The 72089-nt window shown below is 41.3% G+C and overlaps 3 protein-coding genes across 5 annotated transcripts; 1 reads left to right on the forward strand and 2 right to left on the reverse strand.

Moving 5' to 3' along the window:
• Positions 1–15533: 15533 nt before the first annotated feature.
• lrrc8db (leucine rich repeat containing 8 VRAC subunit Db) lies at positions 15534–20574 on the reverse strand. 2 transcript variants are annotated; one of them, XM_079574893.1, is made up of 2 exons: positions 20184–20574; positions 15534–18152 (listed from the first exon to the last, which is right to left on the reverse strand). In XM_079574893.1, the coding sequence occupies exon 2, from the start codon at positions 18148–18150 to the stop codon at positions 15610–15612; it is 2541 nt and encodes an 846-aa protein (XP_079431019.1). In that variant the 5' UTR covers positions 18151–18152; positions 20184–20574; the 3' UTR covers positions 15534–15609. The 2 variants fall into 2 exon arrangements, with proteins under 2 accessions (XP_079431019.1, XP_079431020.1); XM_079574894.1 differs by lacking the exon at positions 20184–20574 and adding an exon at positions 19827–20130.
• A 1188-nt stretch (positions 20575–21762) lies between these two features.
• lrrc8c (leucine rich repeat containing 8 VRAC subunit C) lies at positions 21763–31574 on the reverse strand. Its single transcript, XM_079574899.1, has 3 exons — positions 31440–31574; positions 29336–29478; positions 21763–24234 (listed from the first exon to the last, which is right to left on the reverse strand). The coding sequence occupies exons 2-3, from the start codon at positions 29471–29473 to the stop codon at positions 22000–22002; spliced, it is 2373 nt and encodes a 790-aa protein (XP_079431025.1). The 5' UTR covers positions 29474–29478; positions 31440–31574; the 3' UTR covers positions 21763–21999.
• Positions 31575–33031: 1457 nt separating this feature from the next.
• LOC306976848 (kynurenine--oxoglutarate transaminase 3-like) lies at positions 33032–40125 on the forward strand. 2 transcript variants are annotated; one of them, XM_079574956.1, is made up of 14 exons: positions 33032–33101; positions 33494–33584; positions 34222–34283; positions 34366–34510; positions 34593–34742; positions 35113–35199; positions 35278–35400; positions 35481–35601; positions 37504–37580; positions 37661–37750; positions 38452–38638; positions 39675–39745; positions 39845–39931; positions 40014–40125. In XM_079574956.1, exons 2-14 carry the CDS (start codon positions 33495–33497, stop codon positions 40074–40076), a joined length of 1353 nt encoding a protein of 450 aa, XP_079431082.1. In that variant the 5' UTR covers positions 33032–33101; position 33494; the 3' UTR covers positions 40077–40125. The 2 variants fall into 2 exon arrangements, with proteins under 2 accessions (XP_079431082.1, XP_079431081.1); XM_079574955.1 differs by having other exon boundaries at positions 33044–33150.
• Positions 40126–72089: the final 31964 nt, after the last annotated feature.

The following is a 72089-nucleotide window of genomic DNA, read 5'->3' on the forward strand; positions in this document are numbered from 1 at the left end:
GAGTGCCATTATATGTTTGTAGTTTGGTGAATTTTATTTTAGCCATTTGTTTTTTTCTTTGTTTTTTAAGAATTATATAGGCTAATGTTCCGATTTCTCACGGTGTGACCCGAGCGGGGGGTCACGAACCCCTTTAACTGTTTTAATGGGGGTCGCGGCTCCAAAAGGTTGAGAACCACTGACCTAACCCTAAACCTAGTCCTAACCCTTTTCCGAACTCCTAACCAAACACAAAACCTAATCCTCACCTTCAACCTAATCATGACTCTAATCCAGGGGTGTCAAACTCATTTTGGGTGGTGGGCCGATACTATTGACAACATTTTTCCAATGAGTTAATAATAATATATATAATACTGAGCTGTGATTTGGTCAAAGCCCCAACTTGACTGCAGCCTTATCAATAACAATGGCTTACACTTGTATTGCACTTTACAAGCCTGTGTCACAAGTTTCTCAAAGTACTACATAGTAGTAATTATTCATTCACTCCACACTCTGTGGTGGTGGTGGTAAGCTGTTATTAAAGCCACAGCCGCCTTGGAGCAGACTGTCCATTTACCACGTGACAATAATGTGTTGTTCATATCCTGATCTCTTATTATATCAGCGCCCTCTGCTGGACACGTGAGGAAATATTTCCTTTTAAAAAAAATTGAAGCTGCCCCCTTGTGGCTGGAATGAGTATTCTGTTTTTTCTTTAAAAATTCATAACTCCGCACAGGAATGGGCTAGAGACTTACTTTTTTACATACTCTGGAATCTACGCTCTCCAGGGCAAGGGCCGGTTTAAATCATCTCACGGGCCGGATCAGGCCCGCAGGCCGTATGTTTGACACCCCTGCTCTTATCCTGACTCCTAACCTAATACTAAACCTAATCCAAACTCTAATCCTAACCTACCCCTAACAGAAAACAAAGTTACAAACAAGCAAATTAAAACCATAAAGCACATAAAAAGCATAAAAGCAAATTAATGGCGTATGTGGACAATATATTTTCTGCAATCATATGCATAGAAAAATATAATTGTTTCTAGCCTTGATTTGAACAGTGTCACGGTTGAGGCCTCACACTAAACATATTCCTGATTACCTAGCAGGGATATATGCCATAATCAGTCTAATGTTCTCGTCAAAGTAAATGTGCACCAGTCAGTATCAAAGTTCACCATCCGTTTCCCCCTCCAGCCCGACGTCGCACGTCTTCCCACAAACAACACAAGTGTGTATGTTTGCCAAATGCATCAGCTCAGAACTGTTTTGTCTTTATCTCTCCATTCAAATCAAGTCTGCTGCAGTTTTACACAGACAAATGTGAGATTTGATCTCCGAAATGCTCCCTGCTCTCTTCTTAGACAAAGAGGCCAGGAGCAGGAAGAGGGTGCGCTGCTGAAGAGAGCTGGGCTGAGAGGCAAATCCAGGTGATGCCTATGTTCTCCGAGCGCCCCTGGGTCTTCCATGGGTAACCGCGATCTGACTAGAGAGATCAGCAGAGCACTAAAACCCTCCGCTCTGCTGCAGCATCAGAATTAAGCCCAGATAAAGAGTCCTCAGACATACATTTAGTTTAGCCTTTTCTCTTCGCTCGACAACAGTGAAGGAGACAACTTTAAGCACGTTTCCACCTGCACAACACATCATTGCATGCATACAGTGGAGATATACATTTTTAAACATGAATCTGACGTAATGGCCTTTCTCTCTTCCTTTTTCAGCAGTGGAACAAACTAGGCCTATTCACTGTGTAATACTTGCAGTGTCAACTTTATGCAAATCATCGTACACAAAATGAATACTAAAGTTTTAATATCCAAAGTTTTTCAATTCACAGACAATAGAAAATGGGCCGAAGTATGACCATAATACGTGATTATGTTGCAAGGATGTTAGCATCCTATCATCATTGTATAGCAACCCCCAAATCAATGCCGTTCGATACAATACAAAAACAACAATTGTGCACACGGGGGTTTGTCAGGCGCATTATAGACACAGACGGCATCTCGTGATAGATGGGGGCGAATGTAGAAAATAGAATCTTTAGAAACACAATTTTCCACTCTTTTTAGCCATTTTCTGGTGGAATGAACTTATTTATCACATAAATAAAGCTAAGTATAAATCGGGCCCGTATGGATATTTCCTCACAGCAGATTGTTCAGTAGAAGTGAAAAAACGGCAGTCGTAGCTAGCGCTAGCTTACCGTTATTTATGTATTCATGGGCTGTTGAACCACTTTGCTCCTCTCCATGTCTTTGTATCTTTATTTAGTAGAAAACTATATTCATATCTCAGCGTTTGTTATAGTAGTTTTTGAATAATTAGAGAAAGTTTAGATTCAGATCTAAACTCCAAATTGTTTTCCCCCTTAACTGTTTTCTGTCTGTATAGATACAGACGGCATCTCTGAAATCTCCCATATATGGTCATGTTTGAAAACCGTTAAGGGGGAAAACAATTTGGAAAAAAAATCTAAACTTTCTCTTTCTAAAACTACTATAACAAACGCTGAAATATGAATATAGTTTTATACTAAATAAAGATACAAAGACATGGAGAGGAGCAAAGTGGTTCAACAGCCCAAAAATACATAAATAACGGAGAATGCTAACTTGATGCTGCATGTTAGCATCGGGCTAATGCCAACATTAGCTAGCGCTAGCTACGACTGCCGTTTTTTTCACTTCTACTGAACAATCTGCTGTGAGAAAATATCCATATGGGCCCGATTCACACTTGACTTTATTTATGTGTGATAAATAAGTTCATATTCCATCAGAAAATGGCAAAAAAAAAATGTTTCTCACGTGATGTCACATTGCCATAGCATTTAACGATTCAAAACAGTATGTTCTTCTGAGTATCGTCCATTCATACCAGGGAAAATGTATCAGTGATATAAATTACTATAAAAACATGATTAAACTTAAAGTCAGGATGCGGAACATTCCAAGTTAGACGTTGCTCAATCACAAAAGCAAGAAAACGTTGGATACCAAACGAAGCTCTGCTCGGGGGGCTGGGGGTTTTGCAGATGAATGTCAGAATAGCACATTTGGAAGAGGAAGTATTTGAACCTGGAGTGGACAACAATGTTGCGCTTTGAGAAAGGCCTGTAAAGCTCAAAACAAGTCTAAGCTTTTACCATTATTTCAAAAACAATAAGGCCACATGCACAACTCCCGAGTATTTGCTACACAAATCCACACCCCCCAAATCTAAGGCTATTACCACTATTTGATACGATGGGTTTCGACAATAAAGCTTTTGTGTGCGCTCTCTCGTCTCTCTTCACTGGTGGGAGAAATTACCCACTGTAGCATTAGATAAACCCAAACAGCCCCTCCATAAGACCTCCGCTTTCTTCTGCAGTCCCAGCCCGGCGTCCCTGGGGTCTGTTCAAAAGGAGAGCTCATCGCTGCCTCCGGGGGATGTTTAACTCATTGCAATGGCAAGTATTTAGAGAAAACTCAACAAGTTTTTGAGGCTGTCAGAGCTGGATTCCAAACTGTCAGGGTGAATTACGTCTGGGGGCGAGGTAATGACCAATTGCGTCATTCCCCACGCAAAAAAAAGAAGAAGAAAAAAACCCACCACCGAAGTCGATGAGAACGAACGGGAACGGCTTGTTTTTAAAGTATTTGGATTTGAAAATTGTGCGGCTAAGAGCAGTAAACGGGGGTGATTAGCTCGCATTAGGGATGCAGCACATTTCTGTTTTTGAGCACAAATTGGCAAACTTTTTTTTTTGAGTGCTTCATGAATTATTGAAAACCAGCTGAGGCTACATCAATAAAGTGGTAATGAAGCGTATCAGAAACTGTCGCTCGGCTGCACTCGGATGCTGCGATGAAGATTCCCAATAAATGCAAATTATTCCACTTAATCAAAGCTAGATAAAAATAAATAAATAAATACCACGCCCAAACGGTTACATTTTATTGCAAATGTAGCCATCAATTAACTAGTTTGCACAACGTTTAAGTAAGTATTTATTTACATTTTCCTGAATAATAATAATAACTCACAATGATGCTCCTTTGTCTTGACTCATACTTACTTCTCATTCAAAACAAACACCCTTGGAACATTGGTTTTATTGTAGCTTTAGTTCACAGATTTTACAAGCCATTATGTCAAAACTAAGGCTTTGTCGCCCTCTACTGGAAAAGAGAAATATACCAGCTGCAGAAAGACCCGTCTTTAAAATAGAGCAATTAAAATCCATACAGTTCCATGAATACTGTAAATATAGCATGTAAAATATTATATATGCATATGATCAATGTAGTGCAGGGAAGTGTAAATCATAGACTCGCTGAGCTTCAGTGCGGCGGCCCCTCAGCTCATTTGGTTCAAGCGTTTGGTGTTCGCTCTCGTTCATACAGCGGTCCATGAATGAGAGTGTGAATGGGCAAAGGCGTTTTGAGTTCCCACTTGAGGGGATAAATACTATATAACTTCAGATTATTGACCATAAAGCACTTCAAAAAATGTATTGAAATAATGATTATAATTTGGAAAAAAAAAAACAATTGCCTCCAATGAAGAGAAAAGGTAATTGATGAAAGGGCTGAACGATATGGATAAAATTGAATATCTCAATATTCATACCAGACATCTTGATATCAATATAACTATGCAATAGGTGAAAGCCAAGCATTTTTCAGAAAAATAAAACATAACACAAAAGAGTGCAGTTTCATTGATGAAAATCTATATCATTTATATCTTGCTTTTTCGATTTAAATGTTTTGAATGTTCATATCTTGATATCGATACGATAACGATATCTCTTTCATCTAATTGATGAGTCAATCTATGGTTACTCACTGTGATTGTGGATAGACAGTGTTGGGGAGAATACTTTGAAATTGTAGTTAGTTACAGAATACTGAAAACTTAAACACCTAAAAATTATTTTTTTAACGTATTCCATTACTTTGTCCAGTCAGAGTGCTGTATTATGACTACTAAGAATACTTCCACATTTATTGGCTTTATATCTATGCACAAGTGTGGCGAATTATGATGAAAAACATACATTTGTTTGCATTATATTTTTGTATATTAAAAACAGTGTGTGCTTACGCTGCCCCTCCAGTTATGAACTGATTTACCACTAATTATAAAGGCGCCATTTTGATCTTCTCCCTCTCCATATCATGCAATATGAAGCTCAAATGTAATGATTGCGTACAATAATGTATCCCATTGAGTTTAACCTCTTACCCTGCTTTAACCAAGCACATTTTTTCCAGTTTGGTATTACCCAAATCTTAAAGCAACAGTGTTAATGCCTCATTTGAAAGCTAAGACCTACAAAACTGTAGCTTTTTTGTCTCGTTACTGCCGCGTTCTTGTCAGGGTTTTTTTTAATCGTTTTTATCATGTGTTCGTCACTTTCTGTAGCATTTTTGTGGCTTTTTTGTGGCTTTTTTATTGCATTTTTATTCTCGTTTCCATTGCTATTTTGGCTCAACACTGTAGATAGATATACTTTATTGATCCTAGGGGCAAATTGATGTATCAGCTGATTTAATCAATCACTCATAATAAAAATAATCCACTAAGAACACACACAAGCAACTACAATAGACAGTAAACTGAGTGACTGTATTTTTGTTACTGTGTCTTATTCCCATTTGCCAAAAGTTTTAACCGACTTCTCTGAAATTCCATCCCACACATGGCCAATCTACATCTATATTTCACAATATTCTGTCGTGTCCTGATGCATATAGCTCTTCCTCCACTCCGAGCAGCGCCGGTGCTGTGCGTGACTTTGATTTTTTATTTACAGCGCGTCTCCAGGTCGCTGTCTTTGGAGTAAAACTGTTCCTTTGTTCTGCCTTTTTCCAACACTGCTGTGGCATGTTGTGTCCACCAGGACCACCGCTGACCTTCTGCCAGCCCGCTCCCTATATACTTAAACAAGTCCATTTTCAAGGCTGCTCTGGCGCAAATCAAAACTCCATTATAGATTTTACCTCCAGGGGAACCCAGGGCTCACAAGGTCCTTGGCAATTTTACCTGAGGAAGAAGCTAAAAGGATTTGAATCTCGGAGGACGCCGCAGTGTGAGAGGTAGACAGTGGGAGAGAGCGCCCGGGCCCCGATGTTTCCGTGCCAAACCAGGAGCGAAGCGGAGGGGAAAAGATGGAGATTTGGAGGCGGTTCAGTGGCGGTGAACCCGGAGCACTGGGGCCTGCACATGTGGAGCTGAGGAGGAGAAACCGAACACAAGAGCAGGCTGAGAGAGAGTCAGGGGAGATGCTGTCTCTGCAGCCCAGACAGGAGAAGAGCTTCACAGTTAACATCCACTTCATCCACCGAATCATCTTTTAATAATGCAGACTGCTTTATTGTGTGGAGCATAAATTAAATTAACTCTAGATCAATGTATAGCCACATAGGCCAAGGTGATTTCAATGCATTTTTTTTTTCTTTATGAAGGGAGTTTAAGAATAACTTAGTAACTTGTTTACCTTAAAGGAATAGGCCACCGTTTTTACATACTAAGATATGTTCTTAGCTCACTTTAGTCGAGTTAATATATCCCCGTCTGGTCTTTGTCCGCGCGCTCTGTCACGCAAACGGAGCACATACGCAACCTCTCCCACATGTCACATAGCTCCGAAAAAGCTCACGATAGAAGCTACCAAGCTCTTCCACGTGTTCCCTATTTAAATTAAGTTACGTGAAGTGTTTTCATGCGAAGTATATTTACCCAGAAATGTAGCATGTCGATTTTATAAGCAAATAAAAAGGGGGACTATATTGTGAGGCGTAATGATACGAGGAGCACAGCGTCCGCGTAGTAACTCCTAAAGACTTCCCCCGCTCACTTCCGGCAATAACCTTTAGGAGTTACTGCGCGGACGTTTTACTCCTCGTATCATTACGCCTCACAATATAGTCCCCCTTTTTATTTGCTTATAAAATCGACATGCTACATTTCTGGGTAAATATACTTCGCATGAAAACACTTCACGTAACTTTATTTAAATAGGGAACACGTGGAAGAGCTTGGTAGCTTCTATCATGAGCTTTTTTGGAGCTATAGGACATGTGGGAGAGGCTGCGTATGTGCTCCGTTTGCCTGGCAGAGCGCACGGACAAAGACCAGACGGGGATATATTAACACGTCTAAAGTGAGGTAAGAACATATCTTAGTATGTAAAAACGGTGGCCTATTCCTTTAATAAATCCTTTCCGTAGTTCCTCTGGACGATTGGGGGGTCTTTCATCTCCCCCCTGGTGTCTGTGAAGGCCATTTTAGTTTCCTTTAAAATTGCTAAAATGGCTATTTCTAAGTTATTTTGTTTTGTAGGCAACAGCTACAATATATGTATGTTTTGTGTGTTTGAGTGGGGCCAGGTAGCCATGCAGTTCTTTAAATGGACAGGTGGGGGAACCCTGGTGGTGTGGAAGCAGGCATGGGTTTCAGGCCCAACAGTTTTTTGACTGTGCTGTGAAAACTGTGGAACTGTGGAACAGTGGTACTGTGGACCTCTGTCTATATGTGAACTAGTGGAACTTGGACCATATTAAACCCAAACTTCTCCGTTATCCTGTAAGTCTGGACATTCCATTTGCTTTTACTAAAAAGCACACGTCAAGCTAAGGCTACAGCCCAGGCTGCTTACTATGGCAAATTACCCTCAAAGATTGCCATAACAGTGTCTCTGGCCCAAAAACCGCCCTTGCAACTTTCCCTGCTCCGGGTCAGAGGTGCAATACTATTGGGCTATATGCATTTTCATTTACTTCATTTATTAATTTATTTGAATGGGACAGTGCAGATTAATGAACAGACAACTAGTGCTGTAAATATGCCGGATTTAGCTCAAGGCTAATTTCCATCCACAGTCCCACAGTGACCCCACGTAATTTTCCACCTGGACAGTAAACCAGACACTGTCCTTCCTGTCCGCTATCTCTTCCCATTGAAAATTAGCAGATCGATAGCTCAAGATTTGGTAAAGGACAGCGACTAAAGTTCGGGTGTGACTGGAGCAGGTTAAAAAATAGGAAAACTCTGTGTTCATAGCGGTGGATGTTTTTGTCTTGAGGCTAATGCGGCTAACAAAATAAGAATTAAAACTAGCGCAAAGTTTTGAATGAGCCTGCGCAAAAAAGAAGGAAGACGTCACGTGGGGAAACTGTGCATAGCCCATAGAATCAGGAAGAAGCTAACAGGCTAGCGGGCAAAGCTAGCTGTGGGCTAGCGCCACATTTGCAGTGTTTACAGCCACGTTTGAGTGAAAAAAAAAAAAATCTCCATTGTGTCATTGAGTTGTGGCACAATGTACAATATCCCTCTCTCCCTTTGTCTTTTCTGTCAGCGTAGTATTTACTCTCACGGACAATTAATGAGTAAAAAACAAAAAAACATGCTATGACACCTGCAGTGGCGCTTTTGGCCTCTAGGGGCATGAGTTACTTCTTCAACATTTAATCTCATAACCCTCACCCGAACCAAGCACAATTTCTCCAGTTTGGCACGAAAACGTGCCGGAAAAGCACTAATCACACAGTAAGAAAGGCAACTAAAACAAAATCATTTCAAAACTGACACGACAAAAAAATGTAACAAAAAAGTGATATAAAGAAACATAAAAGGAACGAAAAAGAGCGCTTTAAGCGTTTTACAATCAGTTCTGTAAGCTCCAGTCAAGAAGCTTTTAGATTTGGGCAAAGCTGAACTGGAGAAAATGCGCTTGGTTAAGGCAGGAGGGGTAATAGGTTAAGATAAAATAATAAAAACATATACCAACTATTTTATTATTACCTCTATCTATGTCACTTCCTGTCAGTAGCTTAAAAAGTCAAATAACTTTACTGCCCACCTTTTCTTCATTAAAACGGTTAAAATAAAATGAAATAATATGATAATTCACAACAGACAATGACGTTTTAACAAAATTGTATCGAAATACAGCCTATATAAAATGCTACTTCCTCATCAAAACATACCTACAGTAGCCATGCACTGGTCCACCATAATAAAAAGTTCTATGCCATTTTTGTCAACATTAAGATGCTCCTTGGGCCAATTTTGTTCACTGTATCAAACCTTTGGCGATTTTGGTTCGTTTTTTATGAGCAAAAACATATTACCCATTTCCATTTTGTTGTGGTCAAAACTTTAAACATAAATATCTCAGAATGCGCAGATAGAACAGTGGGGATAATTTTGTTATCACTTTAGTTCCAGATGATTATATAACGACAATATGGCAAAACCAAAGACTCTCATAACATAAGAGAAAAAAAAAGTCCTGTAACATTTAAAATAGAGACGCTGCTTTACTCTTCAACACAGCGTCTTTGTCAAGGCATCTCATTTTCTCACTGATCTAAGCAAAAGAAATACAAATTTGCCAATGGACACAATGGTATGTGCAACTTTGAAGGTTTCAATTTATCGACTCTACTTTACAACAAAACTGAAACTGAAGATCAAGCAAGAAGACGAAACAACAACAAATCCTCAAAACATTTAACATTTGAGGAAAGAGAACAATGTTGTAAGATAAATCATGGTCCTGTATATTGGACTCTTTTGCCCCGGATTGACATGTTACTGTAAACATCTCACATCATCCTACGCACAAGTGGTTTGGAAACACTAAAACCAAAAAAATCCCAGAAAAAGCCGGTTGCGTTGACATTGCCGGAGGAGCTGGTCTCAGCCGCTGATACATTTAGCATATATGAAAGCATCAGAGTCCTGTCCTCACACCATTCTAGCTGTGTGTACTAACAAGACAGATGGAGGCCAAAGCTGCAGACACATCGCATCAGGACAACTGTCACTTCACCGCACTGCCTCCTTAATAAGTGACAAGGCTTTCTCACCCGCGGGCACCTAAGGGACCAACAAGGGAGGAAAGAGGGGTGACGGGGCTGGGGGGGTTGTCAAAGTCATGTGATGTCCTTTTTAAAAAAAAACACTTGTCCCAAATATAGCCAGTGGTATCCCTGGTTTCCTATGTCTAAGTATCAGTTTGCAGAACGTGGTGATGCCCGTTCATTGTGGGCTGTAGGGGCCAGGATTCAAGAATCAACTGGTGTTTTTTACGAGACCTGTTTATTTTTTACTGCAATGATTTATTGAATAATTGGTCTTGGTTGAGGTTGAGTCATATGGAAAAAAAAAAAAGAAGCCTGATCTATATCGTTTTGACATCCTTTCTTCATGTTCACATCCAACACTGCAGAGATTATTTTTTTTTAAAAATGTCAGCAGAAGCAACATCTATTGCAAAATCCCAATTTATTTTCACTCAACAATAAAATTGAGGAACTTTTAACAACTCCTCCATAGAGAGCATCATGATCTGTTCCATCACCTGCTGGTATCACTCGATCAATGTCCAAAAGTGAAGCTCTAAAATCATAGGAGTCCGTCTCCGAGCACTCAGCACCACATGTGAACAGCCGACTGTGAAGACTGTAAGATCCTCCTGGACCCGTCCCATGCTCTCTTTACGTCCTTCGAGGGGCACCGGCTCTGCTGCCCCAGATGCTTGAACCCCGAGGAGAAGAACTACTTTTGTTGGCCGAGCCACACAGGTCCTTAACACTAACTGTCAGGGCCGCTTTATCCAATGGGCGGCCTACAGTAGTCAAGAATAGTAGTCAGAATTCAATAAAAAACAAAATCCAATTCGTCGATTTTTCTGTCAATCACTTCACATTTGCAGCATGAGTTGACCAACCCACTGGTGCACATCTGTGCAGTTGTAGGCGTGCCAAGAGAGAGCCTCATCAGAAGTCAAAATAGTTTTATATTATTCTGCCACTTTCTGTCAATCACTTCACTGCGGCACAAATTCACCAACCCCACTCTAGAGGGCCGATTGCCAAAGGGCCCATCGGATTCCAAGTTATTTTGCCATTTGTTTATTTATCTGTCAGTGGGGGGTCGCCAGATCATATCGATAAAATATACATATTTTCATTAGCATATAATCTAATGTTTTATTGTAGCATGTGTTTGCTATGATTTTTTTTTCAGCCATTTGTTTTTTTTCTTTGTTTTTAAAGAATTATGTAGGCCAATGTTCCTATTTCTCATGGTGTGACCCGGGCGGGGGGTCACGAACCCCTTTACCTGTTTTAATGGGGGTCGCAGCTCCAAAAGGTTGAGAACCACTGACTTGACCAACTGCACAGCCGTACAATAGATAGTTTGCCCAGGGGCCTATAGGTTAAGGCGGGCCTTAACCTACAGTGTTAAGTTAACTCGTTTGATCTTGGAAGCTAAGTTATAGTTAGATTTAATGTAATGTTGCAGTTTTTATCATGTTCAAACTTCTCTGTGTGCTTTTTTATTTGCCACATGGGGATGAATAAAGTATGGAGCACCACCAAAGTTGTGCTGTCTCACACTCTCATTCTGATTCTGCTCTATGATTGCTCTATCGGCATAAAGTAAGTCCAAACCTGCAAAAAAATCAACAAGTTATTTTATTTCAAGAAACTTAAACATAATGGCTACACTGCCATCATTTGAGGCAGCTTGGGTTACCTCGCCATGATTACATGTGAGGAGTGAATGGCCTCCTGCTGTAGCACTATGGGATTGTCTGGCCAGGGGAGAGTGAGGTAAAATACAGGCAAACATTGAGAAGGTCGTTAACTTGTCAAACATGTAAAGCGCAAAACAAATCCAAGCTCATAATAAGAGTCAGTGTGTACGGCAGGTGTGTGTTTCTCAAACTGGCTCATGTAGTTTTTTCACTGGTGGTATTTAGGCTCATGGTCATCGGCAATTATGAACCTTTTCATTTTCATTAGAGATTATTTATTTTAGGATTTAGTATTGAATTTAAGTTATGATTTTGCCTCTTTTAGACATGGTTTATAGTCAGTTTAGATCATTTACCATCTATTTTAGAGCCCTTTTAGACCCTGTTCCTAATTTCCTCATTTTGATCGAGGCTTAGTGGCACAGTGGTACTTGGTAATGATAAATCATAACTATAGAGACAAGCCATGTTGGGGAGAATACTTTGCGATTGTATTTATTTACAGAGTAGCTTTTTCCCTTCTGCCATACTGCCATACTGAATGCTTGCCTTAAAATGTATTTTGCAATGTATTCCATTATTTTGTCCAATCAGAGTATTCTGAATGCTTTCACGTTGATTTGCTTTGTTTTAAAGGAATAGGCCACCGTTTTTACATACTGAGATATGCTCTTACCTCACTTTAGCCGAGTTAATATATCCCCGTCTGGTCTTTGTCCGTGCGCTCTGCCAGGCAAACGGAGCACATACGCAGCCTCTCCCACATGTCACATAGCTCCAAAAAAGCTCACGATAGAAGCTACCAAGCTCTTCCACGTGTTCCCTATTTAAATAAAGTTACGTGAAGTGTTTTCATGCGAAGTATATTTACACAGAAATGTAACATGTCGATTTTATAAGCAAATAAAAAGGGGGACTATATTGTGAGGCGTAATGATACGAGGAGTAAAACGTCCGCGCAGTAACTCCTAAAGGTTATTGACGGAAGTGAGCGGGGGAAGTCTTTAGGAGTTACTGCGCGGACGTTTTGCTCCTCGTATCATTACGCCTCACAATATAGTCCCCCTTTTTATTTGCTTATAAAATCGACATGTTACATTTCTGTGTAAATATACTTCGCATGAAAACACTTCACGTAACTTTATTTAAATAGGGAACACGTGGAAGAGCTTGGTAGCTTCTATCGTGAGCTTTTTTGGAGCTATGTGACATGTGGGAGAGGCTGCGTATGTGCTCCGTTTGCCTGGCAGAGCGCACGGACAAAGACTAGACGGGGATATATTAACTCGTCTAAAGTGAGGTAAGAGCATATCTCAGTATGTAAAAACGGTGGCCTATTCCTTTAAAGGAACAGGCCACTGTTTTTACTGAAATATGTTTGCCTGAGCTTAGACAAGTTGATGCGTACCTGTCTGGTCTTTGTGTGTGCCCTCAGTCACGCAAAATGACCAAAGATGTTGTTAGCATTTGGCTCTCCCTGGATATTCCTATAGCTCCAAACAGGAGTGAAGTTTGAAGCAAAAAAGCTCTTCCACGGGCACGCACAAAGACCAGACAGGAACGGATCAACTCGTCTAAGCTCAGGTAAGAATATATCTCAGTGTGTAAAACGGTGGCCTGTTACTTTAAGGCCTATGTATAAATCCGGCGTATGATTACAAAAATATAGACTATACTTGTTGGAACGCCGGTATTTAAACGTGTATACTATAAATAAGAAATTCAAAAACTCTCTTGGCAAATGCACAGGAGCAGCAGATCACATGACGCAAATGTGTATTGTGTGTATGAACTGTGGCATAAGGCGTTTTAAATCTTTATTTCATCTCAGGATTTAATTAAAATCTAATGACTGAGCACTGTGAGGTATTACTTTGATTTCAGGAAAGTAATTGTATTCGAAATACTCATAAATGAAAGTGTAACTGTGCCACAGTTACTTAACATGAGCATTGTAAATACTGCTCTAAATAAATAGTGCTTTATAGTTATTTTGTGTTTCCCATCTACATCCACCAGAGGGCAGCATTAGACAAGCGTTTCTTAAATGTGGGCTGAGAGAAAAAGCACAGAGCAGCAAAAGTATTTACTCAAGAATAAGGTTTCTTTTAAATAGTTTTACTCAAGTAGAAGTTAAAAATAATGACTCAAATAATTACTTAATTAAGTAAGGGGAAAGATACTTATTAGTGAAATTAGTGAAAATACTTTGATGTAATTAGACAAAACAAAAAAATATACTACATACTAAAAATTCTTCCCCTGCGAATGCAACCATCTAAAATCATATTTAAATAAATAAAAAAAATAAAAAAATACAATTGTTAATATAAGGACAAAACAAGACAAAGGCACGAAAAGCAGTAAAAAAAAAGTAGGTGTATTTTTTTTTTTGTTCTCATCAACATGACATCCAGTGCATTCTCATTCATGTATGAGACATAACCATTAAACAGGACACAAACTAGTTTCTCATGTTACATTTCATATGCTAAGTGAAGGTACTTATACTTCATGTTCATATATTGTGTCCTGAAACAAGCTGGAATACCGTGGACACTGATTTTATTTACCAATTTTCCAAGTCATTTTAAAAGATGAAAAGGGAACTAAAATACTAAAAAAATATTGTCTATTGCAGGTACATTATAAAAAGAAAAAAAGAAATACATATTTAGAACCAAAATGGATGACAAAAATAAATACCAAGATTTGACAAGTGAAAATAGACAAGTGAGAAATATTACATCCATGTAGCCCTGGATATAAACACACAAGCTGACAAATAAAAACAAATGAATAACTTGAATAAATAAATAAAAAGTACAGGTTTTATAAATGCTAGACATAGTGCATATATGGGATTACAGTTGCAGTCGCTTTCATATTCTCCATATAGTTATAAATAGGATATAAATACACAGTTTTGCAAATATATTGTGCAGTGTTTTGGCCTGAGCCACGTACCAGTTTTAAAAAGAGTAACTCAACAAACAACATGACTGTCCCTCCCTGGTAATACTATTTTCAGCCATCTTTGGCTTGTTCACCCCGTGACCCCAACCAGCCTTGACAGAGCACTCGCAACAAATACCTTCCTTTAGTGAACTGTCCAACACGGGTTTCAATCCTTTTTGGAACCTGTGAGCTACTTTTATATCACAAAAATGACAAAGCTACTTATGCTTCGAGTCAGAAGAGTTAGTTGATTTTTCAGCACGATTTCAGACTTGAGTTTCTTCAGCAGAAAGCCTCTGGCAGAGTACTTTAAAAAAAACTGAGAGCTACTGCAGCTCCTGAGCAACTCTATAAAGGGAGGGACAATATGTTTCATTCTTAAACCAGTTTGGTCACGTTTAGAACAGCATGGCACATTTGAAACACCTAACAAAAATGAATAGAACATGGAGGAATTTGTGTTGAATAGTGTTTTTTTTTTGTTTTTGATGAGGGGAAAAACTATGTCAATTTGAGTATAATAGTATAAACCCTTCAAAGTGACTGACTAAAGATCCCAGAAACATCACAGTCATGAATGCCAGGAGGATAAAACACATCTTCATATTCCAAAGAGGGTCTTAACGCAGCCGATGGAGAGTCACGTGATCAGTGGAGCTACAGACCTCTACAGGAATTGACGCCACCTCCACATTTAATTAAATTAATCTCAATAAAACGCCTTTTGTAAACTCCATTAGCCTTCAAGGAACAGGCCATCGTTTTTCCATACTGAGATTCTTACCTGAGCTTAGACGAGTTGACACGTACCGGTCTGGTGTTTGTGCGTGCTCTCAGTCAGCCAAAACGACATAAGATGTTGTTAGCATTTGGCCTCTCCCAGTATATTCCTATATCTGAAGCTAGAAGCGACCAAGCTCTTCCACGGGCACAAAGACCAGACAGGTACAACTCGTCTAATTTCAGGTAAGAACATATCACAGTGTTCCTTTAAGGCTAGGTTTAGGGTTAGTTTGGATTAGTTCAATCTGTCCTGCAGAGGTGACATCATTTCCGGTTGGGAAGTGGAGCTCGACTGCGTTCAGACCCTTCTCTCAAATTCTCTCCTGTCTATCGACTGTCAGTGAAACACTTGCACCCATTGACCATCGCCACACTGGACTCCTGGTTGACGCTCTCCTTCACCTCTGGCGAGAGCGAATCGAAGATATGGTCCTCGACGATGAAGCAGCTTTTCCTCAGGAGGCTGCACTGTCCCAACTGGGCCGGCAGACGGTCCAGGCAGTTCCCCTTGAGCTCCAAGTGCGTGAGTTGCGTCAGCTGGCCGACCTTCTCCGGAATGGAGGAGATGCAATTGTGTCCGAGGCACAACGTCCGTAGCTTGCTGCATTTGAACAGCTGCTTGGGGATCACCTCCACTTTGTTGCCCGTAATAGCGAAGTGCTGGAGGTTTTGCAAGAAGCCGACCTCCAGCGGTATCGTGGCTATTGAGTTATGGCTGAGGTCGAGGTAGCGGAGTTTGAGGAGGGTGAACAGAGAAGCGGGGAGTGATTCAAGCTTGTTGTGGGACAGGTAAAGCGATTCCAGGGTTTTGACGTGGCTAATAGAGATGGGGATAGTGATGATCTTGTTGTGCCACAGTTTTAGGCAGGTTAATCTCTTAAGGTGCTGGAAGCTGATGATTTCTTCAATGGTGCGAATATTGTTGGATTTGAGATCGAGTTCTTGGAGGTTGGTCAAGCTAAAGATGGCGTGCGGGATGCGCTCGAGCTCGCAATTGTGCAGCTCCAATTCGGCGAGATTCATCATTTTCTTCAAGCTGTTCAGCACGAGCAGCTTCGTGCCGTCGTTGTGCACCACCAACTTGAGGAGATGCGGCGACAGGTCCGTGATGTTGGTCGGGATTTTCGTCAGGTTGCTTTTGAGATGCAGGACCTTGAGATGCCGCAGGTCGCGCAAAGACTCAAGCCCGATCAATTTGTTGTTTTCGGAGTTCAGATTGCCGACCAAGTAGAGTTCTCTTAAATTTTTCAGCATGTACAACCAGCTGGGGATCTCGGCAACGTCTGTGAACTTGACGTGGAGACACCGCAAGTGGTCGCGAAGGAAAATGAAGGCGGTTTGCTCGACTTTCGCCGGGCAATGGTAGAAGTGCAACTCCTGCAGGTTGATCATTTGTGAAATCTTCGCCGTTATCCTCGCCTCTGGGATGAGTTCCAGTTTAAGAATCTCCAGATCGGTCAGATCGAAAACGGCGTCCGGCACCCCCGACAGCATGAAGAGATGAAGCTCTAATTTATCTTGGGGATTGCGCGTCACGTGTTGCCTCAATTTCTCAAAAGTCCATTCGTTGTTGAGGCTGATCTCCCGAAGTTTATTCTCGCTGACTTCGGAGAGGAACACGCCGAAGCGCTTTGAATACAGCTGGTCGTACTGGTCGACCATGTGAAGGAGGAACGCAAAGTCGTTCTTAACATCGGGAATGTCGCTAAAGCTGCTCTCTTCTCGCACTTTCTCAAAGGAATACTCTTTCAGCGGCCGTCGAAAAAGCCAGAAAAGCGTGTAGATACAAATGACCCCGTAGACGCATATAATCGCTATGTAGCTAACAAGAAGCTTCTTTAGCATGAACGCCATATTGTGTGTGCATTGGAACTTTGCATATCCAGTTAGATGCTTGATTTCTGGCTCGCATACATGATCGAAGTCAATGGATGCAACAAACGTCATGGTGTAGCATAGAATAAGGATGAATTTCACAGTTTTGATGACCGTTTGAATGGCGTACAGTCTATAAATCAAGTCACTGTCCTCAACATGCGCTCTAAACTTACGGACTTTTTCAAACAGCGCTTTCGCCTGCTCGCCGTCCTTCTTGTCCAAAATGGTCATGGACGGGATCTCGCTGACCAGCTTCTCCACGGAAAACGTGACCCCGGATTTGGTGAGCACGGGAGCGGTTTGGTTTGGGCTCCCCTCTTCGCTGCTTGTGGAGAAATGCTTGAGCAAAGTCGACGCACCCGCTAACCTTTGCTTGTTTTCCTCTGAATCCTCGCACGCCGTTTCTGACAGCGCTTTCGTCGTCCACGGCGACTCGAAACACTTGCCGAGAATTGAGACGAAATGCTCAACTTTGGAACTCGTCTTTGGGTATTTGAACCAGAAATTGCTGCTAACCATTAAAACTATCGTGTGAATGAGGGCGAGATAAGGGAAATACTTTGAATACCAAGGCAGCGCTACGTGATAACACATCTGGTTGACAAAAACATACTGTTGAAAGTCCAACTTGGTTCGCACGCCGGTCGGATTAGGCTGTCCCGGGTGGTGGTCTTGGTGGTCTATGGCTCTGGGGAGTCTTCTGGCAATGAGGGGTGCAGCCTGTTCCCCCATTGCGTTCTCCCTGTTCCAAAACCTATCATTGCTCTCGGTCGTTTCAGGTCTTAGAACGCCGCTGGTTTCCTCTGGGGTTTGCTCGAGAATGGGAAGACAAACCACCTGGTCCTTGGTGAGCTGCATGGTGCCGGAGAAAATGGCCAGCATGAGCATGACGATGCCCAGGTAGTCCATGAACACGTCCCACCATGGTTTGAGAATGCGGTACGTCGGCTGGATGTCGTTCAGAGAGGCGACTTCTGTCAGGGTGAACATTCCTGCAAAAATATGAATACAAATATGAATATTTACCAAAACATCTAAAAGGCTAAATAAATGCAAGTATGCCCATTCATATCATGTCTTTTGAGTTACGCAGCATCCTTAAAAAGAAAATACTGATATAAATCCAACAATACATCACAGCAAATCACAAAATTATTCTGCTAAATGTATGGTTGATTATGTCATTGCAATAGGTTAAATGTAATTCATAAACAGGTACAATCGCATGTATGTGTTTGTGTGTGCCTGGGTTTGGAAAACTGAATACGTACATTTATTTATATTCTTATTCTTTCACCAAAAATAAAAAGAGTGGAAAAAGAGTGGTGCGCACTGAATGGGTGCTGCTGCCGGATGCTCTCTCATCGAATGCAATTTCTCCATCTGTGAGATCAATAAAGTACCATCTTATCTTATCTTATTGCTGTGCAAACAGACATGACTGATTACAGATTCATTAAGCAGCTTTATCATAGTAGTTATTACTGTAATTAGTGTTATGTATACAGTGCATGAGTTTCAGTCGTGTAATTTTCCTTAATGTAGATGCGATCTTGACATGTCTACTATGAACAGATTGTGCATATAATCCATTTTTGTTGCTATAGTTTCTTTGTTTCCATTACTACTTTTTTTCCAATACTATTGTGAAATGAAATTGAAATGGTATTTATTTTAGGGGTAGGCGCTCATAAGCTTCTAGCTCCAGCCTTCTCCTCTTGAGCAGAATGTATACCGCTTAAATAAACAAATAAACAGCAAATCTTTGGCACCCTTGAGGCTCTTATGTGGATAAAACTTAAAATATGAAGACACTGTCTTTTTTTGTCCTGGCCCCAGTACATATTTTTAGTGGTTGGGGAAACCGGAGCACCCAGAGGAAACCGACGCAAACAAGGAGAGAACAAACTGTGCAAATGCTACACAGAAAGCCCCCTGTCCGGCTGGGAATCGGACCCGGAAACATTTTTGCTATGAGGCATGAACGCTGACCGCATACACTGGGTCTTTTGGATTATAAAACGATGCAATGACTAACTGTTAAAAACATTGAAGAACTAAAATATGGGTTCAAGTTTGGTGTCAAGAAAGTGATTTGTATTGCATTAGTTTTGAGATAGGAAATGTCAGAATTCTACATGATGCAAAGTCTGTCTAAAGGCTATAATTAAGTGATAATGCATAATTTAGACATAGTTTAAAAAGAAGCATGTGCTCTTATCATGTTGTTACACTTTCCTACTTTCAGGTTTGATTAATCTCCTATTCAAGCTGCCTGCTATTTGCAAATGATGAATATGTCCATGGCAAACAAAACCTCCTTTCATTTAGAGTGTTTATTGTAGACAAAGCTCGTCAGTGAAGCGGACACTGCCCTTGAACTAATACACTGTAGCCTATAGTACTTGGGTCAGTGAGCACATATGCACAGCCGTTCCAATGCAACACACTAACTGTGCGCTGCAACGTTAACAATATCTTGTCTGCACACAGTATAGTCTTTGTACATAAAACTGACTATGGGGAGACTATTTACAGAACCAAATGCATATAATAACACAGGCCAAGTCAGACCATCCCGTGTTTACTGTAAACAAAGTGCGCCTATGAGGCAGATGATCGCTCCAACATGTACAACCAAATCCAACAAAATCGTCATACATTACCTCACGTTTGGGCTATGTTTAGATTCTACCGTGCTCGTTTATTGCGGGAGGTCTTTGTTTTCAATGAGTCTACACTATTTCAAAAAGACCATAACAGGCTGAGACCGGCTTTGGCAGCTCGACGCATCCATCCGGGCGCAGGAAGAAGGTGGACTCGCGTTCTGTGGCAGGACCGCCCCGTAGAGATGCACTACCCCAGTCCCATCGTGGCGTGTTAGCACCTTTCTGCTCCTCTTTGTTTTGGTTTCTTGGCGCTACAATGCTAACATGGTCCGGAATGTGTTGGTTTAGACAGTATAAGGACAGTAGATGGTTGAGTAAAGCGAGCGTAATAAGCGCACAAAGCGGAATATTTACCTTCAGAGAGTCCGGTCCAGTCTGGACAATGGCGCTACCGAGATATCGCTCTATTACTAGTCATGTCCAAGTCTCCACTTGTGTTTATTCCTCCCCATTAGTCATCACAGTTGGCTGTAGGACCAGGATGTAAAGCGGCTTAGCTTGCACCCACTACCCCCATCACTGCCTCAGATGGTCGGGTCCTCCGTGCGACAAGTGACAGTGACACAGGGAGCTGCCGAAGCTGCTCTCTGCTCAGATCCGCACTTCAACAGGAACAAAGCGAAGCATGTTTTCGCTTCTGCATTTCGTGTCGCACGGGAAAAGACCAAGTATTAGACCACCTATAACGCGCCCCTCTGTGGTCCAGGATGAAACAGCTTCACTAGCATCATCCTGGGGACCGTTGTTAAAGGGATAGTCCAGTAGACAGAGATGCACGTTTATTCAGGCATACAGGCAACCAGGAGGAAGTTCTCTAAAATCTGTTGTTTCTGTAACTGTCCCGTTCAACAAATAAATAAATAAGCTGCAAGTAATACTTCTACTCTTACTACACAATGTTTCCTCAAACCATTACTCAAAATAAAGTTACAATGAGCGATAGGTCTTTAATTAAAAAAAAAAACTACTTCTTGTTATTGCACCCTGCACCTCTGCATCGTATTTTTAAATAACACCCACCAGTATCAACAATGACAGTCAACACAGAGTCAGATGTTTAATAAGACACTAGTAAATAGCTCTTAAAGTTTAGTAAAGTTAATAAAATATAATGCACATTAACAATGTTATGCTACATTTGTTTTACATTGATATAATGCTTCAAGTCTAGTGAAGCTTAAGCAGCCTCTTTGGATACATAATGGCATTTGGCATCACCTCTAACAGTGCAATTTTCTTTGTTTTTGCATACAGACAGTATTCACTGCAACAGTCTTTAGTCAAATGTATTTAAACAATAATGCAAATGTTTATAGCTGGGCTTTTGCAAATGCAGCACTAACACAACTAGGGCATTCAGTACTGTTCTTCTCAGGGTTGTGGGAGGAGTAGAGTGGTCAATAATACAGCAGTTTTAAACAGCCCCACACTCTGGAGCTGAGTGGAAGTGCGGCTTTTCATAACAGCCACAACATTATGACCACTTTCCTATTACACAAAACAATATTTGTTATAAATAATTGTTTTGGAAAAAAAAAAACATGTCACAAATTGTCACTCCCTGGGAATTTAAATTAAGACAAATCTTTGTCATTCTAGAAACTTTCTGACCACAAATACTGCTACAAATGTTAATAGTGATGCACAACGTTACACCACTCATGTGTCTCTTTCTGACATTAATGGACACTTTGTCCGGGTGAACTGGGGAGCCACGGAGCCTGAAATACGACATTATTACTAAATCTGGATCAAAGTTTAAAGAGTTTTTTTTAAATTTGCAATAGAATATTATGTAATAGAGGGAACTATTTGTAAGTGTAATGACAATTGAAAGTAATATCATGTTTGAATGTTATGAATTTCAGTGTATGTAAAATAATGTATGAACAGGATGCTTCATTTAAAACAAAAAATATTTTCGAAGCTTGATTATGGTTTATGCACTTACAACACAAGTGCTCCAAAAAACATTTTCAGAAAACGTCATTAAATAAATACAATAGAGTCTATAAAATGAGTACTGTGTATAAAACTAACACTGTATTTTTATAATAATAATAATGATAATAATAATACTAATAGTAACAGTAGTGTGTAGTACTATGCAGTAAAACTAATACTAAAGAGGCATTTGAGGCAGCAGGCACTGTGGCAACACAAAGACGCTTCACTCGACCTTCATTTGTTCCCTGATGTCTGAAGGCAAAGTCTCAAACAGCGTCTCCTCAACAACAAGTCCACTCCGCTTTAAAGCTCTGCAGTACCCCAGGTCCTGTGGAAGCACCTCAAAGTGGTTCCCTTTCAGCTCCAGATGGGTGAGCACCGATAGGTAGGAAATCTTTGGCGACAATATCGATAGCGAGTTCTTCCCGAGCTTTAACGTTTTGAGTTTTTTGCAAAAGAACAGTTCGTCCGGTAAATTTTCAATCTTGTTACAAGCGACCGAAAAATACTGCAGGCTTTGGAGCACGCCCACTTCCGGGGGGATGAAACGGATGTCGTTGTTGGATAAATCAAGGTATCGAAGTTTGTTGCATAGAAACAAGTGCGAAGGCAAAATCTCAATCTTGTTATGGTTGAAGTTGAGGCGTTCAAGGCTGCTGAGCTTCTTGATATGCTCTGGGATGTACATGATGCTGTTGTACCAGAGTTTGAGGCAGGTTAGTTTACGTAGGTGCTGAAAACTGATGATCTCCTCGATTGAGCGAAGGTTGTTTTCTTTCAAGTCTAGTTCTTGTAAGCTGGTGAGGCTGAATATTGCGTGCGGGATCCGCTCTAGATCGCACCGCACTATCTCCAACTCCGTCAGGTTTGTCATTTTCTTCAAGTTGTTGACCATTACCAACTTGGTGCCGTCGTTGTGCAAGTAGAAACGCTGCAAGTGACTTGAAACGTCCACGATGGATTGGGGTATCTTGGTTAAATTGCTTTTCATGGAGAGAATTTTCAGACATTTCATTTCCCGTAGAGATTCCAAGACGATATTTTTGGACGCGTCTGTGCTCAGAGGTCCCGTTAGGTAAAGTTCCTCCAAGTTGCGCAGACAATACATCCAGTGTGGAAACTCTCTGCTGTCGTCGAACTTGACGCGTAGCACTTTGAGGTTCTCTTTGAGGAAGGAGATGGCTGCTGTGTGCATCTTAAGAGAGCATTGGTAAAGAGACAGCTCCTGAAGATCTTCGAGCTGCGAGATTGACGCGGACACTGTGACATTGTTGATGATTTCCAGTTTGAGAGACTGCAGCTCCGTCAGCTCAAAAACAGTGTCAGGGAGCCCGGGTAGCATGAACAACTGGAGCTCTAGTCGGTTTTTCGGGTTGGTTTGAAGCCGCTGTCGCAGCTTCTCCGCGGTCCATTCGTGGTTCAGGTTCAGCTGCTTTAGTTTGTTTTCGCTCACTTCTGAGAGAAAAACTGCAAATCTCTTGGAATAAAGGGGGTCGTACTGGTCGATCATGTGCAGCATGAACGCAAAGTCGTTTTTAACGTCGGGAATGTCGCAAATGCCTGTCTCTTGGCGGACGTATTCGAAGGAGTATTCTTTCAGGGATCGATAGAACAACCAGTAAGACGTATAGAGGCTTGTCAATCCGTAAACAGCCACTAAGCACAGATAGCAATAGGAGAGCTTTGAAAACAAGTGAGCCATAGTGTGATTGCATTGAAACTGTCTGTAGCCTGTCATGTCTTGAATCTCAACCACACACCGCACTTTATTTTGTACTTTATTCACAAGAGTGCTGTTGTATGCGATGATTAGCAGGAACTTGATCACTTTGAAAACAGTCTGACGCACGTACATGAGGTAAAGAATGTCCCCTTCTTCCACATGCAAACGGAACTTCTTAACTTTCTCGAAAAGCGCCTTGGCTTGTTCCCCCTCCTTTTTGTCCAGAACGCTCGCCGAAGGCTTGTCCACGACAATCTTCTCAGGAATCGATCGAAGTGATTGGGTCTTCTCCAGGCTGCCCTCTCCTGGAGACAAGGCAATGTTGGACTTGGAGATGCTGCTCTTTTTGTTTTCGTTGTCCTCAGGATTTTCCCCCGACACTTCGGACAAGGCTCGGGTCGTCCACGGTGAGTCAAAGCACTTCCCGAGCATGGAGATGAAATGCTCTATTTTGGAGCTCGATCCGGGAAATTTGAACCAGAAATTGCTACAAACCATAAAAACAAGAGTGTGGATGAGGACCAAATATGGGAAGTATTTGGCGTACCAATGGAGAGCCTTTTCATAACACATTTGATTGATGTAGCTGTATTGTTGGAGGTCCAGGTCAGTTTTCAGGCCTTTCATTTCTCGCAGGACACTCGTAATGTTAGACTCCATGCGTAACAGTTCCAACTCGCTGGTGTTTTCTGAAGTGTCTCTCCGAGGAAGACAAATGATTTTGTCCTGCATGACCTGAAATCAGAAACAAAACACGATGGAATTAAATGTAATTATTTGGTATCACATGAAATTGAAATATGGCGCTTGTATTAAATATTATTATTTGGCGTGCAGTTGATGTCTCATGGACATTTAAAGGGATATTTCAGGATTTTTGACATAGGGCCTCATTTCCTATTTATCCAGAGTGTTGCTGATTTCTGGAGATTTTTTTTTTGTAATTCATGCAGTTCTTATGTTTGAAGAGTTTCGTGGCGCTAGGCTAATGCAAGGCTAGCGCATTTCTACGATATCAGCTAGCCTGCTTTAAAAACAGTCTGACCCGCTCCACAGAGCACCTGAGGCAAATCACTAATAACGCCAGACTAACAATGTAAATGTCTGTGTCGATAGAATAATTTTAACCATTTTGCATTTAAAATACCTTATATTTGAGCAGCATCAGCTTCGTGGTTGTAGAAGCTACGCAGCGGCGGAGTGATCTGCTAGAAAATAGTCCCTCAAAATGCGATCAATCATGTGATGCAATGTCAGTTATATTCCAAACATTATTCTATCGACACAGACATTTATATGGTTAGTCTGGTGTTATAAATGATTTGCCTCAGGTGCACTGTGGAGTACGTAAGACTGTTTTTAATGCAGGCTAGCTGATACTGTAGAAATGCGCTAGCCTTGCACTAGCCTAGCGCCACGAAACTCTTCAAACATAAAAACTGCATGAATTACAAAAAAAATATCTCCAGAAATCAGCAACACTCTGGATAACTAGGACATGAGGCCCTATGTCAATAAACCTGAAATATCCCTTTAAGATATGAGAGAATCCTAACTTGTGAAGGTTTCAACTACTACAAGGGCAACTTTCTCTTGAGTCAGAAGCCTTGAGCACCGGCTTTACATTTCATCTCCCAAATAGGTCAAGTTTTGGGTTGTTTCTATGCAACAGTTTTGTTATTTTTTCTCTCTTCACAGCAGCTAATGCATAAGGCAGTGCAACCACACCCTGCACATGAGCTATTTTCAGACAAATATTCACGTTTAATGACCTCTTGCCGATGCCAAAGTGAGTGGAGAGTGCAAGTAAAACACTTTTGGAGATGACATGCACTATCATGTCTCCAAAAGTTCATAGTGTTATAGTCGATAGTAGAAATGTTATTCCAGTGCCTTTGAGCATAGCCTTGAGATCTTTCCTGATTGCAAGTTGATTCTTTCTGTCTTTTCACTGTCATGTTACCGCATGTATAGCAGACACATTTGCTGACACATGCCACTATGTTTAATGCAATATCTGTATGAATAATGACCTCCAGATGCAGAGTGCAGGAAATGAGCACTTACTGTAGTTTTTATGACATTCCAAAGTGCGCCATTTTGTTCTTTACATTCAGAGAGAGCGTCCTTTCAGAGAGCACAATCTTCTGCTACATAAATGCTATTTGTGATGCCTCCACAGTCCTAATTTGGTTCAAGAGAGTCACTTTGAGCACGGACATAAATGATGGCCTCGCTTAGGTAGATTTCAAACTCCGTGGTTCAAGTCTAACATGGGCTTGTATTAGTCATGATAAGAACTATATGAGCAAAATTAATTTGAAATCATCGGTTTATTGATTGATTGTTTGTGTGCGTTTTATAATTATCAAATCCATCAGGGCCTCAGGGTGTACACAGCTTTACAATAATGGGTGTGAAGTGGTGCACACTATCTTGACAAATAAGTTGAACCAAATCAAATCACATCATTGTATTCGATTTGAGTACATTTCCTGGCTGCACTTAACTCGACAGCACAGTATTAACATGGGAAATAGCATGATACCTCGAATTGCATGGGATAATGCGTTTTTTTAACCATACGCTATGGGTTCTGATTAATCATATTGTCCAGAAATAAAGTAGGTAGCTTTCTCCAAATTACCACAATCACCATCATCCTGACGAGAACTAAACTTGGTCTACGTTTGGACTTAAACCACGACTGAACTTAAACTGAATCAGCTGACCCTAAACCAAGTCACAGCCTGCATAAAAACTAAACCAGATTAAGTAGTGGTCGACTTTGTAATTCAATACCAAACGCTTGCTTCTTCCTCTATTTATGCTACGGCCGCCAAAACACAGCCGTAATCGTCACAAACCCCAAGTTGGGAGCCTGGTGTTTACTAAGAGGGGCTGTCCTGAGCGGGAGGGTCAGACTTTCCGTTGGTGCGCTCCTGTCGGTGAATGCCTCTCTTTTTACTCTGCACAGGCCTGGGATTGTAAAAAAACAGGGAATTTGTGGCTCAGAGGTGGTGCCAGGGTGTAAGGCAAAGCTATGTTACTCTAATGAACTGTAGTTAATGCTTGCACTGCAGAGTATGTAATTCATCAACAGCAGTTTTGTATAGAACATCATTACTGTTTTGGGGAATAAATATCTACTGGCTTAAAGTTTCACAGTCACGCAGTAGTTCTTGAGCTGCTTTTACCAAACTAAACTAATTAAAGTGCGGTCACGAACCCTTACACATACAGCTCAACTGCTGTGCTTGCTTATTTTAGTGTGCGAGTAGTAACGTGTAATAACCCATGGTAAATACTAGGGCTGGGACGATACACTTTTGCCACGATCCGATACTAATTATGATGAGTAATATGTTTACCTTACAATGTGTAAAAAGAAAAAAAAGTTTTGTGTTTGACATTTATTGAAGTGTTAAGATACTGTACAATACGGGGTTTAAAACGTTAAAATTATATATTTTCCTCCCCCTACATGTTCCAGCAATGTCTTAAGGTGCAGAATGAGCTCAGACCTGCCCCGCAACTGCCTCTAAAACCCGGCACTGTCACTCAAAAAGATGTTAATTCGGGTCTGAAGAGCCGTCATGCACCAGAGTGTTGCTGATTTCTGGAGATTTTTTTTTTGTAATTCATGCAGTTCTTATGTTTGAAGAGTTTCGTGGCGCTAGGCTGGTTCTAGGCTAGCACATTTCTATGGAATCAGCTAGCCTGCATTAAAAACAGACACACTCCACAGAATAATAATTTTTACCATTTTGCATTTAAAATACCTTATATTTGAGCAGCATCAGCTTCGTGATTGTATAAGCTACGTGCCGGCGGAGTGATCTGCTAGAAAAAAGTCCCTCATAATGCAATCATTCATGTGATGCAAGGTCAGTTATATTCCAAAAATGATTCTATAGACACAGTCATTTATAACGCTAGTCTGGCGTTATAAGTGATTTTCCTCAGGTGCTCTGTGGAGTGTGTCAGACTGTTTTTAATGCAGGCTAGCTGATACCGTAGAAATCCACTAGCCTTGCACCACAAAACTCTTCAAATATAAGAACAGCATGAATTACAAAAAAAATATCTCCAGAAATCAACAACACTCTTGATAACTAGGAAATTAGGTCCTATGTCAAAAATCCTGAAATATCCCTTTAATATAGAAGGTGCAGTTACACGTATGACCTGAGGTGGCAGTAGTGAGTATAAAATGGCCAACGTGCATCCAGCCCCTTTCACACAAAATGTAACAAAGTGCTGTGCAACTATTACTGGAAAACAAAGGAGTGCATGATAAAAATTCCTCCAATCACAAGTATTGAAAGTATTGCAATACTTGATGAAGTATCGATACTTGGTATTGAAGCAAAAAGTATTGCGATCCAAGTCCGATCCGATATTTTATCCCAGCCCTAGTAAATACTGTATTTGGATCTCACTTCAATCCTCATTAAGCACGTATAATATACAAGTATTCTTGTTGTATAATGTGACGTGTTTTAATGTTCATCATGACCGGAGAATTAAACTACTACTACTTCTACTACTACTACTACTACGTCTACTACTACGACTACTACTACTACTACTACTACGACTACTACAAGATGAACTGTTGTGAGATTTGTGACTTCAAAAACTTGGGAAAATCCATCTTGCATAACTCGCATTGATTCGTTTGAGTCTGCACCATGTGGTTTGAGCCAAAAATATAGCTACGTTGTTATACATAATGGGTGAGTATTTATAAGTGCTTGCTCTTCATGGAGACACAGAAGGGAAACAGAGACTGGGATGACATAATGTGTTTACGGTTTTACAGCTGCTGTGAGTGTATTACTGTAACATACCAACAGATGCTTCTAAATATGATTTTTCACAAGAAAACAGCCGTGTCAGCAGAGTGAATACCATAAGTATATGGTATTGGTATTGTTGTATATCCCTAATATTGATAAACAACAATAAGCCCAGGCAAGACGTATTATGTGGTTTTGTTTTATGGCCATAATGATTAATGCAGCTGTTGGAGCCACTTTTGTGTTTTTCCCCCTGGCCATATGTGGCGCTCTGGAGGCCCTGTTGTATCTGTGCTGCCTGTGTATGGACTCTATATAAGGCGTGGTTAACCATCTAACAGGTGCTGTGTAATGAGTTTGAACAACGTATTTGTGGAACAGTTTTGTACATATTTGAGCCATTTAAGAAGAAATAAATACGTTTTGTGCATGGCAATTTTGGATGTTTTTAGTGACACGCGCATCCAGAACGTTTGGTTTAGACTAAAAGTACTAAAAATATTTCAGGTACTGGTGCCGCAAGCCAAATACTGCACAGGTACTTGAAAGGATAAGTGCTTTGTGGCTAAAATGGCAAAGATCCAATGGAGTTTCCGACTCACGAGACCAGCCTGCCTCAGCAGTGGTTGATTAGTGCATCTTGCTGTAGCGTGTTGACCCTCAGGTGACTCTGGTCTTTAAATTCCACCTCATTCCCGTATCATTAACAGGCAGACGTTAGCATGTGTTAATAAGCCGTTTTTTTGTTGTTGTTTTTTTTCGGTAAGTAGAGCCAGCTGCAGTACAAAGCATTAGAAAAGTTCACAATTTATAGCAAAATTATCTGATAGCACACAAAACATAAACAGAGAAAAAAAATAAAAGTGTTGTGGCTTAGTTGGTCCTGTTATTATCTTATCTATAAAATATCGTCATGTTGGTTCTTTGATCAAATTTACCTGCTGACACATGAGGAAAATGTCCCTCTAAAATGTTAATTGAATTGAGTTTACTGGGTCAGTATTGCATTATCTCAAAATATATTGTGATGCTACCTGCAGGGTACATCCAAACACCCCGATCATGAGCATGATGACGGACAGGTAGTCCGTGAACACGTCCCACCACGGCTTCAGCACTCGGAACGCCGGCTGCTGCTCCGAGAACTGACGAAACTCCATCACAGGGATCATGGTGCCTATGGCAAAGACACAGAGGAGAAAACAAACAGTGAATGACACAGAAGCGAATCAGTTCCTGAGAAAGTACACGGAAGCTGCTTCTGCTTTACTTTCTCAGGAACTACAGCAGCAGTGATTCAGTAGTTGCACTTGTGCCAGCAAAAAGATTGTCTGTTCAAAGTCATCTTCCACCAGAGCATTCTGTCATTGTGCTCATGGGCAAGACACTTCACCCACATTGCCTGTCCATGGATATGATGTTTGAGCTGTAAGTTGCAACCAGGCTTCAATAGAGGTTGAATATGGCACAAAATTGTCAATATATTGTCAATATACTGTATATGAAACTACTTATAAAGATGAAAGCGAAAGACAGCGAAAGACCTGGGTGAACACTTAACCCCCTGCACCACTGTTGCCCCACTGACAGAAACCGTGAATAACACAGACCTTTCTGAATACTGTTCAACAACTGCTTCCAATTTACAAGAGCATAAATCTCTTTTGAGAACGTTTCCACAACAATGACTTCAATAAACTTCACAGCTCTTTCTGTCATTCCCATCCCATTATCCATTGAGACAGTAACATGACATTATTTTGAAACATAAAAAAATAACCCATAACATGGTTAAATGATCAACAACTCAGTTTAGTGGAATATTACTGATCTAACATGGAGTTTGGTTTTATATTTTTTGGGGTCATTTGATAGTAAATCAGCTGAGGCATATTTCTGTCGATTACAAGCCAGTCTGAACATAATTAAATAAATGTCACTAATGCTAAATGACCCTTATGTTTTGTTTTTGTTTTCATTCCTCGGTAAAAAATCTGTGACATTTTGCTCCACATCAGTGACAGGAAGGGGCCGTTTAGTGATGTTTACAGAGCGCTCCTCTAACGGTTACAGCCTGCATCAGACCGGGATAAGTTTATGGGACAAAAGCAGATTGCAACACAGTCTCCAAAAACATACACTGGCCACTCTTATGCAATCCCAAATTACTTAGATTATGAGCATGATGCATTATTAGACAAGGCTGAACAAAGGAAATGCCTTGGATTGTAGATGTGGGACTAGTGAAAGCCTCTCAGGTCAGACATGAACTTGGTAAGCCTACTACATGATTTGTCAAACTTTAGTGTCTTTACATTGTATACCATTATCATTAAACTATAATTATTTGATCTTGGTTTTCATACATACAGTTTTCATATTGTGAAGTAGCATAAAGTACAAGACAGTAAAGGCAAACATCAGAATGTGCCATGCTTTCATGGTCAACATGTTTTTGTTTCGTTTCTTGTGGCTTGGGTCCCATTGTCTATTGCTCAGGAGGCTCATATATATCGGACAAAACGCAGAAATGTTGTATTGCTTCGTCTTCTTAAACAATGCATCCAGAGATCCACGTAATGTCCAGAGACTATTAGGAGAAGCCAAGCGTTTCCTCTGGATGAGTCAGCCTATTGAAGAGCTGACCGGGGCTGTATCCTTGACTCTTCCTGACAGGAAATTTGTCCGAATCCCCTATTTCCAAAAACAGACTTGTTTGTAACACACCCAGCTTATAGGAGACAATGGTCCTGACTCCTGTCTCAGCCCTATCAAGGCACCAAAGTGGAAAAGAACAGACCGCAGTGCAGGGAAGATTATACGCACTACTCACTTTAGCTACGGAAACAAAGTACATCAAAGCAAGTGATGAATGTCGTAACTTCACAGAGCCAAGTCATTCAGTGAGCTACAGTTTCCCTTATGAAAACAACTAAAGATTAATAAATGAGCTCCCTTAGTCGCCACTTGAGCTGAGATTGGAGCATCGTAGCTGCTGACAGGTCAAACCAGGAGGGAATAATGACTCCAAATCTTTTTTCTCCTTCTTTTTTTTAAGTCGTAAAACTTAAGTGAAATCAGCACAAACATGCTAGAAATAGTAAATTACTGAAATAAGACGTGCCAAAGCCGGTTTACCTTGTTTGAATACGCGCCAGATCCAGGGAGAATCGTCGGTGCGTCCGCGTAACGGTGTCCACTTTCAGGCGCTGATGGCCCGGTACATGCTGTGCGCGCCTCGCTGCTCTTCTCCGGAGCCTGCCGCTGGTCTACAGCTCGTGCTACTCACTGTACAGGCACGTAGAGCTCACAACTGTGCGTCACGGAGGCGTGGTTTGTGCTTGGGATGAAGGAGGCTGAGCAATGAGTTTATGGAGGGCAGAGGAGACACCAATAACAAGTTCTCCAAAATAGTTCATATGAGGCTATGGACTTTTTTCTGCTAAAGCCATGACTTATTCTGTTATGTTTTGTTTTTAACCATACCATACCATACCATACCATACCATACCATACCATACCATACCATACCATACCATACCATACCATACCATACCATACCATACCATACCATACCATACCAACTTTATTTATAAAGCACTTTAAGAACTGTACAGTTGGCCAAAGTGCCGCACACAGAAACAGATACAAATATTTACAGTAAAAAATATGAGGAAAAAAGTACAACAACAACAGCAGGCAACATCAATTTGCGTTAAACGCCAGAGATTTTTTTTCAATAAATTCATTTCTTTTTTTGAGTTTACCAAATTGTACTAATAGAGCAAGGATTTTTTTTCCCCCATAATAGCTATTGGTTTGCAAATCTTTCAGTAATAACGAGTTCAGCTTGAAATAGGCCATCCAACATGTCCTAGACCCATGCAGAAGCCCTATCTTTGGGTCAGATGTGTGAAGACAGTGCTATTACTATTTATTAAATGGCAATGACTTTTTTCATCAAAAATATGATTCAGGCTTGATGTGCACACAAATGATTATCAGTGATGAATAGTTATCTATTTGAACAATTTGTTTCAAAATACATTTGTGTGTAATTTCCAGGTGTTGTCTGACAGAATTCCCGCTGAAGCCATTTTAACCATTTGAAAGCAGTGCCCCTGACACCCACACAGTTTCCCCAGCAATTTAAAAGAATAGTGTGGTCAACTGTGTCAAAAGCAGCAGTCAGGTCTAAAAGCACTAAAATGGCTGAATCACTACAATCAGTCATTAAAAACCTTTAAAAGTTCTTCTCTTGAATGGGTTATTTGGATGCTTCTGTTTTCCTGCCACTAAAACATGTACAATAGGGTCATCTCTTCTTGCCACGACTCAAATGAAAAATACCTTTTGAATCTCAGTGGGATTCAACATAAATACCAAATAAAAATGGATTGTAAAAAAAAAAAATCTAATTTGGTCTATTTGTCTCTACAAACTAGCAATGTGTAAATGTATTTTCATTCTTCAGTGAAGCAATGCTATGTTCACGTACTGTATCGGTAATTCCTACACAGAGTTTCAATCAAGAAATACATATACAAATAGGGTATATTTTTGTCTGTTGGAAATTGCGGACTGTCTCTAAACAAGCGTAGTTCTACTTTTAGTTTCACTGTGAAAGCCTTTAATTATTGCATGTTATTTGAAATGGGAAAATATGCATCTAAAACGGATATAGAACTGTAAAGTCCGATTTCAGCTAACGCAGCGTGCGCTCTCTCATTGGCCGCTGTCTCCACGCCCCTCATAACGGAACCACAACATCACTCCTAGGCTTTTTTTTTACGATTTCAAGTAAGTGGTCCACATGCCCTCCTCTTCCGACCCTTTGACAGCGCATGTGGTACGATTCTAATAAAACATTTGTAGTTATGTGATTTGCGACTGTCATGATAAGTACGCAAGAATATTGAGGCTGTCACGCATTGCAGCAGCTAGCATAGCAGGGTGAAATAGCTGCAAGTAATGTGAGAAATGAGTTAGCAGGCTAAAGCTAACTCAAGTGCCTAGGGCCATGCATCTGTGATGTATGCAAGTGTAACTTTTGGCTTGTTAAACTAGACACGTTTGAAGTAATTGTGGAAGTAATTATCATTGAGAACCAAATAATAATGTAACAGAATTCAAAGCGCCACCTAGTGATGCTCCATTGAAACATTTAAGTGTTATCCTTAATGTTTGTGCAGGATGGGAGTGGTGAGACAAGCCCTAAACTTCACCAGGTTTACATCTCCCTTCGTCAAAACCAGTTTTTGCAGGACGATTAGCTGTTCACAGGTGAGTCATTATTACAGGTGAAATTAGCTCATTTTGCTATATTAATATGAATATTGTTGTTGTTGTCTTTCTCATAGTTTATTTTAAACTATGCCCTTATAGTCTTATAGTTCATATGCCTGGACACATCATGAACTACATTTATTGCATTTTCCATTTACTTCCACTTACTTTATAATTGCGTTTAGAAGGTAGTTTTGCATACATTATCCAATATCCATTTGTTTTAATGTGTAGATGTGTTGTATATCGGGTTATTTTATGCTGATTCTTATTGAAAGCACCAGTATTGAAATTCTGGCTGACTGGTTCGCACAGGTGCCACTCAGAAAGGGGGTTGTGGTGTCGTCCTCATCAGGAAGTAGTAACTCTTAACTGCTCATAGTGAATGAATGTGGGATTGAACGAGCAAAGTTCAGCTGTAGCTTTAGCCTGAAGCACCTACAGAAATGCTAATCAGAGTGTAACTAAGAACTTGTCGCACAAGGTAAGGCATACATGCATTGCGTTTCTGCATACGTTTTTCCTTTGTATTTGGTATTTCACCCTTTAAGGGATAGAACACGTCTGGAGCTGCTTGTAACCTCAATGCAGCATCTGGTGAGTGTTCATTTTAGACTGTGATATTTTGTTGCAGCGCAAAATGGCAACGAGACACACGGCAACCAAAAGAATAGAGGGGCTGGACAAAAATGTGTGGTAAGCAACATCATTTTTTTTTTTTTCTTCTTCTTTTAACTTGTGATTTTCTCCTCGTTGATCTACTGTGTGTTGGCTTCAGGGTCGCCTTTTCTTCAGTGGCTGCAGACCCCTCCATTGTGAACCTGGGCCAGGGCCTTCCAGACCTGCCCCCTCCTCCCTACGTCAAAGATGCTCTGGCCAAGGCTGCGACTGTGGACAGACTCAACCAGTACACCAGAGGATTTGTAAGAAATTCAGCATTTTATTAAAACTACAATAAATATCCAATAAAAGGGATAATTTGATCATTCGTTCCCATATATGCAGGGTCATCCCCCTCTGGTAAAAGCCTTGTCTCAGGTGTACGGGAAAGTCTATGGGAAAAGTATAGATCCGTTCACAGACATCCTGGTCACTGTGGGCGGCTACGGCTCACTCTTCTGTACCATGCAGGCTCTCGTGGAGGAGGGAGATGAGGTAAAAACATACATTTATATTGATATAACAGCTTATCTTGAAGTCCGATACTGAAAAATTTAAAATATATATTTTTTTATTATACAATCAGGCTGCACCTTTCTATATCAAAGACAATGAAAGGATTTACTATAGGCCTAAACTCATGATTGAAAGCAAAGAAGTGGATCTGCCGTTGATGTACAGGGCTTGAATACTTTATTAATTAATTAATTAATTCATTTTTATTTAAATTGTGGGGTAATCTGTGTAGATGTTTGTGTAGGTTTATTTTGTTATTACATTAATTCCGTATATTCTCATAATCAGATTGAAATCTTTCTGAACCCCTGTAAATGCATCGCTTACTCATTATAGTGTTCTTGTTCAGGTAATTATTATAGAACCTTTCTTTGACTGCTACGAGCCAATGGTCCGGATGGCGGGGGCGAAGCCTGTGATGATACCTTTACGACTTGTAAGTTGCCATATGGTTTTTGTTTTTTCAGCTGTGTGTTGTGTTTGTAAAACCGGATTCATCTATTTTGAATTCTAGAAACCTGGAAAGGAGACCATCACTAGCGCTGACTGGTATCTGGATCCAGAGGAGCTTTCTAGTAAATTCACCTCAAAGACAAAGGCTATTCTTGTAAACACGCCCAACAATCCGATTGGGAAGGTACAGAACTAATCTAAAGTAAACATTCAGTTTGTTCAGCGGTTTGTTTGTTTTTGAACTTGTCCTCTCCACTGCTCCAGATCTTCACCAGAGACGAGCTGCAGATGATCGCAGATCTCTGTATAAAACACGACACTCTGTGCTTTAGTGATGAAGTGTATGAGTGGCTCATCTATAAAGGACACCAGCACATCAAAATAGGTAATTCAATTTGAACTAATGTAAAGCATATATGGGTGTCCTGTGTAGATAATATCGTGCAAATATAAACTACTACACGTCTTCTGTCATTACACAATTCATTCCTGGTTGCCATCTTTCATATGTCTTTAACAATATCATAAGAAACTACATGCGTTTCCAATGACAATTTAACGCAAAGTTCTGGCCGCCATTTTGAATTCCGAAAGTACAATTATGCAGTACTACAACATGTAACAAAACTGGTGGCATTTTTATGTACTCGTAATCATTGCACATGAAGGTAACACGGCCCCAGAGAGCGCACGTTTATGTGATATAACAAATGTGGCACAGACATAGTAGCGCTGTCTGTCGAGCTACAGTAGGATTTACTAACGATCTGCTTCACTCCACAGACTAAATGAACGCACCAAAGAGGAAACACAGAATCCTTCTTTTTGATTTTTGCAGCTTGTCAACAGAGTCTCAGTCTGAGTCAGTGTTTAAGCTGCTCAAGACGGTAGCATGCTACCGGCTAGCAACTGTCAACCGCTTCAACTCGATAAACACATGTGTGGCTCATATCTATGAATACTGAGGAAATACTACAGTAACAGCTCAGCTCTGACCTCTGTCACATGTTGTATCCAAGGCTAGATGTTTGAGTGCGGTTCAGGGCTTTCTCGTGGAGAGGCTTATCGTGTTGAAGCTAAATGCTAACCGGTAGCATGCTAACGTCTTAAGCAGCTTAAACACTGTCTGACTGGTTTCTTCACATAAATGGGCGTCTCTGGGGCCGTGTTTTTACTGTTATCTTCTTGAGCAATGATTGCACAATAGGGATGTCACGGTTACGGTGTAGCGGTAAACCCCGGTAAAAATGTTGACGGTAATAATTACTGTCTTAAGTAATTATATATTACTGCAGAAATATATTACCGCAGATTACCGCGCCCACAGTGCAGGCAAAGTGAGCCTTATCAGCAGCTGTCTCATCTGCTGAAGTTGCCGCTCTGCAGCTTACAACCAAAACAAAACTTTCTTGAAACTAGAATCATGTCCAGCTTCGAGACATGATTCACTCGAGACACTCAGGACGTCTATCAGCCTTTAAAGAGGACCAAGTCTGAAGTCTGGACATATTATAGGTATTTTAAGAAGGCAGAGACAGTTGATAGAAGACGGTTATCATGTTTGCGGAACGCGCAGGAAGTGTTTGCTAAAGGCAGCAATACTTTCAACCTGCGTGACGGTCACACACAACTCTATAACCAATGCAAGTACGTTAATGTTAGCGTTTTAGCAGACATGCATAATGTGGGTTGAGGGAGAAGGCATTCCCGAATCTGCAAAGCGAAACTGGACTGGAAGGACACAAACTGAGAAAAAAAATCCTGATATAGAGGGTTTATTCTAACACGTTTCTGACGCTATAAATAGTGCATAGTAATAGTAATACCCTCGAAACGATCAACAGTTCATAATTATAGTTCCTTTACTTTGATGTGAAAAGTTGCACTTTTTAATATGGCTTTGTCTGTATTTTACACTTTTTTGAAACTATCTCAGTTTGTGTAGGACTATCAATGCTTTCTGAACATATTAACACACATAAAAATACCATGATAATACTGAAAACCGTGATAATTTTGGTCACAATAACCGTGAGGTAAAATTTTCATACCGTGACTAATGTTGCTAATGTTACTTGTGGCCTTCATTGACCCTTTTGATTTTTACAACATATTCCAAGAACAAAACAATTGAATGCCAGTGTATTGTTCAGCTTGTTTTAGTCTATGGGGGAGGAAATCCGACTATTTGGGACATAGTTAACAGAAACAGAAACTACATATTTGCAGACATTATTACACTTCACAGACGCCTTTAAGATTCACTTTCTGAATCCTGTTTTTGTAGCCACATTGCCAGGAATGTGGGAAAGAACCATTACTGTGAGCAGTGCTGGGAAAACGTTCAGTGTCACTGGGTGGAAGGTGAGGAGCCTCTATAGACCTAATCGGACATCACCTGTTCTATGTGCTGTGTGTCTGACTGCAGGTGTGTGTTTTTGCAGCTCGGCTGGTCCATCGGTCCCCAGCACCTGGTCAAACATCTACAGACTGTGATGCAGAACTCGCTGTACACCTGCCCCACACCGCTACAGGTAACGGTTTACAGAAAACTCAGCATTTGACTCTATGCCCTCTCTTATTGACATGACCTCCGTGACTGTGACATCTTTGTTCCTGAACTGTATATTATCATGTTTTTATTCATGGGGCGGGATTTGCACCATTACGCACATAAAAACATCTTGTGTTGCTCTAACGGAGTTGTATTTACGTGACAATAAACTATAGAATTGAATTAACAGGTCCTACTGTACATAATCTAATATGTCTCTAGTCCTTTACTTTTCCAATCCACCACAGTGCTCAACTAAAATTAAAAGCCCTACTTATGTACGGCGTTTAAAGCAGTTGTTTGCCTTAGTACCCGGAGTACCCTTTCCTCCACTGAAAACATGTACAATAGGCCAGGATGAATGATGTGTGTGAGTGAATGAATAATGTTGCCGCAGATGTGTGCAGTTGCGACAGCGCTTCTGTCAGTCTCCCCCAGGGGAAACTGAAGCTACAAACATAGCTTATCGCCACCAAGTATGGAGTGAATGTAAAATTCTCCCATGTAAGGCTTTGTGACCATGTCTGTGAAAGGTGCTATATAAATAAAGATCTTCTTCTGGTAAATCTAACACATTCTTTGGTTTAACATTACTAGATCTTATATATTTTATACTAATTAGTAATACTTAAACTACTAAAAGCAGACTCTAAAATTATATCTAAAGTGTTTTGTGTGTAGGAGGCGGTGGCGCAGGGTTTGATGCGGGACTTCGCTCTGATGGGGCAGCCGGACTGTTACTTCAGCTCTCTGGCAGAAGAGCTGCAGGACAAGAGAGACCGAATGGCCTCCATCGTTCGGGCGGCCGGAATGACTCCAGTGATACCAGAGGGGGGGTACTTCATGCTCGTGGACGTCTCCCCCCTCAGTGAGTTTGTTCAGCACTGTTTGTGTAACATCATCAGAACAATGGCAACGTTGACCCACCTTAAAATGGCACGGTTCTATGCACTGAAGGCCACTAACTTAATGAGTCAATGTAATTAATGTTCCATTTAATATCTAAATGTCTGCCTACATATTATAGTGTTGCCAAATGTCTTCCTTCTGACAGAGATTTACACTTTTATTTTATTTATTTTTATTTACACTTTTTTGTCTCAAACCAAAATATGCGCAAAATAAGAATTTTTTTTTGCAAAAGTATAGTCTAATGGACTATACAGAGTCTAAACATGTCAAAATTATGTATTTTCCTCCCCCTACATGTGCCAGCCCAAACCTGTTCACCACAACTGCCTGTAAAATCCTGCACTGTCACTCAAAAAGGTGTTAATTTGGTCCGAAGTGCCATCATGCACGAGCTTAATATAGAAGGTGCAGTTACATGTATCACCTGAGGTGGCAGTAGTGAGTATAACATGTACTTGCATCTAGCCCCTTTAAAGCAGTACTAAGTAACTTGTTTACCTTAATAAATCCTTTTCGTAGTCCCTCTGGAGGTAATAAGTGTAAGTGTTAATGGGATGATTGGAGGGTCTTTCATCTCCCCCTGGTGTCTCGGGCCAGAAAACCACAATTGCAACTTTCCTGCCTAATACACTAACAGAATCACGAAGAAGAAGCTAACAGGCTAACGGGCAAAGCTAACTGTGGGCTAGCGCCACAACGGTATTTACAGCCAAGTTTGAGTGAAAAAAATTATCTACATTGTGTAATTGGATGCACAATATCCCTCTCTCACTTTGTCTTTTCCGTAAACATATTACTTAAAATACGTATCGGATCGGCCCATGAGTATCGTGATTCTTTCGAATCGTCACAAAAAATGCATCGTCCCAGCCCTAATTTATTTATTTGATTATTTATTGCAGTAGTATCGCAATATTTAGGAGTTACCAGATATCACTTTTATTTCATGTTGTGCCGTCTATTCCTGACAATGTATTTGTGGTTTAATCCAGATATGGATTTGTCTCATATGGGAAATGAAGCCTATGACTACAAATTTGTAAAATGGATGATAAAAGAAAAGGTACATTTTATTATTTTATTTATTCATTTAGTGTTTGTCATTATGTCATCCAATGTCATGTTAGCGCTGATGTGTCTCTCTCTTTATTTTGCTTTAAAGAAATTGGCCGCCATTCCAGTCACCGCATTTGTCGGGGATGCCTCTCGGAAGGATTTTGAGAAATACATTCGATTTTGCTTTATTAAGGTGCGACCTTTTCCTTTTGTCTTTTCCCAATTGTAAATATGTTTTGCACTTATTTCAAACCCGTGTTGTCTTGTCATTGCAGCAAGACAGTACCATCGATGCTGCCGAAGTCATATTGAAAAACTGGAGCAAAACACAATCATGAAGATAATCGAAGTGGAGACTCAGAATGTGCCTCAAAACTAGTTGCTGTGGTTTTACAAGTAGGTAGAGCTCAGCGTGTGGAATCATGATAAAAATAATAACACCGGATTATAGTAGACCCTGACCTACTGCAATACCGGCAGTGTTATGGGTTGTTCACATTAAATTTCAGATAAAACAGATATATCACTTACAAATAATACACATATTTACTTTGACTAATTCTTTTGGCATTTTCTTTTACCTCACGTAGGTGTCAATAATATAAGAAAGAGTATTTTTGTTAATAAATATGTGTAGCTTAACTCATGTTGTGTAATTATTCTTGTGTGCATATTTGAATCCAAAAACATTAACAGAGGTAGGTTTGAAGAGCATAATAATATAACACGACTTTTTAAGGCCGACGCTTATTCATTAGTTCAGATCATAGGCTGCAGTTAATTCTATTACCACTTGAGGGAGACAAGAGCACATGTGATGCATTACTTTAAATGGCATATAATATTTTAACAATATAGATACATAAAGGGCATGTCTTATGTGTTAAACAGGAGGAGAAACGTCTCAAGTGTACATATTTCATGAACAGGTGAAAAGCTGTGCAAGATTTTTTGGGGATAAATACAAAAAAAGACCTTCACGAGGATCGGATGTGCACATTTGCTGCATATTAGTGGTTGTAGAACATATTTTGCTTTGGTGAAGTTGAACCAAGAGCCTAGACATGAGTGCAACTGTGCAAAGTATCCAATAATACAAATAATACATTAAAACTCACATTAAATAATTGATTTCCCCCCACTGTCCCCTTTCACCTTTATTTATTTTGCTTCTATTTTGTAAATCCTTGCCTATCTAAAGTGTGAGAACTAGTGCCTGGGAATATGACGACTGTTGTCAATCTGATTAGGATTAAAACACAAACTGCAGTCATCAGGATTGTGCATAGGGAATAAGTCATCAACAAAGGATTAGGATTTCCATGCATTTAAATGAGGGTTAATTATATTAATTGTGTCAACAAGTCTATATGTCATCAGCCTTGGTATTCACAGGGAATTAGGTTATTGGCATCCCACCTCGCCATATGGCTGTCTTTGCATCAGTGGCCTCTAGGGGGCGATGTTGACCATATTCTGTTGTTGAAGCCGGCAGACAGTTTCTCAGTTTTCTGCAAAATCAAAAAGTGAAGTCTCGAAAGTAAAGAGATGCAACTGTGTCAGCGATACAAGTTTTCCCCAATCCAAAGTAGGCGACAAACTGAAAATGACTAAAGCTTTGACTTAAAAAAAGAAATATTGCTGTTTTAAACATCAGAGAGATGGTAGCAAAATATTCAAGGGGATACTTTCTCCCACATTTGCAAGTAAAAAGTACAACAAAACATTAGATAAAGAAAAACCTAACTTGAGACCTGAATTTTACACAATCAGCAAGCATGTTGTTATTGTATGTCCATATTCAATATCTAAATAATATATCTGAGTGAAAAGGGCCTCCCAAAAACAGAAACCTATTCACATTTCACTGGTTTGTGGGATGTACGGTTGACAGTGGCACAAGACTAAAAAAAATACACAAAAGAATGTTGTTAGTTCAAGTAAAATAAAAAATAGAACGAAGTCCCTAAACTATACACCAACCGTTGACCATTCTCCGAGTTACCCAAGTAAATGAAACTAGAGTAAATATATTTCAGTGTTGGCCACATTGAGATTTCGGGGGCGTCCCGTGGTGACCCCTCGCTCTCTCCTCTGTCACACAGGCCCATATGGCGCTGTGTACTCGCTCCTATCTGCAGCCCGGAGCGCGCCCCGAACAGCTTGGTGGACACATAATTAATTTGCTTAGGCCTGTGCCATTTATTTCCCAACCTACATTTTGTTAATTGGACAGAGGAGGTTAAAATCAAATGGATGCGCGTGTTTGTGTGTGTGTACGCTAAGGCTACTAATTGCATGGAATTTACAAGAGGCTGGAGCTGCTGTGGGGGCTGTGGAGGAATGCGTGGTAGTAAAATCATTAAAGGTTTGTGCGCTGGTGTCTGTGGTGGTTACAATTAGGGGTGGGCGAGTTTAACAAAAATCAAATATATTCATTTGGGACAGCCATTGATATGAGAAAACCTTTCGATATTTGATAACCGTCTTGCATATTGCATTAACATAGTGATATATTATGTCAAACCATTTTAATTTACAGAACATTCCAAGCAAGGATGGAAAGCAATTTGATGTTTTGTCAAATGAGGTAAAAAAAAACAAAAAAAAAAATAGACTTATGCTCAATTAGGGCCAGAACAAAGTTAAAATGGAACTAAATTACAAGAACCGTGACCCAAGAATTCATGACACCCTACTAAACCATCTCCATTTGGACAAAATGCTGAGAACTCTGGGCATCCTTCCTTGTTAATGTTGTTTCTTTGGGCAAGAAACCCATGATTGATTGGTGGAGAGACAATTGGTTCTGACTGAAGACTAAAGTTTTTTTTTTTATTACTAATCAATTTGTTCCATAAGCATCTTAGCTTTGAGGTGCTAGTTTAAAAAAAAAAAAAAAAAACAGCACCTCCAAGATGCTTACGAATCCAAATCCGAGGTCTTGGTTCTCCGGAAAAAGGTGGTTTGCCCGCTCCAGGTCGGTGGAGAGTCCTCTCCTCATGTTGAGGTGTTCAAGTATCTCGGGGTCTTGTTCCTGTGAAAGGGACGGATGGAGCGTGAGATCGACGGATGGATCGGTGCGGCGTCTGCAGTGATGTGGTTGCTGTATGACTGTTGTGGTGAAGAGGGAGCTCTCAAAGCTCTTAATTTATTGGGTCCTACTCTCACCTATGAATTTCTTTCGCAGTGTGGCTGGGCACACCCTTTGTGATAGGGTGAGTCACCCAGGAGGAGCTCAGATTAGAGCCGTTGCTCCTTCATGTCGAGAGGAGCCGGCTGAGGTGGCTCGTGCATCTTTTTCGTATCTGTTTTCCGTGGGAGGAGGAGGCCCCCGGGAAGACCCAGGACAGGCTGGAGGGACCATGTGCCTAAGCTGGCCTGAGGATGCCTTTGGATCCCCCCAGAACAGCTGGAGGAAGTGAGCGTGGATCGGGAATTCTGGACATCTCTGCTCAGACTGCTGCTTCTGCGACCCGGCCATGGATAAAGTAGCTGAAAATGGATCGATGGATCTTGACTTTTTCACTGTGAAAGACAGCTTTGAAGACACCGGTACTTTTGGAGGAATTTTCGTCTCATAAACAGAAGGTTCTGTCCAGGTTGCTAGTTTGAATAAAGTGTACTTTGATGAGCTGCAGTCGAGAGGGATGCATTTTGTTTGTTCATAGGTGCCACAGAGTTTGGCGTTGTGTTGGAAGGCTGTATGGTGCTGCACTGTTAGATTGGAAGAGGAGAGGTAGGATTCCCTCTTGCTTGATGTCAAAAGGAAAAGATAAGAGCTTACTCTGTTCAAAACGAACTTGAGAGTCCTACACAATGGAACGCTGGACATTTCCACACAATCCTCGCCCCTAAAGTTAATGTATGAGACCAAGCCAGACAACAAACTTCAATGAGGCACTTGACAACTAAATGTTACTGGGAACGTAATGCACTCAGCAGAGCCGTGTTTTGTGTGTGTTTTGTCGAAACGCTGGTGATGAAAAGTTGATATCTAAATGATCAGAGCGATGGAAGTGCATCTAAAGAAAATACGTTAATTATAAATGCTCGGTCTGGAATGTGTTTCTCATTGTGCCGTGTTGTGATTTGGACTGGGTAATTAAAGCTGGTGGTATGGGCAGATAGCAAATCATTATCAGAGGAACATTTACGAGACAGGCAATATAATAAACTTTGTTCATATACAGCTGCTGTTTCATTATAGATATTCTTACATTTTGAGTGTTTTACCTCACAATTATTCAGAGTCAAGTGTGAAATGTATAGGTGCAAGTGCTATAGACAGAAGCATTGGTGAGCACAAAACATCAAGTCAACATCATAGTTTTCCTCTTACAACTTGCAAAAAAGACCCTTACAATCTTAACATGTGAGGTTGTTGCTAAGTTTAAGCTAATGGCTGTATAAAACTTATTGTTGTTCAATAACCATTTGCCTGTCCTGCTTCCTCTGGCGCATAATTTCCTAATTGGTATTTCGAGGCTTTTGGGTAAATGAGAAGGAAAAAAAATGACTTAGACTCAAATCTCTATTTGTTATAAAAAAATGCGTTATGTTTTATGTTGTTTGTGTGAAATCTTGCATCTCCGTCAAACTATGATGTGAGGTGTATGGGAGACCGGGGCTATTTGTCACGTGGGGTAATTTCTCACATTGCTTTTTATACCCACTCTAGAGGGCGCTGTACACTGGTACTGATATATAATATGTGTAGTGGTGTTCCTCTTCTCTTCCAATCATAATTTTCTCATTTGGACTGAAGACATGACAGGACACATTTTGAATTGTTTTTATGGCGTTTCCCAAACTTTAATGTTTGGGTTATTTCTGTAATTAGAGCTCTCCTTAAGTTATTGCCTTAAACAAAAGACACTGATCTGAAAGACAGAGATGTCAGCTTTGATTTGAGCCATTTTAGAGCTAGCATGCTAAAGTCGTTTGCTAGCTAGCTTACATTGTTGGTATAGTGGATTTTTTTGTCTAATATGTTTTTCTGATCACTTTATTTTAATATGAGCTGTTATTGAGGCAGTATGTTTGGGTCATTTAAATAGGTTTTATTTTTCAATCACATAGCACCAGTCTATAGCACACTACAATGATGGCGAAACCTTCTGTTGGTCGGTAAATGCAGTAAATTAGAATAACTGCCTTGTATAAAATTGCTCTCTCAAAATGGCTGTAGCGAATGTCTTGAAATAGGCCTCTGTCTCTTTAAGAACCTCTGACCCTTTCCGACACGCCCCCTCCACACGCTGTCTGTGGCGTCAGTGGGGAGGGGCTTCTGCTGAGGAGCAGTGGTTGGTTACTCGGCTGGTGACGAAAGCTCGGAGGCGTCTCCAGGAGGTGGGGGCGTTCCTAGGAGGACTCAGGCAAACCTATCCCTAAAATGGCCGCCATCAGAGTTTCTACAGATTACTCAAAAATACGTGAACGTGCCAAGGCAACACTTCAGGCATGTTTTTAATGAGGGAATGACATAATAACATGATATAAACCTTGAAAAAGTCAATTTTACATAATACCCCCCCTTTAAGTGAATTTGTAGATTTTACACGTCATAGAGCATTTTGCATTTAGTTTAGTGTCATGAACACATTTGGCATTGTGACTGAAACGCATTTTGTTATTTTATCTCAAAGTTACAAAGGTTTATCCAATTTCAAGTTCACATCAAAAACCAACCCCTCACCTTGTGACAACCTGCCCCACATATAGGGCACATTGTCACAGTTGATTTTGTTGTGTTTGACGGTTAATGGCTATTTATTGCAATATGATAGACAAAGAGAGCGAGGTCTACTTCAAGTCAAGGGTTCATAGCTTTCATTTAATGCAGGTCTGGCTCTCGTGGGATTTTCTGTTGATGAGAAGCAAACTCTAGAATAAAAAGTGTGACAAATACCCCCCGGTCTCCCCTATTCCTGACTGTGGGAAGTCTATGGATGAGGGATGATTGTTGACCTGGTTCAATCGTTTCCTCACAATTGCTGAAAAAAAGTCTAGTATATGCAAAAATATTGTCCAATCTTAATCAATTCTACTTTCCCAGCAACATGTATATATTCAACGTAACACAAATCCTTCAAATTGAGTACTGATATCAGAGCCGTGGAAGGATATTTTAGTTAGGGGGTGCTGAGGGACAAAATGTACCCCCAAAATACTTTTTCTGTGCATAAATCCTATTTATTAACCTCTTAACTCCCGCCTGAACCGATGGCATTTTCTCCAGTTCAGCTTTACCCAAATCCTGTAGGCCAGTGTAACGCCTCATTTGAAAGACCTACAAAACTAAATTGATCTTTTTCCTCACATCAGATTTTTTTTCATCACTTTTTTTGTTGGGCAGTCATCTCCTTTTTGTCACATTTTGGTGACTTTTTTGTCACTTTTTCGTCAAATTATTCGCATTTTTTTTGTCAAATTCTATCACTTTTTCGTCCATTTTTTCTCCATTTTTCGTCAAATTTTTCTCACTTTTTTTGGTCAAATTTTGGTCCATTTTTGTCATTTTTTGTAAATGTTTTCTCACTTTTTTCCACATTTTCATCCTTGTTTTCGTCTCAGTTTTGTTGCTATTTTCACACCTTTTTTCCAGAAGCTTTTGGACTGGGGTAAAGCTGGAGTAAATGTGCTCGTTTGAGGTGGGAGTTAAGGGGTTAATATTGCCTGCAGTTCACAAACTATCCGCCCTCAGCACCCTGGGTTCCCACGGCCTTGACTGATATACAAAACAAACACACAAACTATCCGCCCTCAGCACCCTGGGTTCCCACGGCCTTGACTGATATACAAAACAAACACACAAACTATCCGCCCTCAGCACCCTGGGTTCCCACGGCCTTGACTGATATACAAAACAAACACATGCACGTAATGATATCAACACTGCAGTGGGCACTGTGCATCCCTGTCTCTTCCACCGTAACCCCAGCATCAGTCGAGGTACTTAAAAAGCGAGCCTCAGAATTTGGTGATGTACAATGGATTTTTGACAAAACACCAGCCGTTTACCTGCCGCAGCTGTGAACATCGTGCCCTCTGAAACGCACAAAACAGGCCACAATGTCCATCGCCGCAATCCCGCTGTTAATCACCTGCCCTCCCCCCCTCTGTCCCCCCATCGTCTTCGGCGCTGATTTGCAAGCCCAGATTAATCAGAGCATGGGGGCCTTGATGAAATTTTGCAGTTATTGTTCCCAATTTTAGCAACATCTTTTATTGTCTTCATCATTCATTTCAGTGCGGGGGGAGACTGGAAGAGATGGGACGGGGGGCGGGTGTGCGGGGCTGTGTCAATTATGCAAAAGCTGTTGCACACTTTTGCAGATTACTTCATCGGGATGCCATTGTTTGTGGGAATTTAATTATTAAATATTATGATGCCCGTGTTTCCTTCCATTTTCCAGAGCTTTGTTTCGGGGATGCGCTCCTCTCCAGCTGCTCATGTCCCTGTTCTGATTATGAATAAAAAGAATAAAGAAAAAAAAAATCCTCCTTCCTTTAACAACAGAGAAGTTAGTGCTCTCATCTGTTGGCTCAAAGTCTGATTGGAAAAAAAGACAGACAATCCAGTTTAATAACCAGGAATCGAATTGAGGTTTATTCTAAATTGACATTCAATTATGTAGCACCTAATGATATTTTAATCTCTTTTCTTTAATTTGCAGGAATTGGCTTTTCAAAGGCTTTGTCTGGCAGCGGCACAGACGGCTGAATAAAGAGCACAGATTGGTATTAGATCTCGGTGATGATAGAGAAATGAAAGCTTTAATAGTGCAGGAGTTCAGAGGGAGCAGGGATCACACATTAGTCCACGTGTCTGAGCTGTCGCTGCCTTTACCTGACGTTATAATTGTGAAGAACATGATTATTATACATTTCATATATGTTTTTAAAGATATTCGCAATCAGAATATGCGGTTTCATCTTGGCCTTTTGTGGTCAGTAGTTGCAGCTTCTCCTCACAGTGCATGCTCAGCAGTGTGTAGCAACAATAACTTACCAGAAATGTAAAAATGTGCTCTATAAACACGTCCTTCTTGGTAAAGGGTAACCTGTCAGATACTGGACAACCGCAGTGCAGCGTCTGGGGATCCTTTGCTAAACACTGAGGCAGAAAAGAAGGTGCACTTTTTCTTTGAGGTCGATGGGGGGAACTCAGAGGACAGTAAATATGGTGAAGACACGCACGTCCACCGGACCTAAGCCAGTGTGCTGGATCAAAAAGTAACAATGTAAAAATAACAAAAAACCCGAATGCTCACCAGCTTTTTTATTAGCTCACCACAGCGGGACGTTTCGGACAAGTAGCCCTCCTTCAGACATGAATGCAAACAGCTCTTTATTAAACGGGTCATATGACAGAAAAACATCACATGATGTATAAAAAAGTGTGACACATGATCAGGCCAAAATATATATATAATGAGGATTGCCAGTACAAGAACAAAAACTGTACACGTCCTTGCACAAGGCAGTACAGACCGATGTGCACAGGCTCATCTGAGTGGGGCAAGCAGAAACAACCACAGAAATATTAAATATGTACAAAATATTTAAATATATTTTGCATATACCCTGGGGAAAACTCAGAGGAAACATCCACACCTGTGCTCATGTTGAAGAAATGAGCACTGACTCTTTTTGTATGTATATATAAAGAACAACACTGCTGTAACAGTTTGTATTGACGGTTCACACCATGGTTGTCCTGTGTGAGTCACAGTTACCTCTGACCCTCGGCATGCACCATGATAATTTACTTAACTTTTTGGCTTTACCCACAAGTGAAACTCATAATCTGCAGCTCATTCTGCAATGATGTCTCAAATCAATTCCTCTGGAGTTGGCTCAATCCCAAGCCTGGATGTGGGTTCTGCTGTTTTTTTGTAATCACAGATATACTGTATATCCCTTTTGAAATGTGTGGCAGCTTGTTACTGCAATATACACTGATACAATATTGTTTGTTTATCCTTCTTCCTCTCATTTCCATACAGGGGCTGTGCATTCATAACGCCTATCCAGTGTAAGTTTGGTCCTTGGGAAGAATTGCAGACGACCCTGAGCAACACCTGAAGGAGCCCAAGTGCCACCATTGGTACGCGCACCACAGTTTGAGACGTGGAGGACATGCAGACGCCAGAGAAGCTGTGAGTAGACCTTCAAAGTACAAGCACTCACCATCATACATTTACTGTGGACACTGTGGAACTTATTTGCAAAGATTTGCTTTTAAGACATTTGAGTAATTCATATTTTAAAGTCCTTTGCTAGGGTTAATTCTGGCTTTTTCGGAAAAAACACTTATAGTCTTGATTTTATATTTTAAAAAAAAACATATTTATACATAAAGCCAGTGGAAGGCAACCATTCTGTTCTTGCAGCTATTCAAATTCAAAGCATTAGTCAATAATACAAATAGGCAAACATGTAGAAGAAGAGAGTTTGATCGTTGACAAGATCAAAGCGCGTTTGACGAAGGTGTCTAGTCTATAAAATGCAGAAAAACTAAAAGGATTTCTCAGGAGCTGGCATTTGAAATGAAACAAAGCATGCACTCTGTTCTTGATGAAGATATAACTAAATATGAATAAAAGTAAATATCTCAGGATGTAGGCCCCTGTTAGGCATGAGCCAGTGTTGTGAAGGGGGAGTTACTGTAGTTATGGGGAGGGGCATCTCTCATGGAGCTATTTCCTGCTCATCACCCGCCGACGTTTCCCACCCCGTGCCTCGTGGGATCCTTCTATTCCCGGCGGTTTCTCAAACTGTGGGCGCGTTCCTCCGCCTCATGCAGTGGGGGGCGCCACTCGTCACGCCGCGCCCTTCGCTGCGTGGCTGCGGCTCGGAGGAACAGCTGTCTCCGCTAACGAGGGGGCCCATACTCTTCCACAGACAGAGAAGAGCTAACCGGACCACCGTTCTGGCTCCCCATGCGCCGCCCCGGGACGCGTAAACAATGACTTAATGAGAAACCGCGCCATTACTGTAATTAACACAGAGCATGTCAAGCACTGTCAGCTCTCCGGAGTTTGGGTCGACGTTAGCGCTGAAAAGACTGGCATGCCGTGACCAGAGGCGCTCCCTGCGATATTCACAGCCCCAACTAAGGCTGGCTTACTCAATCAAAATATGCTCTAATTAAAACACAGCCTAATTAGCACATTATTTCATCACATATAGGCTTCTATCGTCTCCAATGTCAAATACACACATGACGCTGGCCTTCTTATGTATATACAGGATCTACAGCTCCTGCAGTGGCGCCTCAGTGTTATCCACAAAAGCGTATTGATAACCATAGGAAAAGTTTCGGGAGTTTGCTGAAATATTTCTTAGCAATTTAATTTGAACCACATTTTACCCGAGACAGAACAACTGCATGAGCGCGGGCAAAGTCTGAACAAGCGCCCCTCTGCCTAGTTAGTTTATCCACTGGACCGCTGTGCTGTCGTGCACAACCTGTACGCAAATGTAATTATATGGGGCAATGTTTTTGTAATGAGTGCGGTTTAACTTTGGTCGAGACTTGAGATCGAGCAGCCTAAACATGAGCAAATGTAAAGATATGTGTGTCTTAAACAGGAGATGGTGTTAGGATCCTAATTATTTCGTGGCACTTTGGTGTGTGTGCTGCTGTGGCGCCAACATGAGCAGAGCTTTAGTAGTTTTTGGATGTTTCGTTATTAACTGTTAATCACGGAGTGGAGCTGACAGCGGGGGTGGCTGCACTCCTCATAATGGCCTAATTTCTAGCAATTGCAGACTAATTATCTGCGTGTGCAGTTGTTGTGAATTCTTGTTACTATGCAGGAACTTTTAGATGCGGATCAAGGATTAGTTGTAGCAAACAACAACTTACGCATTTGCAAAAGATGAGGCGCATGTTTGCAGGTGATTGGACGACACGAGCGTTGACTTTTGTTTTAGCTCGTTCTTCCAAGGCTGTAAGAAATTGGCAAAAACAAACCTCTTAATTGAAACGACGAGTCAGTGCTTTGTTGTTTTCAGTTCATTTTCTCTGTAGCTTAATCTACATTTCAATATAAAGCACCATTGTCACTCTGCACTTGCTGTCTCTTCCAACATTTGGATGGGAAAAGCCATAGATGTTCACCAGCTTTACTCAGCTCGCCACTCTTTTGGCCCATGGACCCAAAGAACTTACTTCAAGGGGGGGAAATGATACAAAATAGACCATGTCTACTATATTACAATGTTGTTCCCAAAACATACTTGGAGTTGTGTTTTGAGACATTCATGCATGTTTGAGTAATGATTAGTTATTCAGCGACAACTATTTGAAGTGCTGCGACCAGACATCCCAGTTTACACAAGAGGCATGGTCCCATTTTTTAGCTCAGCCACGCCCCCTTGGGTGACGCGTTGCCATCTGTATCTATGTGGATGTCAATTACAAATTATAGACCAATAAAAAATCTCAAGTCTATCATCTCAATGACGATAAGAGAATGTCATTACCATGTTACCGGGGAAAAGACACTGAAGTAAAGACTGGGCTCTCCTCCACCAAATGTCCCAAATTATGTCCCAGTTTTGAAGTTGAATAATCTGATCAAACTGTTGTCCCTGCTTCTACTGCACAATGCCCCTTCAAATTCCCTAGAGCTCCCATCGTGGAACCAGGAATCGCTCTCCTTTACCTCCCACCCAGCTTCACACTTATAGTTGCACATGTCGCAGCCGAGGCGGTGCTTAACCCATAATTTGCTCAATTTAATAATTAAACAACAATTACTGCAGCAGTTGCTTTAAAGACCGCACTACAGGCCGTTGGCCATGTTACCTTATGTTTGTGGAGGAAGCAGCTCTTAAGACCGGTGAGGGACCCACTCTGGTGCAGGAGCCCTGGTCAATTTTGTTCAGTTAAGTTCACAGGAAGCCTTAAACTTGTGCACTGGGTCGACACTTGCCTTTAAACAAAGGACGGCCAGCAAATCGAAGCAAACACAGGCCTGGAATAAAGGAAGGGGAGGTAGGAGGAAGGGGACCTGTTCAACCTGGATAGACCCAAGCAGACAATTAGGAAGATTTATTGACATGTATGTTAGTTTTGGCGATCAGACCCCAGTGGTAGACATTGATGTATGTATGAAAGTCCGTATGGATGAACAGCTTGTAGTTAGGGATGTCTTCACCGGGGCCTGGACACTGGTGGTGGTATAGGAGACCCATGAAGGATACAGCAGGGAGAAGCAGTTGACGGAAGAGGCGGAGATGGGGTGGAGGTGGGTCGCAGCGCAGCTGGGAAGCGAACGAACCATGATTGCTGGGGCTTAAAAGCGGGACTGAGGGCGATGATTGGCTGCTACGGAGGTGCGGCTCTTACGCTGATGGCTGAGGTGGAGGTGTGGCCCTCTCAGAAGCGATCATTAGCTGGAGGTAGGTGATGCTGAAATTCGTCTACCAGGTTGAACTAACGCCTAGGCTGGTCCTCTCTCACAATACGACTGCTTTGCAGTGTTTTACAAACAGCGGAGAAACCCCCACGCCACAGCCCACAGGGAGGGTATAGAGCACACCCACGGCAGAGGCACGAGCTCAAGGACATGGTTCAATTGCGCCGCGTTTCGCCTCATGCAACTGAACGCTGAGCTCCATCCCCGGGCCTAGCTTGATTGGTTAACCAGCCACCACACACAGCTTACCCCGCCTCCAGAGAGACACAAACATGCCTACCATACTTGACTATACTATAGACTAAACAACTCGCCCCTTCTGATACTAGCACCGATGTCTGACAGTGCCTGCATCCACTGTGCAGTAGAGACAGGGGAGGATTGTTGGTGGACGGTCTTAAAGGGGCAGAGGCGATTGGCAGGGCAGGTCAAAGGCCAAGGGAAATTTCAATATGTGTGGTCATGATCCATTGTAGGTGTTGCTTGTATTCTCATGATTGTATACTCTGCACCAGCACGGCTACGGTAGATCGCCTGCTCTCTTCCCAGTCCTCTCCCCCCCCCCTTGCCTCACCCTCACTGCTCTCTCCTCCACAGAGAAGAGGAAGAAGCAGGCTACGCATTAATGAGCCAGTGCGGCGCTGTATTATGTTTAATTAGGTAGTTTATATAACGAGGTGTTCATTTCTAATGGAGGGACATGCTGTGAGCCGCGCATCTGCAAGAATAACTCAGGCAATCAGCGGCAGCGCCAGGGCCCATGCTACGGCAAATGAGACTTACTTACTCCGCGATGAATTATGTCTCCGCGCCTTTCCCACAGCCCATTAATTAAATCCACTGGCATCAAGGTCTTTTTCTTAATTTCATGTACCATTAGCATAATAAACACAATTTGAGTTAGCACAATGTGATCGCTTTAATGGATGCTATTTATTTTACTTTATTATTTAAAGCTCTGGTAATGGGAGGCAGAAACATAAATATATGGCGATGAGGAAGTCCCATCAGGCCGAGCGGCGGCGCAGATGCGGTAGACTCTGTGCCCTCTTTGCATCGGGGGTCTCGGTGGAAAGGTGTTGCAAGGATACTTTAATGAAAGATGACTTTAATTTTTCATTTTTCTCAGTTGGAGAAGGAGGTTTTCAAAGTCATCAACTGGACTGGGTTGTTTCAGTGGAAGGAAGTTGTATTTGAATTTAAAGAAAGAAAGAAAGAAAGAAAGAGAGATAGAAAGAGAGAGATGAAGGGAGAGAGTGAAAAAGGAGAGTGAGAAAGAAAGAAAGAGATAGAGAGAGGAAGAAAGAAAGAGAGAGAGAGAGAGAGAAAAAGAAAGAGAAAGAGAGAGATGAAGGGAGAGAGTGAAAAAGGAGTGTGAAAGAGAGAAAGAGACAGAGAGAGGAAGAAAGAAAGAAAGAAAGGAGCAAGAAAAAGAGAGAGAGAGAAAGAAAGAGAGACAGAGAATTAGATAGAAAAAGAAAGAGAGAGAGAAAGAAAGAGAGAAAGAAAGAGAGAGAGAAAGAAGAGAGAGCGAGAAAAGAAAGAAAGAAAGAAAGAAAGAAAGAAAGAAAGAAAGAAAGAAAGAAAGAAAAAGAAAGAAAGAAAGAAAGAAAGAAAGAAAGAAAGAATAGTAGAGGTTTTCAAAGTCATCAATTGGACTGGGTTGTTTCAGTTGAGGCTTCTCAGAGCAAGAGGTTTCTTCACACACGTCTGTTCAAGTCAAACTGGTTTTAGGCTCTCCTTTTAAGATGAGGGGTTAGATCTTATGGAGGCTATATCTCAACACAGAAAGAGTATAAACCATCGTATTGCAAATAGTACACAGAATGACAGATCTAACTCCTCCCTCTAGGAAAAGAGAAGTTTGATAATGAATATTAAACAGATGAGCGTGAAGAAGCCTCTGAGAAGAGAGACGAAACAGTCTCAACAGTTACGTTGATCTCAACTGCAATGGCAAACTTCTGGACGAATGAGAGCGTACACATACTAAGAAGTTGTATTGAAAAAGATGGTAGAGAAACTTTCTGTGAGGAGCTTCCATGTTCTGCCTGTGGGAACCCAGGGGGCTGAGGGGGCTGCAGCACCCTCTAGTGGATGGTTTGCACATTGCGGTCAATAATAATAAATAGGAAATGATGTGTATGTGAATCAATCACAGTGGTTGGAGGGTTCGTTGGCGCAGTTGTGTGCAGCCATGCTCAAGGGCAGCCGTGGCTACTGCTACTATTATTACTTATAATTTGACAAATGTATTGTTACCAATACAGTACTTAAAAGAATATGGCACTCAATATGTGACTTATTACATTCCCCCCCCCCCCCCCCCCCCCTCCCCACTTCCCTTTAAATATACTCTGCCCATAAGCTACTACCCCATATCTGCCTGAATACAACATACCAAACAGCCAGTGTTAATTCTCTCTTTCACGGTGCGAGGCTGTGTAATGAACCTCAGAATACCAATGAGGATGGGACCAGGAAGCACAGCGCCGTATTTGGGGCAATAAAAGATGTATTCGATGATAAAAAAAAAAAAAAAAACACGCTCGCGCACTTTCCCCAATCTAAAAAATACAACATCTCCTTGTCCTCACCTGGCATAATTTAAATGATTGCTCAGTCGCCGTAAAGTAGGACACTGCAAGACTCCTTATCCATTAGGCGATTAATTTGAGGCCTTTTACAATAGGTACAAAGAAGAAGAAGAAGTAGAAGCAAGTAGTTGTAGTATTTTTTTCTTTTTTACCTAGACGGGGTTAGCACTTGGGGGCAGTCCCTGAACAGATTATGTCTCCTGCCAATGCCCCAGTCATATGGAAAAGGAGAGGAGCGCGCGGCTGGAGAACTTGGCAATGCTCTCGCTACATTGAGATAATGATGTACCTGTCCTTAACAATAACGCTAATCATGTCTCACCTCTGGGGTATGGCTTTAAGGTCAGAACACATTCACTCCCATACGTTAAGCCCCTTGTATTGTTTTAATGAAGTGGTCCTCAGCATCCTCGCTTCCTCAAACAGCCCTATATGTGTGCGCGGGAAAATGCCTAATTTGTAGCTCACTAGGAGCAAAAAAAAAAAGAAAAGAAAAGAGTAGTCCAACGCTAAACATTACCGTATGAGTGGGAAGATTGTGACATATAAGACCGCGGGCGTGTTTTTAATGAAGGTGAAAGTCGGGGATACGATGTTGTAAAAATTATAGCCCTGCAACACCTTTCCAGTAAGAGGAGACTCTCTGCAAATCCTGATGTGAATTTTCCTGCTCATCACACTGAGAAAACAACAGTCTATCATGTTTTCAGATATGGGTGGACAGGTGGAAGTATTAAAAGTTGATACATCCAAAACCTCCTCACTGTTTTTTCCAAGAGCACTTTCTTCTCATAGGAGTTGAATTTCCTCTTTTTGTCCGAAAAACAAAATGCCTATAAATTCCATAGTGTCCTGAGAAATAAAAGTTCCAGGTCTTGCTCTTCCTCACGCCTGCCGACTTCCTTCACTAAAAGACAGTCCTCTCTCGCTGCAGATAAAAGGCCTGACGATTCGCCCCGGGGTTGAACTGAGCGCCTTTCCTATAAGTCCCACTTTTGTTAAAATGAGAACTTGAAATCATCGTGTCAGTCTGCTGTAATGAAAGAGAGTTTTTTATTTGAGACATTCCCGAAGCTCAACAAAAATCACCCAATTATCCGTCGCGCTGAAGGAAAAATTTATTGGAAAAACCCGTGTTCAGATATTAAAGTGACAGGATTTTGATGCTTATTTTATTAACCGCGATCTCGTGGTTTCCTTTGGATTGCATTTCTGCTGCAGTCGTCTTATCTGGCCTATCATCGGTGAGCGTAAAGGGGACACATCATGCAAAATTGACTTTTTTTTAAGGTCTTAACCATGTTATAACATTCCCTCAACGAAAAGTAGTGTTTCACTTCATTCAAGCAAGTTTAAACACTTAAGCCGTTTCTTCTTCTGCAGAATACAGTGCTGTTTAAAGTGAGGCTTATAAAGAAAGCAGGACACTGACCTGAATTGAAGTGGGAAAAAATATACGCTCAAACTTACTCTGCATCTGAGGGAAGCCCCAAGGGACAATATGTGACAAGCCCTATATGGGAAGTTTGTTACAGCAACGTATATAATTGGCTGTCTAAATGTGTTTTGTAAGTAGCAGGTTTTAACCAGGTAGTTCAAAGCAGGATAAGACGTTTCAACAAAAAGGTATACTGTAGGTTATGACCCATCCATCAATGGCTTTGGTAGACAAAGGTTATCAGGCGTAATTTGCACACACAAAAAAATAAAAGGGAAGGAGAAAAGAGAAAAGTCAACTACAGGTTGTGAACATTGCAGACAAAAACTCATAGGGACAGATCTTCTCGCATGCAAGAGGGCGTCGCTTATTTAAAAAAAAGGATGCCGACTGAGGCGTGGTTGGCTTGCCTGGAACCCAGCGACCAAGTCTGGTGACCAGGGCATCAACTGCATTTCCACAGAGGTACATACACACATGTACAAGCAAACAGGAAGAGGAGTAGTCAGTAAAGCAAGTAATCTTTATTTATATAGCTCCTTTCACAGACAAAGGCCACAAAGTGCTTCACAACTGTTAAAAAGCAGAAATTAGCTACATGCGATATAAAAAAGGGTCAAGACAACACAGAAATCATAGCAGCCCAAAAGCTTTATTTATCCCACCGTGTTTGCTCGTCTTCCAAGCCGGTCTCGTTGTAGCGCGAGTCAGTGTCTATGGCTTGCACAAAACACGAAAAACAAACAAAAGCACGTGTTCACCACCCTTCGCCGGTCACGCGAGTCTGGTTGGAGGCAAAAAGGCTGTTTTACATAACATCGCCATTGGCCGTGGGGGACTGTCCTGCCCACTAATGCGCCAGGTCTGGGGGGGCCCTCCTAGGCAGAAAAAGGTTACGCTATAATTTAGTCTACGTTTAGAAACACAAAAATCGGGCCCATTGTGTTGTTTATAATCTCATCAGTGAGGTTTTGTCAGTGTTAGCTTCTCAACATTGTTTACGCCACACATACAAATCAGGATGAGTTCAGTTAAAGGCCAAATGTCTTCTTTCCACATTTTCTCTTCTCATAAATAAAGGGAGTACCCGGCTCATCCGCCACCAACCTAAATCTTGATGCAGCCTCTGGGCACGGGTCACATCTCTTGGTTTGCTCTCGACAGTTCGCCCAAGTGGCATTGTGGGTTGGGTCAAATGTAGAAAGTGTACATTACCCCAATCATAATTACAAATCTAAATATTTAGCTTCTTTGTCTTCTATCTTCCGGATTACTTGGAGCTATTGAAGCCCCAGCCCGTCAAAAACAAAGACAGAAAATATAGCATTAACCTTACTCAGATCTAGCGAGACTTTACATTTAAATCTGGTCTTGCTTTGCTAATGTAATGAGGGATTTGGTTGAAAATGGACAGTCCAACAAACCCAGTGTGAGTGGTGGTATGTCGGCGCGCTTCCTCCCAGGGGGGCATGTGTCAGTGGTGCCGCCTCAGCCGCTGTATGGTAAACACAACACTGAGAAAACCACAGGCAAGTCCCTATCTATCGATCTTCAGTCATTAGCTATGAGCTCATGGCGCCACTCAAAGGCCAGTGGGGTAACATAAGCACCTCGCGCTGCCTCTGATCCACACACATCCTCCAACTGTGCGCCAAACACGGCTATTAAAACACACTGCATTAGAACCAATGGATTTCAGAATTACATCTAGTTTCATGACTAATTGAATTAAAGTTCCCATTACGCTCCAATATCGCACTGGTTTCAACATCTCAAAAGTTTCAACTGGTGACGAGAAAGGAAACGCTTAGATAAAAGTGTAGGGCTGCTATGGAGAATTCAAATCAATTTATTTATTTAGCACCTTTTATGAACATGAAACACTTGCCAGAGTGCTGCATAAACAATAGTTAATGTAAGACGATAACACAGAAAAGCCCATTCTTCTTAATATCTTTCAAGTGTTTTTTATTACTCCATGGATGTATTCTTCTGGCTTTATGGTGGGCGATGCTCAACGTTACGGCGCACTACTGTCCATGGATGTATATTCTTGCATGAAAGGAGATGAAATATTTTAAAACATTACTAGTTATCAGGAAAGTACTGTATTTTCCGGATGATAAGTCGCTCCAGCCCTGGCAACTACCTGGGCATGGAGGCGTAGCTTCACCATTGACAAGCCTCTCCCGGCAGCACGTTGTTCAAGCACCCGTTTGCGAACTCGTTCCTCTAGCTGTGGGCCATCTCGCTTTTGGCTTTCTTTCAATGCAGTCTGAGTAACCTCCACTTTGCAACCCCCTCACAAGTTTCTTGCTCACTCCAAACTTTCTTTCTGCTGCTTGATTACCTTTTTATTTTATTTTATTTTCAGTGGTACAGGAGAAACATGCACTGGTACACAAGTGTCAAAATAACAAACATGTGAAATTATATATTTTGATATTTAAGTCGCACATGAGTTTAAGTCACAAACCCAGCCAAACAATGAAAAAAGTGTGACTTATAGTCCGGAAAATACGGCACAGGTGACAGCTTAAGAACATTTGCCTGCCACGTAAAGAGTTGTAGAGAGCTTAGGTAAACATGTCAAGAATCACGTTTTTCTTTTTACCTTCCTTTTTTCAACATGTATTGTATTTGTTCATTCATAAATATGCAGGCTTTATAAATTCATTCCATTTTACAGCAGAGCATGACAGATGGCAACAAGTAAAGGGCTGAGTACCGGGGAAAAAAGTTTACGTACTAATGTCTGGGTAGGCTCTCAGTCGTTCTTGAGTCATCTTCTGTACTCTGTAGTTGAACTGTAGAACGTTTTGCCTCTCATCCAAAAGTTCTGCTGGTCTTCTCCAGTCTGCATGCCAAAAGAAGGGCGTCTCTCCAATCTGTTTTGGATAAGGCGTGAAACCTACTCTACTCTTTAACTACTACAGAGTACAGAAAATTACTCAAGAACCTTCATTGAAGTTTAAGTACTACTATATCGAAAGCAGATATAGAAAAAAATCTTTAGAGACAAAGTTTTGAGCCTGTTAGGTGCAAGGACAGGATTTAAAGGAAGCTACTTGGTCGTTCCAGCTCAAATAAATGATCGAAATTGTTCAGGAATCAGTATTGCAAAGCTAATATCGTTTAAGTACCGGTATCAACGCTCAAACCCGTAACGCTGACGTGCCTATAAGTGCTCTTGTTGTGAGATCAGCAACCCAGCTTTTAAAAATATTAATGTGAATTCAAGTCACATAAAAAAAAAATCTTTTGACCATTACAGATGATCTGAACCAGCGCAGACAGCAGCAACGACCAGCAACTTTTGAACAGTTTCATTTAGAAAAAATACACCAGAGCGGAGTTGGCCATGACATAGCCCTGTTCTCCTCTAAAATAGACCGCGGTGCATTGATACGCTCCGTTCCCGTCAGTGTCCTCTGGCTCTGAGCCGCTATTGAGAGTGACTGCCCCTGCCACTGTGCGGTTTCACCCGCCCCGCCGCATCCAGACAGCGGCTCAGTCAGGACACTTTCTCAAACATGGACTTATTATTACCTCCCCGCAGTAAATTGCCGGAGAGGGGCAGGGGAAGCGCTGTCGGGCCTTTCTGTAACAGGAGCGTCTCGGATGTCATTGGGACGCCGAGATTCGGGGGGACAGCCAATCAATGCCCCGCGCCACAGAGGCATTAGTCCAGTGGCCGTACGATCAGTTTACCGCACAACAACACCGCCTCTGCGCCTCTTACTGGAAACAATTGATGCATTCTTGCAGTGAAATTAATATCCTCAATTCATAAGCCCCCAATCAGATCCTTCAAGTGGCACATACCCAGAATAATTGTGTTGATGCCTGCAAAAGAGAAACAAAAGGCTAGGCGAAAGAGTTATGCTCTGTTAGCTCTAAGCGTCGTCTTTACTAAAACTTTTTGTCCGCCTGTTTTTCTTGGGCCTTTTAATTATTTTATTAATCTTTTTCAAATCAAGTTTTATGTTCAGTCAACAAAGTCGGCAGCAGTTAGCACTCCCGCTGTAAAGCAGAAAGCCCTGGGTTCGATCTCGATCTTTCTGTGTGGAGTTTGTGTCTTCTTCTTGTGTTCCCTCCTTGAGCTCCATTTCCCCCTAAACTAAAAACATGCACAATAGTTAATCCTCCTAAGTGAGTCTGACCCTCATTCTGGATCGACAGCTGGAGATGGGTCTCTCGCTGTCCTTATGGGTTGCCTCGGCGGCATCGAAGGTGAGGTCAAATGCAGTGGACACATTTCCCTACAGACACAAACCAGTACACCCTTACTAGGATGACAGCGGCTCAGTGAATCGAGCATTCATCCATGAATTCAAGAGTTACCCGTTGGAATACCGGCTTCAACCGGTGCCAAAAACTCCACCCATTACGTATGTTTGAATGTAGCACATGTAGCCTGCGTGAGCGAGTGATTTCCGGTGAACAGAAGGTCAGTTGACACAACTATGTGCAGTTTCAGTTCTGTCGGTCTACCCCAGGGCAGCTGTGGCTACACACGTAGGTTACCTCCACGAGAGTATAATTGTCTTTTGTGAAGCACTTTGGGTGACTTTTGTCATGTGAAAAGCATTAATAAGATTCCCTTCATTGCTCATTTTGTTTTTTTCGAATTCCATATTTCCAATCAATAGGTTTCATTCACGAGACTTCACAACGTTCTAAACAGCTTGTATAAAATTGTGGGCAGGTAAACATTCAATGGTGGTAACTATGGTAACTGTCAAAAAGCAGATTTGTTTTGGCTTAGTTTATGGTTTATCTCTGTAATGGCTGGACCTATCCACATAAAATAAAAACTGTCACAATTTTCAACATCGTCTCTTTCAGTACATATGAACTAAGACCCTAATATTTTGTCATAAAGGTATCAAGTATTTTATTTTTACTATGGTGTCCAGAAGTGAGAAGCAGTTCAAAATCATTTACGTGATGTTGCTCAGCCATATCATTCTTGATCGGGTTCAGTTTTCTTTTCAGAGATTTCTTTCATAAACTATTTCCCTCCTATAGAGTTGCATTGGCACCTGCCCTCCATCTGAGGTCATCATCAGATTCTAGAACGTGAACACAATGTTATAGGATTATGTTTCAGTTGGAGGGCAGGTGCCAATGCAACTCTATGGGAGGGAAACAGTTCAGAAATATCCAAAGAGAAAATGTCCAAATGTTTCCCCTGATCAGTATTTGATAGTGATTGGATCCACAAACCTGTCATATTATTATTATCATGGCTGAACGTCCTTTCTACTGACCAACATCACGCATGTTTTTGAATATTGTCACCACTTTTGGACGCCTTTATGACGAAATAGACCATAATTCTTGTGTGCTGGAAGAGGTTACTTTGAACTGTGTGACAGTTTTTTGTTTTATGTGAATTGGCCCAGGAATTAGAGAAATTAGCAATAAACCAAGACTATAAATTTTGCCATTTACCATAGTTACTGCCATAGAATTTTCAGCTGCCCTCCACCTCAACTTTAAACTAGGCTCTTGTCATTTGTGTTTTAATTCCTTAAAACCAGATGGCTGTGTCAAACAAAGCAGGTCAAACATGAGGCCTCCCTATTTTTAGGGACTTGACTTGAGATACCTGGTCCCTAAAGGAGTGTCAGGGACAGGCTAGACACCCATCACAGGGGTCACTTCCTCCATTGAAAACGCACGTATTCTCCTCTGCCTTTAAACCACGGTCCGACATGCCGTAAATATAGGCGCTATATCAGGTAAGTGACACAGGAACAATGAGAGACGCGTGAGTCTGAATTAAAGAAGCTCTCTGTACAAATGCGGTGGGCACATTAGATTAGCCCCAGTCTGTAATGTGTCACTTAGAGCTCTGTGCTGCTCGGGCTGGACTGATGAAACGCCTGCTGTCTGGCCACAGCGCTGCCACTGTAATGGGGATTCATTGATCCACTGGTCTTTAGCTGATTGAGTTAGATAATTAAAAAGCCTCTTGTATCAGCTCCATTAAGGATTGTTTGTGTTCTTTTCTTCTTGTTCTTGAACAGCAAAACTTCGAGTGCCAGAGACTTGCCGAAAAACAAGCCATTTTCTTTGTTGTTTGGATGCTACTAAAAGTGTGTTTTATGAAGTTAGGCCAGTCTTGTTGATATAAAAGATGGATTTTGCATTTGTAGAAAGGAAATATGAAGATACGTTTTAGTATATATATTTTGCGTTTTTTGGAGTTTCCCATGACATGAGCATCTTGGCAACTATGGGCCTTACGTGGCTAACTGTATCCAAAAATAGTTAACCAACCACACATTCACAAAGAAAGATGTCTTGTTAATAGTTTAGAAGCTGTATCTCCTATGATATCGAAATATATCATCAGCAGCGTCTCTTCCCTGTGGCCCACGTCCTCTGCCGGTACAGGGAACACTAAGGGCTGCGCCTCCACAGCCACGCTGGGCTCATTAGCAGATTAGTATTGCTCTGGTTATGTACGGTTACTGCTCTCTACGGACTGACCCATAACCCCAACAAATAAAAAAGAAAATGACGGGGCGCTGACATTGCTGCTTTACTGCCCCCTACTGGCCACGCACGACTCCAGGAAGGGCAGCATAACATGGAATCTTATGGAGACTTAAAGCAATAAAGTAGCTCATGCCCCTGGAGGCCATAAGCGCCACTGCAGGTGTCGTAGCATGTTGCGTTTTTTTGTTTACTCATTAATTGTCCGTGAAAATAAATACTCCGTTGATAGAAAAGACAAAGGCAGAGAGGAATATTGTACATCCAATTACACAATGGAGATATTTTTTTCACTCAAATGTGGCTGTAAATACTGTTTAAGTGCCGCTAGCCCGCAGTTAGCTTTGCCAGTTAGCCTGTTAGCTTCTTCTTCGTGATTCCATTAGTGCGTATTGGTGACTCCGACCTTGTGCAGGGAAGTTAGAATTGTGGTTTTCTGGCCAGAGACACCAGGGGGCAATGAAATGAAATTACCCCCCAATCATCCCATTTACACTTGTATTACCTCCAGAGGGACTACGGGAATGATTTATTAAGGTGAACAAGTTACTTAGTACTGCTTTAAATCATAATGAAAAAAGAAAGTCAAATGTGGCTGTAAATACTGTTTAAGTGGCGCTAGCCTGCAGTTAGCTTTGCCAGTTAGCCTGTTCGCTTCTTCATCGTGATTCTAATAGTGTGTATTGCGCTTCCAGCTCAGAGGCAAAAGGGGAGTTGTCATTGTACTCAAACATAGTAACTGTGAACTTAAATGGTATTTCAAACTGCTTTTCATTTTGATTTAGAGTCATCATGAATATCTGCAGATTTTAGTTATAGTGTTTGTCGTGTTACCTTCTTAGATTTAGCCGAATTTTAGTCAGCAAATATAGTCTATTGCTTTGACAAAAATGATAAAATGTTTTAGTCAACAAAAGTGACACTGCCTGCTGTTTGTTTCCAAAGACATAAATACAAAATACCTACATTACATACTGTATATAGTAGCTCTCCTGCTTGGTTCAGACCAGTGCGCTCTCTGATCTGCTCTTGTCCACTGCAGGGGATGAGAGTGCCCTTTAAAAAAAATGAGCCTCGATATAACTGCAGAGAGACATTCAGACCTCACTCCAGAAGATCCTTTGTGCAGCCGCTAAGTGACAGCCTTTCTCTCAGATTATAGTGCAATACCTTTTTATACTTCAAAGCACTTTCAAAATGGAGATTCAAAGACATCAAATGGGGAATCATTAGAGGCAAGGGCACATTTAATTTGATATGAAATGTATCAAATTGCCACTTTGGAAGGCTTATGATTAAAAAGCTTTTAAATGGCTCGGAAGTAGAAACTATAGTCGTATGTGTGCATTTTCACAGGATCGTGACCGCGTGGAGACTTTGCGCTAAAGTGTTGGTTTGGTACAAAAGAGCCAAGACTCCTCGGGCCCGAGCCGGTGGACCACATGCAGAGGCACAGCTTCCAGTGCATTTAACAGCCAAAATGAGCTTTTGCCATTGTGAATAACAACCTACATTATGCCGGCTGAAAAGTGCAGAAAAGTTATAATCATGCAAGAATTAAAGTCAAGTTGGACTCCTGTGAGAATAGGATTTGGAATATTTTTCATATGTTGCTTCTGATACATTTAAGCAGCATGGAACAGGCCACCGTTTTTCCATATTGAGACGTGTTCTTACCTAACCTTAGACGAGTTGATTACGTACCTGTCTGGTCTTTGTGCCCGTGGAAGAGCTTGGTCGCTTCTAACTTCACCCCACTTGGAGCTATTGGAATACACTGGGAGAGGCCAAATGCAATTAACATTTTTGTCTTTTTGTGTGACTGAGGGAACACAGTTTTTCCATACTGTAGTAGGCAAGGCAAGGCAACTTTATTTATACCGCGCATTTGTACACAAGGCAACTCAATGCGCCTTGTATATAGTATATTCTTATCTGAGCTTAGACGAGTTGATGCGTACCTGTCTGGTCTTAGTGCGTGCCTGTGAATGAGCGCGGTCTTTGGAGCCATAGGAATACATTGGGAGAAAAAACATCTTTGGTCGTTTTGCGTGACTGAGGGCACACGCAAAGTCCAGACAGGTACATATCAACACGTCTAAGCTCAGGTTAGAACATATCTCAGTATGTAAAAACAGTGGCCTGTTCCTTTAAAACACAGCCTTCATCTTGCGCGTTTCAGTGTCTGAATGTGAACGGCTGTAAACAAGGCCCGCTCACTAAAAGTAAGAGCACTTATAGTATCATATATAAGCTTAATTTATGCATTATCTTCTACAAACAGACATTTACTATCTGGCAAATACTGCATGTTGTACAACTTCTAAATCAGTGCTTAATTTGACCCACCTTTCAGTTTCTCAGGGTTAAGGATCCAGGAACTATTTTGGAGGATCCAAAATAGTTGGCCGGGGAAACAGGCCAACTGTTTTAGCCTGTTCCCCTGTTCACATTTGGGAAGCAAAGGTAATTCTGAGAACATTAGGACTTGAAAAGTTGCAGACTGCAGTAAAATCATTAACTGCATTAAAGTTGTTTTTAAGCAACAGATGCACTGTACTGAAGGCAATATGAGCACTGAAATGATCGAATTAATTGAAAATGGTCTTGAAAATTACGGGCAAGCACACGGGGAAAGATTGCTAATTTTGGTATGTAGTCTGAAGACTTGGATAAAGATTGCATACTTATCTTAAATCATCTCAGATTGGTTTAGTGTATCTTTAGTTCACAATCAATCCATGGTTGTGTTTGGCTGTACAGTAAACCACAATATTAACTCATTATATTGTACTGTATGTCGTTTAGATTGTCCTAAATCTTGCATATAAAGGCTGACAATGCCACAACACATTTGTCCTCTAAAGGGCAGCATGTGGCCCCCCGTTGTCCAAGGTTGGACCCAAGTCTTATTGAATCTAATGAAGCTTAAAAATTGATATATTTACTTAATGCCAGTCTCACATTATTTCAACAAACACAGATACACACTCATACACATTATGCCAGTATTAAGCCAAGATAGATTGAAAAATGTTGCAATGGAAAGCACAAAAAACGACCAACCAACACACATAGGCAGTTAAAGCAGTACTAAGTAACACGTTTACATTAATAAATCCTTTCCGTAGTCCCTCTGGGGGTAACACAAGTGTTAATGGGATGATTGGGGGGTCTTTCATCTCCCTCTGGTGTCTCTGGCCAGAAAACCACAACTGCAACTTCCCTGCCACCGGACCGGGCAACCAATACACACTAATTAAATCACGAAGAAGAAGCTAACAGGCTAACGGGCAAAGCTAACTGCAGGCTAGCGCCACTTAAACAGTATTAACAGCCAAGTTTGAGTGAAAAATAGTATGTCCATTGTGTATTGGATGTACAATCTCCCTCTCTCCCTTTGTCTTTTCTGTCAGCGTAGTATTTATTCTCACGGACAATTAATGAGTAAAAAAAAACTTGATACAACACCTACAGTGGCGCTTATGGCCTCTAGGAGCATGAGTTACTTAGTACTGCTTTAAATATGTGTGAAATCGGTGTGAAAATATGAACCAAAATGATCTGCGCAGAGAATAACAGTGCACAGAAGTAGATGACATGTTTATACAACTGTGGAAAGGGTGATGATGAAAGTGACAGTGACAGGTATTGCACATACAAAGGTTTTTAAACAAATGCAACTAGTATACTTTTTAACTTTAAGCAAATAATGGACAATAACGGACATAGCTGGACAAATAGTAAGTTACTGCTGTTGTGAGTACAGGCAAAGTGGTCTAAGCAGCGCGTCTTATTGTAAACTGTGCTTTGCCACCGCTCTAAAAGCTGCTGAAATGTCTCTAAACAGACTTAGTCGCCGCATTAAGCGTTTGCAACATTAAGATAAATCTGCTCTCCGTTTAATGTTAAAAGCCCGAGCAGCGGCGCCTTAATCCCGCGCGTTCCTTTGTTTGAGTGAAACCGATGCCGACGTCCCTCTGTCATCTGCGATAAAACTGCTTAAGTTTCAATACGCCCGGGCCGCCCTTTTATTGTTTGATAAATGCTGCTCCTCGGAGAGCGCGTCGAGTCCCCTTACAAGAATTTCCGCGGCCCCCTCGCCGGTGCGCGGGGAAGTAATCTAATAATGAACACACACAACAAGAGTTTACGCACTGCCCCGTGTCGCTGCCTAATGTAAACAATGGGGCCGGCTCTAATAGACCGCAGCACAAACACGCTCATTTAATCTTGGTTAGCTTTTCAGAGTGGACCAAAAGCACAGGCCCACGGGCTAATGACCCGTGAGCAATAAGCAAGTGTTTGGCTCAATGTAAGAGATAGAAGAAAAGGGCTTTTACACGCAAGCGCTATCAATATTTTAAAGCCAGGCGGGGCACCAGCTCTTACCGCATTAGCCATGTGATGTTTTCTGACAGTACGCTGTTAGTGATACTCCATTTGCTTTGTCTATCATCTCGTTTTCTCTCGGTAATGCACACTGCGGCGTTATATTTCATAATTTGTTTTGCTATCAGCCCTGATTTGTAAATGTGCACATTCTAATTAGCCGTAGCCACTGTTTCTAATTTATTAAATATTAAATGATTCCTGTGGTGGAGTCTTTCTTCACATCCCCCCCCAGATGAAAGTTTGTGGTATGCAAATTGAATTGCCTCTCAGATGTCAGCACTTTATAAATGTCCCATTTTTCTAGCGGGGGACGTTTTTTTTTTCCCTCTGTTGTTTGTTTGTCTGTCCCGGCCCTCAGCGTAAGTCTATCCAGATCCCGCATTACAAGAGTGTTTTAACAGAATTTAACATGACCTGTCAGGCTCCGAGCGCCGCTTTGGTGATCTTCATTAGTCCTGTCTTAATCATCAGCTTTGGTCACTCAGCGGAAGGATGATTTGCATATTCTTTGATGAAAAGTGGGCAACATAAAAGTGCAGTTCCTATACACTGTATGGGCCGAACTTAGAACGCCTATTGATTGACGTTTTGGGTCCACCGTGCTGCTTATGCAAAACACGCTAAAACAAAGTCAGAGTTCAGCCTCAAAACTCAACAGTAGCACTTCACAGATTCATGTTAGAAGTTACAAAGGGCACACACACAGTAGATTTAGTTGAATGACAGCATTGGAAGGTGGAATTTATTTCTATATCAACTTGGACTGAGCTTGGGTTTACTCCCACTGTCCCAAAACAAGCATTTATTGTTGAACTGGTAAAGTTACATGGTTATAATAATATCATATCAAATCCTATCAGAACAGGAGTGAAACATTGTCCGGGATTAGATAAGTATATATATACAGTATATCAACATGGTGGTGCTGTGGTTAGTACTCTGGCCTCACCACAACAAATTCTTGAGTTTGATTTAGTTTTATGGCTTTTTACCGCTAGCCTAATCCAGGGGTTCCTACACTTTTCAGGCCACGACCCCAAAAATCACTCAACCAACAACTCAGGACCCCCTTCTGTTAACTTGTATTTGTTTATTCATTTGGTTGGCAGTGCTAAGTAACTCATGCCACTGGAGGCCATAAGCGACACTGCAGGTGTCATAGCATGTTACGGTTTTTTACTCATTAATTATCCATGAGAGTAAATACAACGCTGACAGAAAAGACAAAGGGAGAGAGGGATATTGTACATCCAATTACACAATGGAGATTATTTTTTTCAATCAAACTTGGCTGTAAATACTGTTTAAGTGGCGCTAGCCCACAGTTAGCTTTGCCCGTTAGCCTGTTAGCTTCTTCTTCGTGATGCCATTAGTGTGTATTGGGGCCTCTGACCCGGTGCATGAAATCTGTGAGTGTGGTTTTCTGGACAGCAGGGTTGCCAGGTCTGGGCAGCCAAACCCGCCCAAAAATATCTGAAAACCGCGGAAAACCCGCGGACATATGGCGCGGCTGGAATTTTCAATATTGTTTACTAGTTAGCAGAGCCCATGTGCTCCTGCGATGATGAGAAACCGCCCCTATTTCCCTCCCTTAGTGAAAAAGCAGCTTACAGAGCCTTGGATTTGCCTTCGCAATAGTGATTTTGATCAATTCAACATTGATTACAGCAAGGCAAAAAACCGCGGACAGTTTTTTTCACCCGCGGAATGGCTTTAAAAACCGCCCAATTCTGCGGTTTAACCGCGGACCTGGCAACCCTGCTGGACAGAGACACCAGGGGGAGATGAAAGACCCCCCAATCATCCAATCAACTGCTTTAATGAACATACATCTCATGCATGTAAACACGCCACGCCGGATTGTAGCCTTGGGCCAATTTGCATCCGTTGTCCCACACTCGCACTCTCAAACACACTCTCATTCATCCTGACCTATTGTACATTTAGCATTTAAAATAAGTTAAGGCAAGATGAGTTTATTTGTTTAAGGTGCAAAACATTTAAGCTCTGGTTTAGTGATGTTAGTTTGGATACTATCTTTTGATATTTGGCTTAATTTCACAAAAATATGCTTTATGCTTTAAATATGTTTTAATTTAAAAACACATCAAATTCAATGTCAGAAATGTAAAAGGTTTTGTCTCAAAATCATCTTATGACCCCCACTTCAGTTTCCCGCAATCCCCAAGGTGGTCCCGACCCCCACACAGTGGGTACCACAGGTCTAACCTTTGGGCTCTGTTCATTTCAATATAGGCCGTTTACACTGAAGTATTTTCATCTAGATTTTTATAAGACCTCATCCAGATGACTCGTCATTCGAGACATAATTGCGAAGAGGTAAACCTTTTGATTCAAATTACCCAAACTTATTATGGGGTCTGATCTCTCTGAACTCTTTTGAAAGTGTGTATGTTAAAGAGGGGGTATTATGCTTTTTTCAATCACATAGCACCAGTCTATATCACACTACAATGATGACCAAACCTTCTGTTGGTCTGTAAATGCAGTAAATTAGAATAACTGCCATGTATAAAATTGCTCTCTCAAAATGGCTGCAGCGAATGTCTTGAAATAGGCCTCTGTCTCTTTAAGAACCTCTGACCCTTTCCAAGGGAATGACATAATAACATGATGTAGAGCTTGAAAAAGTTGATTTTGCATAATACCCCCCCTTTAATAAAAGTTTATGCCACAAGGAATGAAACGAGTCCACAATGTCAGCCAAATCATTTTTAGTGCAAAGCTTTCACTGGTGTTTCCTGCCCTGATGGTGCTATTCTGACTTTTCAATTTGTTCAACGTGAATGTGTGTGTAATATCGACTGAAAACAAAAAAAGACTCACCTACTTTCATAATTGAGATTGTTTTTTGAAGCATTCATGTTAAAGAATCGTTCAAAAGAGCTAATTCGGTCGTGAATCCCTAGTTTATTATTGGCCTGGATGACGGCGGATCAGGACTGACCTTCCATCAGATCTATGTCGTTTTATTTTTCAACTTAAACTATAAAGACTTGAATGAAACAAGCCACTTTACATTAATTTGCTTCTAAAATACTCGTCTGCAGGAGCACAACAACCTCATTCTCAACCATTCCCACATGAGTCTACCTCGCCTCCTCAAAGCCCCTCCTCCAGTCCCCGCTCTGTTTTCCGAGATGTGAAATGTTTTTGAACGCCACTTATGTTCAACAGCTCGACATTTATTGAACGGCCACTTATCTCGAGTGAACTTCACACTAATTAAGCTTTAAGAAACGCATCCATCAAGCTGCCGAGCCATTAAATTCACGTCTGATGCAGGTATCACCATCTCTCGGTGTGACACCAGCTGGTACTGATAGAAAATATAAATTACTCTGCGGTGGATTCTTAATTTAACATCCGTAATTACAGTCACAGAAAGATTGTGTAAGCATAAGCATTAGCAGTCACAAAATGTATTCAAATTCTCACCCACACATTACTGATTATGTCAAAACAAGTGTCCATTCAGAACTGCAAAAGCTATTAAGCTAAAAAGATAGATTCATTTGTATCTGACGGAAATATAAAGCGCTGTATTGAGAGAGCACAGGAAAAACTTGCAAGATAACAAAAAGAGCTGCATGCCATTATAAGATCACCCCCTATGATTGCTGGGAGCTGAGTACTGAATGAACTGTGTCTGGAAATGTACTCCTCTTTTATGATTTGCACTAATAACTCAAACCTATACTGCTGCTCGACCACCTGAGCCACAGTGAGTGCTTGAGTGCTTGTTGCGGTCGGCAAATGGAAAGCCCAGCAACATGTGCCTCAAAATATCCACAAATCTACAAACAAGATGCAAGTTTGCAAAATCGTAAATCTCGCTAGGGCTGTTTCCCAAAGCCCTGTAGTGTCTTTCACAGTAGCTAAAAATAGATTACCACGAAGCATCATGAGGTGTAAAGCCAGTCAAGCAAGCGCTCATTTTGCATGGGTGTCTATATGGCCGTCGTTTCGATACACAGCACGTTTTCTGCTACGAAACACAAACGCCACAGTAGGTGTATGTGTAGGTGTACAGTAGGCACATGCCGCGCACCTTGGTTTAGCTAGCAGTCCGCCATTAAGCTGGAAGAAGAAGAAAGGAACACTGCTGTTGGGGGTTGTGCAAATTGGACCCTAGATATCCAGACCGTCTGTCAGAGAGAACAGTTTTTTAATCCCATTTCCAAAGCCTGGTAAGATCCACGACAACATGACTTTATTGGAAAGAGAATGACAAGTCGATGCAAGCAGCGCTCTCAGATGTGGAGTTATCTAAGAAGCAACAACGATGTACAGGAAAGGCCCCAGCAGATGAGTATTTTAGAAGCAAACAGAGGGCTTTTAACAGATCTAAGCCATGGAGAAGGCTCATCATTACAAGATCCTGCGGCTACGCTAAGTGATGCCGAAATTGTATATGATAGAACGTTTGTCTAGTTTTGTGACGTTATCTGTAGAGTTGGCTTTTGCCTCTGATGTGGGCGTGCTCAAGCATCCACATCATCAGTCGCCGCCAATGGCCGCTGGCTGCCCTGCTTTATGACCACAAACGTGGGGGCCGCCATTGCTCCGCCGTTGCTGCAGTACCTCCATATCGCCGCTAGGCCCCCATTGAAAAGCATTGGACTTTACACACGTTAAAAACTACTTTAAAGCCTGGTTTCAATTGTTTCAACACTAGACTAGGCTAGATATTCCTCCTGAGATAACGCTGGGTTAATCACAAAATATAAAACCAGGCTGGTTTTCGTATGAATTTTTGAAATCTCGTACTTAATGAGGGTCGGACTGTTAGCATTGGAGCAGCGCGAGCTACACGTCACGCAAGGGCCGAGTCTACGGTGAACATCCCGCCCGTATGTCCTTTTTAGGAACATGCTTCGTCAGAGCTGGGGAGGGGGAGTCTGTAAATCCGCCATGAATTCCCCCACGGCCGTGGTCATTCTGGTAAACGGGGAGGAG

Source organism: Gobius niger (genome assembly GCF_951799975.1).
Source record: "Gobius niger genome assembly, chromosome: 17".
Classification (NCBI taxonomy): Eukaryota; Metazoa; Chordata; class Actinopteri; order Gobiiformes; family Gobiidae; genus Gobius; species Gobius niger.

Bases quoted from the DNA above. Each gene is read 5' to 3' on its own strand.
- lrrc8c (XM_079574899.1), bottom strand. From the start codon at position 29,473: ATGATCCCTGTGATGGAGTTTCGTCAGTTCTCGGAGCAGCAGCCGGCG. The intron at 24,235-29,335 runs GTAGCATCACAA...TTCTGATTTCAG, and splicing joins TGTTTGGATGTACCCTGCAG to GTCATGCAGGACAAAATCAT.
- LOC306976848 (XM_079574955.1), top strand. The intron at 39,746-39,844 runs GTACATTTTATT...TTTGCTTTAAAG, and splicing joins AATGGATGATAAAAGAAAAG to AAATTGGCCGCCATTCCAGT. The intron at 39,932-40,013 runs GTGCGACCTTTT...TTGTCATTGCAG, and splicing joins TTCGATTTTGCTTTATTAAG to CAAGACAGTACCATCGATGC.
- lrrc8db (XM_079574893.1), bottom strand. From the start codon at position 18,150: ATGTTCACCCTGACAGAAGTCGCCTCTCTGAACGACATCCAGCCGACG.